This window comes from Symphodus melops (genome assembly GCF_947650265.1).
Source record: "Symphodus melops genome assembly, chromosome: 9".
Taxonomy (NCBI): Eukaryota; Metazoa; Chordata; class Actinopteri; order Labriformes; family Labridae; genus Symphodus; species Symphodus melops.
This window is the reverse complement of record NC_136699.1, coordinates 4,139,859-4,211,947: the sequence shown is the minus strand read 5'-3', so window position 1 is coordinate 4,211,947 and position 72,089 is coordinate 4,139,859.

Below are 72,089 nucleotides of genomic sequence, written 5' to 3'. Positions count from 1 at the left end.
ATATCTGTCTTCTCCTCTGACTTGGAATTAGGGGAATTCACACAAGAGATAAAACATCCTCAGTCTTCATGTTGGACTTTGAACTGATTCCTCAGAGTCTGTTTGGAGACCTCGTCCCCTAATGTCACTTCTACCTATATGATTTCCTCCTACAATGAAACACCAACAAGGTATCATGCTGAGTTCAACTGCTGGCACCAATTTGGTGTACAAGGTGCACCAGGTTGTAAACATTTCCTCCTCGGATTTTGGCAGCACGCAACATCTGCAATCTATTTTCTCTCAGACCTGAAATGCCTTTTTGTGTGCCAGGACAGGACTGTTATGGAGCTCTCCACTTTTTCTTCATCTTCTTCCGCTCTCCCTTTTGTCAGACTTTTGGCACCTAAAAAAGAGACAAAAGAAGAGGCTTTTGAAGGATCCTGTTTGTCAGTAGCGAAGCAGGGATGTCTTTCTCTGTTTGGCTGTTAAAACCTCAGATAAGCAGCTGCCTGTCTCCTGTTTGGTGTTTATCATGCTGCGTGTAGGAGAGGTTCTGTCAGTGCTCTTTAAATCAGGACGCTTTTCCTCAGCATGCGTACTAAAGATGAAAGCTCTGCTACAGCCAGGCTTTAAAAACTCAGTTGGCATCATGTTACGAAACACGTCAAGAACTGGAAGAAGGAAGGAAGGGATGAATCAGTCGTGGGATTGATTTTACATATAACCTTTCTGTGACTGCTTTAAGTACATTTTGATGCTTTAATTCTCAGTTCAATCTCTCTGTGTAAAAACAGGTCAATTCATTGTACAAACAAGGCAAGGTCAGTTTATTCATTAAGCACCATTCATATGTGGAGAAATTCAAATCTGCTTTACAGAGTTAAAAACAATAGACAAAGAACATTCAGAGTACAAAGAGCAACATGACAAACAATATTAAAATAAAAGTTCAGATGAAAAGAAAGAGATTTGACATGATGTTGCCTTAACTTTTGCATGAACAGACCGTGTCATTGTTCCTCCTGTTGCCTCGTATCTCTGTCTGTCTCTCTCTCTGTCTCTCTCTCTCTCTCTCTCTCTCTCTCTCGTCAACACTATCTTTGATTTGAGGTGTTTTTTTGCCTCCGCAATATTGCACACATCATGCAAAGATTTAAAGACTGCATCATCTTTTATGACAATATTTTACCTTATGTTTTCAATAAAATATTGCTCTGGTGGTCTTCCTGTGTGTCCAGCTCACTGAGCCTGGGTTTGACACAGACAAAAATCACACATCGTGCACCTACTTCAGATTGTTGTAAACTTTCAATAACCTTTAACCATCCTAACAGACTCTTTATCACAGTGTTGCTATAAAAGTCCAGGCAGCTGCAGTGAGTAAATGTCTGACTGATTTGAGAATTCCTCTGCATCATATGTGACATTTAAGAGTATTTCATCATGACTCACCCGGCCACTGGAGGTCCCTCTTGCACCAGGATTGGCACACTGGTGAGATCCCGTTTGGCACGCAGTGAGACATCCCTCAAATGTGTCTTCAATTAGTGGACTGCAGTCAACACCAAGCTCTGAGCTGGAATGTCAGCTGAGCTGGAGATAACCTTCATAGTTTTCTTTTATCTCACCATAAAAACCTCAGAGAGGAACGGCTCTGGATGTCTTGCACACATTTGTAAAGCAGATTCAGAACAAGAAAGCCAGAAAAGCCATTCTCACATTTAGTTTTACTTCAGTTTTTATGTGACTCGTGCTGGTATAATGGAGTTACTGGCTGCTCCTTCATGTTGAGACTTTTATTTTGAATGCAGCAGGCTGGTTAGTGCTGCCGCTAACTTTGTCATGAAAGAGGAAGACAAGAGGATGAACTCGCTGTGAACACAGGTGAAGATTCTTCAGCAGCGGGGTGCAGGGATGAAACATATGCAAACGTTACGCTTTCATCAGCACTTGTTACGGATATCAGGTTTAGTTTTTCAATATCCAAACATTTGACACACTTGTTCAAGAATGAAAAGAATTCAGTCTTGACCTGGGAATTTTATGCACTCCGCTGTGAGAAAGTTTTACAAATTTAAGGCCGTCATGGGACACCAAAACTCCAGACTAACTAAACTATTTTAGTTTTTTTACACCTTTTTTATTGCAGGAAACTCACCACACCTACATATGGGGAATAGAGATTTTTAAGTTGCATTGGAAGTTAAACCTTCTGCAATGATGGTGACTTTCAAATAAAGGGGACCATTTTTCTCCAAAAAGTCTGCCTAATGGCTTATTTAAAAACGTGCAAACAGCACGGTTGCAAAGAGACACTGATTGATTTGCAGCCCATGGTTGCATTAAATCCTTTGTGACTTCACAATGTTTTTTTTGACTCACCAGTACAACAGCCATGCTGTCCTTTTTCTAATCAGACCCTGCAGCGTTTACAAAGCATCACACTGTTTGGCTGCAGCAGAGCCAATGTACACTTGAACACAACTGTCAATGGCAGAAAGGTTTAGTGATGCATGTTGTTTTCCAAATTACTTGGGTTAGGTCTAATAAGAACATTTTGGGTACCAAGTGCCAAACTCTGATGCTGAAAAAACACTGCAGTTCCTCAAATGGCCACTTGAATCTGGCTTCAAAAGCGAGTCAGGCGCCATTAGTCCACATGTTATTAATGGAATAAAGCATGTTTACAGCCTCATACAAAACATTTAGGTCTCTAAACTTCTTTCTGTGTATATTACAAATGTGCAGGGTTAGATTATCTTACAAATGTTTCAAACAAAATAAGGTTTAATGTAAAGCATATTTAGGATACACACAATACAAAACATACCCTTGCCATACATGCACTTTAAAAGATTACACTTCAATGTGTCTGGTTTTTCAGAATTGAAATCAGATTTCAATTTGTTTGTATAACTTGTATCACTTCACACATCAGCTGACATATGAGCACATGCATTAACTCTGACACATGCACATGCATACAGAGCATGCTCATGTATGCACCCACTCAATCACACATGCACATACACAAACACACACACCCATTCCCAACTATTATTGTTAGGTTTGCCACCTGTCGGCAGCTGTCAGCAGGGTCTTCTTGCTACGGATACCTCCCACCTACTGTGTCTGTAATGTTAACACACACACACACACACACACACACACACACACACACACACACACACACACACACACACACACACACACACACACACACACACACACACAGTAGTCTCCTCCCCAGCAGGAGCACAGCCCTGACCGATGACCGAGTCTTCCGTTGAAGGAATGCAGCCGGTCCTTCTTAATATGGAACGACAACAAACTTTAAAACATTCAGCAAACATTTATTGAAACTGACTTGTTGTTAAATGAATATCTCAAGATTGCAACCCACATTTTTCTCTTGAAAACAATGCGGCGTTTTTGCCAAATCTTCCTTCAATTCACTCACATAACTCTCTAAAGTATTTTTTTTATTAAGCTCGATGTGTGGAGTGAGGCATTGTCACTCCACATTGTTGATGTCATGTGAACAATATGCTTATAATTAAGTCAATATTAATGAGCTCAGGAGGTGACTCAATCAAGAACAGACCAGACTTCAGAATTGTAAATAACAACGACAAGGGAGAAACTAATTCGACTCTTCTTTTTAAGGGAACAATTTGCTGCTTGCGAAGGCCAGGACAGGTTTTCTTTACATTATTATCATGTTTTCTTTTCTTTTATGAAAGTAAATAAAAAGCATCAGGAGTGATTAAAAACAGACCTGATAGTCACTACAGAGTGAAGAGGAGGTTTCCCTCAAACAGTTTTCATGACCTAGAAACAGTTAACGCCTGTACGAAGCACAATGAACTTGAGGTCCTGAGTGACAGATCAGCTGTTTATGGACACAGGCCCTTATCTCGAGAGATTTTTTCTTTGAACTCATGTTGGTTTAACTTTTTCACTTCAAAAAGGACAGCTTTTTAAGAACACTGCAAAATGTTTTCTTTGGTTTGTACATTTGAGATATCCAGTTCAAGTTGCTGTAACATTGTGGGTCTCAGCACTGAATCCCAGATTTCTTTTTTTCTCCTGTTAAAGTGTTTCTGGATCAGCGTGTTGAGTAAAAACCGACAATGTAAATGGAAAAAATGTGTATAAAAGCTCTCTACACATACATGTCTGTGTATGTACAGTATTTGATTCTTTTTCAGAGTGTGTATCTGAACGTGTGTTTACACAGCATGTGTGTGTGTGTGAGTAAATCCTTCTCCACTTGCTCCTTTACATCTCTGCCAGCAGACGGGGTGACATGAGAATTGAACCATCTGCGTCTCCCCCCGCTGGCCCAATCGCCAACCAGCCAGTAACTCGCTCCAGCTGTCTGGGAATGGAAAAGACGATCCTGGGACGTTCCACTAGAATGACAACCGCGATACAAAAGAATGAAAGATGGAGAAAAAAGCAGAGCGATGTGAGACGGGGCAGATGGAAGACGGTTGTTTCTTTAAGCTTCTTGTCTTAACGTCTTTTCAGTGACTGACTCAGCGGCTCTGTCTGAAAGAAAACCTCACTTTTTAGCTCGAGAGGCCTCAAAAGAGCTCAGACAAGACAGGACAGCAGGTTTAAAGCTTGTTCTTATGATGCGTCCGTGTCAGGACTGTCAGGAGCTCAGCAGGATCACCAAAGCTTGAAACGTGTGAGTGAAATGAGCTGAAGGCTGTAAAATTGAAGATGCACATTTCCCAGTCACAACAGTTGTGCTTTCACTTCTTTAACTCCAGGCTCTGTGGCTTTGAGCTGGACAGCAATAATTCAGACAATGAAAAACACTTCATTCACTCTACTGTTGACTGCAAATAATGTTAAATATACTCACAACAGCAGCAAAACTACTAGGTCTATCAATGTAGAAAACTATACTGGACAATAACAGTCCATCGGTTTCAACAGGAAGTACTAACGGAAGCAGGCAAGCCATCTGGTACACAAATAGCTGTTTCTACCTGACCTGAAAAGCCTTCACATTTTTCTATAAATCTCCATGACCAGAAACATGGTAAACTAGGATTCATTTTGGAGTTGATTTTGGAAAAATGGAGAGGTTAGAGCACAGAAAGGTTTCAAGACTGATCTGTTAAATGTGGAAGCTTCCATGTCTGCTGTGTGGCAACCTGCGTGCACACTGACCCTATGGAGGAGGGGACGGGGGAGACTGTGCTCTCCAGTGTTTTGAATTTGGACTGCAGTACACATTTAAACGCTAAGTGTTAGAATTGAGTGTTAGTAATGAAAAAAACAGGGAGAAAGAATTGGCAATCATTGTTGGACTACTGTTTAATAAAAAAGTAAAAGAGAAAAAGAAAAAAGAAGACTACTGATTAAGTTATAGAGATGGCATAAACACAGACTTTTCATGTAGCATGAGTTGGATAATTTGAATATTATTAGCTTTTCTGCGGTTGTTGGACAAGATCAGCCGGAGGCAGGATGCATTGGTTTGTCCACAGCGAGTGTCAAGATGGACAAAAACAGGATTCCTTAAAGTAGTCTTAAGCAGATACAGTATATACAAAATAAACTTAAAGCAAAACTCTTTTAAATAATAGTTGCACTACACACAAATGATTATTTTTTCTTGGTGTCACTGTTTTTGGCATTATTTTTTTTGTTACTACTGATGCAAACTGAGCCTGAAGTCTGAGTTTGGAACCAAAACATCAGGAACATATTTTAATGCTATTTTCTGCACAGTGCTGCTGCTGTACATCCATTAAATTGCCTCTGAGCTGAGGTCTAAAGCACTTCTGGACCACAAGCTCCCCAAAGAAAAACAGCACATTGGAGTAAAAGAAAGAATACCTATTCATGTAAAGGCAGAGGTATATTCTTTGCGGCGTGTGCATACTTTTTTTTTTTGTCTTAAATAATCCTATATGGCCCGGTTTAAATCTTCGCTGTTTTCCATCCAGGTATTTTCATTGTCAATTAACCCGCATGGATTGGTGTCAAGGGGTGGTGGTTGACTCCTGGACCACAGACAGGTTGGAAAAAGTCTGGCTGTAAGAAAAAAAAAAAAAAAAAAAGGCGTCTAGCTGTGGAGCTGAAGGTTCTGGGTAAATGTATGCTGTATATACAGCTTGTTAAATCATGTGCAAAGCTGTGATTTTCAATCGCTATAAATAACAACTTTGCGTTGGCTCTTATATTTTTGGAGAATTAAAATAAATAAATGAACACATTAACTTTTTATTTTCCTGAAGAAAAACTCTTTTTTTTTACTCACATTGTTTTCCCAGAACAGCCATGATGGACTTGACTTTTGAGGGGGAATATTTTAAAAGTAATCAGGCATGTTGGAACCCAAAAGCCCAGTCTGTTTTAAAGAAGCTACCTGCACCTGTGTGGTGCTGCACATGCTCTCATGCTTACGGAGCAATGTTGAGACCACATAAAGATGAGCCAAGAGGTAGGACGTTGGAAACACGCAATATATGCAATAAAATATATACAATATGCTCACACCATAGCATGCTGATACATAATTGGCCCGATTATAGATTCTACATCACAGTGGGGAGTCTTTAAAAAAGAGATTTGAGTGCATTTCCCCCTTTGCGTGTGTTTGGTGAATTAAACAGTCTCTTTTTGACTCAGGTTTAGATGCAGCACAATCCTTTTGAGAATCAGGCTCTCAGAGTTTAAGATCTTAAGTTGAGAGTGGTTCTTTTCCACGAGTTCCTGAGAACTGTACTGAAACTGTAAATATTCTCCTTTGAGTAATGAACGACAATTGTACTGTACTTGGACTCTTTCCAAAACACTTCAAGGAGCATTTCTGATGAGAAAACACACCAAACAGTGGACAAATCTGATAACAAATCCTTGAGCATACAGTGTAATTTCTACAATCACATCTACAATCTGTAATCTACAGTTGTTCATCTATCAGGGAGTTCTGCTCCTTTATTTCAGCACACCATATGGTTTGCACAGTTACCAAAGAAACAAACATGTTTTTGAACAACAGACCAACCCCACTCTGGAGCCGTGGAGGTAATTATTGGGGTTTGAATAAAAGCCAACACTGAAGCATATAGCAAACTGGCGAGGGATAGAGGACACGCCTCTTTGATGTAGCGTGGATTGGAAAAGGGTTGAAGAGTGGAAGTGTTCCCAACATACAAAGTGACCTCTAAAAAGAGTCTGGTCAGTGTCTGTCTCCAATCTGCTCTGAGATCAGAGGATGGGTCATAAGCCCTCACACATACAGAAGCCAAAATGTGAGCTTAGATCACAACAGAATCTTGCTTTCAACCAGAGTAAAGTCTGGAGATCGGGCAGGACATCCAAGGCGTTTGGGATGTTTAGAGTAATAAACCAACCTGATTCTGACACAATCTCTCTCAACCAATCATCCTGCCATGGTCAAGTTTTAAAAACGGTTCTCTCTCTTCCACAGTGAGTTTGTCATTTCAGTGCGATCGCTTCGACCCTTCTCTACCCCGGTCACCTCGATTCCAGCTCAGCAGAGTTCAGATGCAGCCTCAGCAACCAAATCCTGATCCCATCCTGCATTCTTCAATCACCTCCACCAGTAGACTCCATAAGGAGGCCTCTCTACCCCTACATGAAGTCATCATGATGGAGTCTAATCCCCAAACACTTTGAGCATTTATTTCCTCAACTGCTAGATACACTTTTTGTTTCTTAAGTCTCTCCTGATTGAAATGTACAGTTAAAACTCTCAATGGCATTAATCAACCAGCAGAATGTCATGCATTTACTTACAGTAAAACAATCTAGATATAGTATTTTGGAACTTGTTCCAAATAAAATGAATCATTTATCATATTGTTCCAAAGTGGTTGTATTGTTGGACCAAAGAGATGGAAATTATGGAAAGAAATGTGGGAACAATGGTCAACACCAGTTCATGTTGCGGGAGTATGACTGATAGCAGTTGAGCGCTTTATGACATTTTCAAATAAACAGATCTGCATTTTGCTGTTCTCTATCACTGATTGCTAAAACACAATTGTGATTCAAATAGAGTCAGTTTGTGGGAGCTTTTACAAAACTTTTTTTTTTTCCCAAAACAACATTTGAATCAGCTTCTTCATGGAAAATATATTAAAGCTGACAGACATGGATGTGATTTCGAGCACCAGAGAGAGCAGAGTGAAGAAGAGAAAAAAAAAAAGACCTCATATTACTCTTCATAAACAAAAAAAAAAAGGTTATATTGTTTCTGTGCTGCTTTCTGATATTGTGACAGATTCAGTTTGATTTTTCCGACCGTTCCTGTTCAAATGCCAAAGAGCATTTCATGTGAAAGCAGTAAAATTGACCGAAGAATGAGCATATGTTTGTGTGCTGCAATAGATTTGATACTGAATGTGTATTTGTGTATTGAAGCATTGCTAGCATTTATATTCATACACTCGTGCCGGATATGACAGAATGACTGGATGTTACGGTTTCATTGTTGAGGATAATTGCTTTGAAATAAATTCCTCTAAGTGGGGAGGCTATTATTATCTCTATCATGGTACACTTAAATAAATATGCTAGTTAGCATATATAGGTCTAGCATGATATTAGCTGTATTCATGCTAGAAAAAAATCTGATGTTACTCTGGCTTTGGAAAGTTCAAGTAAGTTGTTCTAAAAATAGATCGATTTATGATTATAATGACATTTGGGAGGCTGTCCTGAAAATGTTTCCCAATGAGTTTTTGTAAAAAGAAAACAAGACCTGAGCACAGCTGTCTGAAGCAACTAGCTTGTTAACTCGCAGCCAATACATTTGCTGACTTGTTAATAAACAATACAATTTAGTTCTTGTCATAAATTGGACATTTTCTTTGCTCTCAAACAACTTCTACTTGAGATTTAGTGCTATAAAAGATAAACAAAAGTTGTTGGACTGGTTCTCCAACATGTTGAAATGTAAGACTGTAAACATGGAAGACGTTTAAAGGCTATCTATGACGCTGAACTCCAGCTCTTCCTGGGGTTCAACAAGAGTCACCTTGCATGAATTTTCAGTAAAACAATCCCTATTGTTCTTACATTCTCTGTTCAGCTTCTGTCTGAAAAGAGGGTACTTTCATGACATTTTTCATACACCAAAGCCTTCTGTAAAACTGCGCAATTCAAAAAATTCCTCATAGATGATGTTATTGCAAAATCAGTTTTATAAAAACGCGTCTCTGGACAAAGTCCGGAAACAAAGCAATGAACAGAGCCAACAGGCCTTAATGAAAAAGTAATGCTTTCCTAATCCAAAAACTAAATCAGCCGTGTTGTAAACCTGGTGCTGGGTATAATTGCTCTGAGAGTGCACATGTCTTCTTGGGTTTTTGGGCAGAAAGTGTGGACTCGTGTGTTGGATAAAAAAAGCTGAGGCATGCATTTGAGAAAAAAAAAAAAAGAGTGAGGGAATTAATAGTGAGAATTCTTCCAGGGTGGCCTTTTCTTTTTAAACTTTTCTCATCAGAGACAATGTGTGAAACCAAGAGAAAACTTTCCATATCTTTATAAGTCTTGGATCAGAGCTGGAGAACAGAGACATTTAACTGTTATTATTAACTAAATTGCAGTCTGGAAGTTTCCAACTCTTAAGATCTCGTGTGGTGCACCCCCTTACGAAAAAAAAAGAAAAGTCAAACAATACCCCTGCTTCTCAGCAGGTTTGATTCGAAAAATAGAAACAGACACTAGTGAAGCTAAAACAGATGACAGATATGGAATTCCCACTATTTTATTCTCCCTTAAACGCACGCTTTACTGCAGCACTATACACGTGATGGATGTTGCAAATTAAATTTCAGTTCTTGGGGTATCTGGCAGGCTGAAACATGTTTGATGTCTTTGTAACACCCGGAAAGGGCAAAGTGAGGTGACCCTTGAAGTGAGAACACAAAACATTTCCTGAGATTCACCCACAGCTGTAGACGTATGTTTCACTTGAACCAAAATCTGCTTCGAAATCGATGCACTTTCGCTCCACCAATGATGACTCTAAAGTTACACCGGTAACCGATGACAAGAAATGACCAAAACCAGAAACACATAGCTCAATGTATATTTTATCCCAAAAATTACAAACAGAAATCCATTAACATCTAAATGTCTACGTTAAGAAATAAAGGACAGTTTGTGTGTGTCTTGCCTCCTGTCTGAAAGGGAAAATCTCCAGGAGTGCATTTGCTAAGAAGCTTAAGTCAATCATTTCATGCAAAATGTTCAGAATCCAATTACAGATTTGGGTTGCTATAGGTACATATTATGGTTTTTGTGGGATAGATGGTTAATGTAAATGCCAGAACATTTAACCCAATAATGTGACTCAGTGATGCGTTTTAAAAAGTTATTTATAGCAACAGATCTATGGTGCAAAGAAATGGAGAAATAAGAAATCAGTCTTGCTGCACATGCAAGTCTTTAAAGAGGATTACATCTATTGTTGGCTTTAGTGCTAAAATTGGATTTTTGAGCATATGAAAACAAATCTCACCAGCTTTATTTTAGAAAAAAAACACTTTGCCAGCTGCAGTCTTTTGTACTTTTAAGGGGAAATTCACCGCTGTGAGTGAGCATCCATGATCACCAGGGTCAATGCAGCTGGAATATCATCAGAGAAAGCAACATGGTTTTAGTGCAGCGATAATGTCCAACCTCCAGATCCTGGAAAAAAGCAATCTGTGAACGCATTCATAACAGAAAAATAAACATTAACTGCTATTTTCTGAGCCTTTTCAAACATCTAACGATCTGTGAAGGTCATAATAAAACCAAACAGACAAGAAGAGTATGGAAACAATTATTGGAAGAAAACAGACAAGCTGACTTAAACACACGTCATGTTTTTAATTCTCACTGTGGAAACCACTAATAATGTGTGAACAATAGGCTTTGTCCTTGGAACTCTTGCAGCCAGAGACAATGTTTTTATAAGCAAGAAGTGCTAAAGTGATTTTTAGTACAATTCAGATTAGATTCCCTTTCCTTTTGATTTTTTTCTGCAGATATGTTATTTTTCCTTTTCATGCAAATCCCACAGAGGCAGTTCACAGCTCTGATAACATTCCCATCGACTTTCCTACTTCACTTTCTACATCGTTTGTCTATTCATCATCAAACCGCATTGGTTGATAGTTCATGACAGGACAGTGAATGCATCATGGAAAGAGAAAGAAGTCATAATGTAGGAAAATTTGAGCTATTACCCTGATTTCATACGGAGGTTTTTAAGCACCAACATCGGCTTCTTTGTCCAAAAGTCACTTCAAATGAGGCAGAACATCCATAAAAGCAGAAATTCTGGCCATTAGTTTCAGAACGCCACAATTCTCATGTTCTGAGGTTTTATTAAGGCTTGCCAATATATACCAATTTATTCTCAAATATCCAACGTGTAGTAGACTATTTTTACTCTCCTTCTCTGGGAGTGGAGACCTTCAGACCAACGTAATTAGGCCATTTTTGGCTCTTTAGAAAATATTTCGCCATCAGTCCTTCTTCTCTTTCTTAAAAAAAATAGCCTTCTTGCATTTATTTTCTTAAACTGACCCCTGTGGTTTTGAATCAAGGTTCTGTGATACCTCCATTTCTATCTGAACTTCCTGCAAAAATACACAGCACAGAGGCTCTTCCTGAAGTTCCCCTTCAGTGTGCAGAGGAAAAGTTAAACAGAAAGAAGCCGGAGTCGCCGCAAACTTGACCCAAGAGCATTCACAGAATTTACTTAAATTGCACAGCGGGACAGGTTGGACGACTGTGTGGTCCCGTCGAGTGTTTCCTCACACCTCTCTGACCAGTGACGTTTGTGTATTCTGGGCTGCAGTCCTGAGTCTAGCCGGTGTCAAAGCTTGGCCAGACAAAGCAGACGTAGCCGGTTCATCCTCTGAAGAAAAGCATGACCAAGATCAACAAACAGAGCTAAATATGCTGGAGGAAGGCAAAATAAGCACGACAGGGACAACATTTTGCAGCCTGTTGCAGGAGGGTTGAATCAGCCTTGGAGGTAATCCTTGGCAGCCGCCGAGGAAATTGATTGGCTAAGAAAAACAGGTCCCCATCGGCTGAAGCATTTGGGTGATAGTTTATCTAAGATATGGCTATAAGCCCACATTATGATAATTAGATCAGTATGTTTTTGATTATTACTATGAAACAGGACACCTAATATGTTGGCCCCACAGGCATGCGACAGCACCAGCAGAGCCTTGTCTTTTGACAGCAGACATAAAGGGGTCAATCTTCTAAAACACTTTGTTGACACGGTTTATTTTTCAAGAAATGCAAAGCAAAAATTCAAATTCCTTTCACTTTTGATGGGTTAGTCCTCATAGTGTCAAAGCAGGTCACTACATTTGTGAAAATTGAGAAAAATAAAATGCTGTTTAGAAAGAATGCTATTCACTCTGCTAGCAGTGATGGCAAAGTTGACTGGCCTGTTGGTCAACCACTAGATATTATACAGACATTTACTCACCCAAGAGCATGGATCTCTAATTACTTTTCTAAACGACCCCCCCCTTCCCTCAGAAATATAAATCTTTTGTTTTTTACTACAGCACCAAAATCAGGCCAAATTCTGATTTTTTTTTTTAAATGTCTTTTAATGCCATTGTTGGTTTGGTCAGATTTCTCTTGCAGTGGGTGCTTATTTTCAATCAAACACACTTTAGCTCCTTGTTTCTGTTACAGCGTTCTGCATGGTGGTGTGCAGCTGGTAAACTGGTCAGAAGCATAATGGATACTTTTCTGAATCAGTATGATTTTTAGTAGTTTAAGTATACTGCAGGGTTTGGCTTTGTTTTTTCATAGCTCATTACATACTCAGCATGTTGGCCTAATCAGTACGTACTGCTGGTGTAGTAGGCGATGTGTCTTTTTTTGTTCTACTGTATTTAAAGACATTTCACAAACCCTTAGATTTATCTTGTGATCCTTTGGGACTCCTGCCCTTCAGTTCTAGACTTTAATTAAATCCATTTTTAGAGCACTTATCAGTTCATTGAAACTGCACTAACTAATGCCTTTTTTAAAATATCTTACTTAAATTGTACTCTACAGACACAAAACAGGACTGTGACTATCCTCAGTGTGTAATTTTGAAGATATTTCATTCATCGACAAAGTGATAGCCAGAGGATTCAGACTCGGAAACTCTTTCTGAGAGTGCCTTTTGGTTTTCTAAATAGTTTATAGTGTGTGTGGTTTAAGCCGCTTTATGTAGCAGCAGGCCACCGAAGAGTAATCTATGTAGAAAAACAGCAAACATGACGAGGGAAGGGCTACAGAAATCATGCTTTGTGGGTTTGTAAGACATACAGCAGAGCAGCAGATCATTACGGCGTATGCTACCATGACGTCTGTCGAAACCAGCCAAAAAATGAAGTCATAACACGATTATATTTGTGGTGTTTTAAACCACAGACTGTTCATTTAACTTTCTTTTTGATCCTTTTTGTTCCTGTCTTTAACTCTCTTTGTGGCTACTAAAAGAGCTTTTCCAGCCACCACTGTTTTGTTGTCTATACACCAACAGCCACCTTTGACCGCTGCAGGAAGAGGGGCACGGTTGAGATATGGCTTTAGTAACTTGGTAGGTCCATTTCAGCGCAGTTTAACCCTAAACAAATAACTTAAGGCTCTGTATTCTTTGAACCTCACAGCTCCCCGGGTTTCCAGGGTTAACACCACTCCTGCTTTGGAGAGTGATCTATAGTTTCATGCTTTGTCGTTTTTATCGAGCCCTCTGCCCCCACGGTCACACCGGGTCACCTCACTCCTGCACATGAAACCTTCAGCAGGAACAACAGTGTCATTTCCCTTACTTAATGGTTACACACTTAATAAAAAGGATACTCAAAAAAGCTCTTTGGCCGAGGAGTAAAATCCAGAGTACAAGAGTAAAAGAATCCAGACAAACGGGAGGTCATGGTCTGGATTTCTTTAAAGTAATCTGCAGAAAAGGAGCCATCACAGGAGCTAAATGACAGGGAGTCAAAGGAGGGCAGCTGTGATATGACTCATAAATATTTAAAACATCACCATCAATCAACATAAATCAGCAGGACTTTGTTTTATGGTGAATAATGAGGATTTTGAAGTTTTGTCAGCGCTGCCAATCTAAAGAGCATCCATATGTTGCATCTGCTGAAATGTAACTTGGCGTCTTTTGTGTTCTGGCAGAAAGTTTCCTCACAAGAGTCATGAATGTGGAGATGACTCCTACCTGCACAGCCGGCTTTTTGGCCTCACTTTCCCAGAGGTCATTTATAATTTTTATTGGCCACTTTACTTTCAAAAAAAAAAAGATGGGATTCATCCAAAATACAATTCATCCATTTTAGGAAATTGTTCCCTAAGTGTGTTATTAAATATTTTCTGAATAAAAAACTAGAACTTTTGGACTTTAGAGAGACTACAATGCTCCTAAGTGGTTTCAATTCCATGCCAAAAAAATGGAAAGGAATTTATCAGTGCAAACAATTTATTGACAATTATGGTTAAAATGAAAACCCAATCCTTGGTCAGGGAATCTATACCTTTGACCTGGTAGTTTAAGCTGTGACAGGATTTTGAGTGTGTCCACTTTAGACAATATAATTGTTTGTTGGACAGAGTTTGCTCATCATGCCATCGAATTTAAGACTGGTTTCATATCTCTTTCTTACTGTTAATATTCCAAATTACATAACAGAGAATGGCCAGGAAGTATGTTCATTTATGGCTGTCCTCCCCTGATTGAACAAACAGAATGTGGATTCACAGAGATTAATAAAGAGCCATAAACTAAACATCCAACTTAGTTTTGTTTGCAGTCTCTTAAACTAACAACATATTGTGTTACATGTTACATTTAGTCAAATAGGTTCATATGAGATGTTAAAATACACTATTTACAATATTACACTCTATGATGCTTTTGAATTGCATTGTTGCTGAAATGTGTTATATAAACAAATTTGCCGTGCCTTGCCTCACAGTAGGTATCTGTAGAGCAACTATGTAATTCAAATTATTTGACAGAAAGCTCTTTTATTTTGATGTAAGTACCGGTAAACATTCTTGCATAAATGCAGATGCTTGATAAAGCTACATGTAAGAAAAGCAACAAGCATAGTCAGTAAGCACAATTAAGGAATTAAACCATAATAAATAATAAAAAAAGGCATAATTTAAAGACATACAGCAAAAATGATGTAAGAAGGTTTTTTGAATTAACGTTGACATAAGGTCACAATTTTACAATAAGATAACTAAATGCACATCACTGTAAAACATTGCTTGTAATTTATTTTTATGCAGGCCATAAAAGGGAGTTCCAAGACCAGAAATCTTAGCACTTTGCCAAACCAGTACAAATTGAACCTGGCAGGAATCTAACAATCCTTAAGGTGCTATGCAACTTCAAAAATATTTCTTTCTAATATCCAGGGAGGGAAGAAAACATTTGCATTAAATCAGTCTAATCCAAACATTATCCGCAATCTGCCCATCTTTTGCTTGTTTAATGGGAAAAGCCTTGATAGTAGTTCAGTGCAGAAGATGTGTGAGCCCTCAGATGATCATGAACTTTTCCAAACCACAGAGATACGCGAGTGTCAGCTCATAAATATAAAGGAGGAGGCCTTATTAGAGATCGGTGGAGACCCTGCTTTACCACTCTTTATCAGCACTTAAATGCAACACTTGGATTGGATTACACTGAGGATAATGTCCTTTGGCTCTTCTTGTAGGCTATGATATAAGAACGGGAGTGATTTTGGTGGGAAGCTGAGTCTAAGATTTTAAAAAATATCCCCCAAAACTTCTTTGCTTATCCGAAGTGAGAGCAGCTGTGGTCAGAGGACAGAGAAGTTTCGCCTCGGGCCTGCTGATGGTCACTCAATCTTGCCAGCGGTGGTTATGAGGATGAAACGCAGCTGCTTTCTTTACAGTTTGAGACGGTGAGGACTAACAGGATGGACATGAACTGGCTTGTGTGAGGTCCTGAGGGGCGAAAAGAGACCCAAACCACAGCTGCAGGGCAACAAGCCGAACAAGAGCCCCATCTCTTAACTTCCTCGCCCGTTTCCTGACTGAGCGGGGATTTTATGCAGCTGATAATGACACGTAAAGTAATAGCCATACAGATGATGAAAACACTTGACCTTGACCCCAGGAGGATTTACATCCGACCTCAGTAATGTGGAGGGAGAAATCGGCTGCCGAATCAGTGCCTTCCCGTCTCGTTGTGTGGCCTCAGGAAAGCGTGAAAGGAAGTCTGATTTTTGCAGCCTTGATTCAGGATGAGAAAGAGGATCTGTGGTCGCAGCTCAAATCTGTCCCATATGGGGGAGATATGAAGCTCGAGGGATGAGTCGAGTGCGGGTGTGTGTTTGTGAGTGCGTCTCCGCAGACAGGGACAGGACTGTGGCAGTCATACTACAGATGACAGAAGTATGATAAACTGAGCCCGGATAACCAAAACTATGTTCGTCTGGTTCACTTTTTAACTTTTTTAAACGACTGTCAGAATGTCTTTTTTGTCCAATAACCTGATAAGTGGGACACTGTTGTGTTTCTAATAAAGAATTACCTCACCAGCAAACTTGTCATTGCTCCTGTTTTTCTGGGGTTTATCACATATTTCAGGGCCATTCTCGCCCTCCTATTTCATTATTTATTGCTGGATACTTGTGTGATTTACACGGCCCTACAATCATATAACAAATTATCCATACACTGATCCATACTTTTGTGTCTTATTCTGAAGGTACAAAAGTTACCAGATCACACACAAACACCCACAACCCACAACCTAATTCAAAGGATGTGTGCACGTCATGGCTGCTCTCTGGGCAAGTGGAAAGAGACGAAAGTGTCTCACAAAAACAACAATTTTATGTCACATGGTATCAATGTATTCTGCAGGGCGGATTTTAACATGGGGCACGATGAAAGAAAACCTGGATTATTTGATGAACATAAGTTCTTCAACCCTCCTGTATTTGGCGAGCTAAATGTTGGCAGAGGCTAACAGCAGAATAATCAGTTTTCAACTGGCTATTCTTGTTCTTCATCAACAATTGTTCAAAGTATTTTCAAAATGAAAACTTGTAATGAATTTATTTGAACGATTTAGCAAACCGCTCAGAGGCAGGAGGAAGTGAACATAAATCAGCATAAAGTTCACAATCTATAAACAACTGAGAGCCTCACAAGTTAACTTCTCTTTAGTGTTTTAGGTTTAAACTCCAATCTGTGTTAGAGGGTGTGTCATGGGACAGGGATAGCTTTTTCGACCTTTTTGCTTTGTAACTGCACTCAGGTATTGTTCCCAAAAATAATATCCTCAGGCTATGTTTTTATGTCATCATACATTGCTGTATTAATAATGTTAACTTTAGCAAAAATGTAGACAAAAACAGATTCAGGCTGCTTCCATGTCTATGGTTAGCGATGCTTTGTACCTCCTGGCTTTAGCTTTAAACATAGAACGGACGGTGGTGCTGATGGACTTACTTTTGGAAAGAAAATTAAAACACATTTCCAAATATGTTGACCTACTTCTTTAACAAAAGTGATGAATTGTCGAAAAAGTAGCAGCATTTCTGTCTGGCTTTTCAGGCTATTCTACATGTCAACGATTGGTTTAAACAGACTTTCTTCCATTTTTCATTTCCCCATGCACCCAAATGTTATTATGGTTTCTGTAGCCAGAGGACATGTCTGGTTGAGTTTGTAGTAAACAACGGATGGTCGAAACGTGATTCAACTTGTAAAAAAAAAAGAGCACAATGAAAATGTGGAATATACAACAAGCAGCTCCATATCTGTCAGATTTTTAAAACAAAAATGAAAAATAACGAGCACTAAAATGGAAAGACAGGCGGAGTACTTCATTAATCCAAGTGGGAAATAGGGAAATACCGCTGTGGTGTATTGGCTTAGTGAATGGTCTGTAGTTTCAATCCCCGCAACAGCAAATCCATCAGCTGACATGTTGAAGTGCAAAGCTTTTAGTGAGACAATGAAATCCTTCCAGCTGACGTCTACGCAGGAACACAAGCCAAACGCCTAAAATCTGTTTATAAAATGTAAACCAAGAAGGCTGAGAAATGTGTGTACAGTAAAGTTTGGAGGATGACGTTTACTTGTGGAAAGATCATGACCTTACAGATTACTGGGGCTTACAGGTTATCCCTCGTGCCTGTTTTGTTATATGATTGGTGCTACAAGTCCCTGCAGAACAATCCGTATCGTCTTGCAGAAAATTGAGGTTGGCTGCTATTTTGCAGTTGGAATCGTCCTTTTTAATATTTTGCCAATCACTTCACGCAATGGAAATCTATTTCTCTCCGTCGGTCGATTTTTCAGTGTGCATGATCGAATATGTTAAGCAGGGATTTACTGCGACAGCTGAGCGGACTGGAAGCGGTATGTAATGAGAGTGAAATCAGCCATAATGCATTATCATCGTGAATGACTCTGTGTAATTACCTCATTCACACATGGACACTATAACATTTTTGAGAAAGGCCAGCGACTGTTAGTGGATGTGTACGAGCCTGTGTGTGTGTGTGTGTGTGTGTGTGTGTGTGTGTGTGTGTGTGTCTGTGTGTGTGTGGTTGTTTAAACATGACTTAATATCTTTGAACTTAAACACTCACTAATGTAATGAATAATCAAAATCATGTCTTCCTCTGAATCTTCAGTTCTCTGCAGCTCTGTTGAAGGCACTGAATCTATTCAATATCAAAAAGAAATCCTGCACTCCAAAGTTGGTTTAAGACCCTAATGAGGTCCCAGGATAGAGAAATAATCTACACATATGATCAAGAACAAGAAGCAGGTTTCATTCCTGACCCTTCCAATGGTTTTGATGAGATTTCTGACTCTTTGTGAAAACGGACCAGCAAACAGGACCTTCTCCAGTTTTGTGAGCTGGATGAACATGTCGAAGAATAAAAAGGTGAAGTCCTTTCTCCTTTTTGTAGAATATAATATTAGAAGCATTGTTAGACATGCTTTTAGGTACATGGACGTTTTAGGTGCAAAATGTTGGTAATATTTAGGAAGGGAGCATAGCGAGTGTTTTAAGCATTGGGCCACATGATGTGAAGGACCAAGTGCTGTTCTTATTGTCTCAATTAGAGTTTGAAACTTGTTTGCTTGTATCAAAGGTTAATGATGACTGATAGAATGAGGTCAGAAGCCAGAAAATGTGCAGGATAATGATTTTTATGTCAGAATCAAAGTTGAAACGAATGTTCAGTTTAGAAATTTACTTGATTTCTGCTATATTTACTGTATATGTGAAAAATTCTTCCTTCCTAAAGTTCCTTTATTTTAAATGTATTCATGTGCTTTTAATAAACAAGGCCGAGGGGTCAACTCAAAATTAAAGAGGAAACACTTTGCAGTCATCATGAGATATTTCATATTCCCTCAGATCCTCAGAGGACGGTTCATGACTCACTTTGTGATATCTTGTTTTAAGTAAAAAGCTAGCACCTAGTGTAGCTTGAGGCAGAAATCCCCTTCTTTAAGTCTTGGCAGAGGAATGAAGGTAAAACCTCCAGTCTGTATTCTTCTCTGACTGAGTCCCTTTTGAATATTTTACCCTCAGCACGAGCTGGCCATTACTCTGCAATTACACCCTGAAAAAAAGCCTATACTTTGCACCTTTACGTTGCACTTATGGAACAAAAGACTGAAGACATGTCGGTAATAATGTCCCTGTGCAATGATGGATGTCTCAGCGAGGTTTGAGCTCTGGCAAAGTCTGTGTTTAAGTTGGAGAGAAGCTCTGAGCACCTCTCCAGGTTTAGTTTCTACACTCTGTGCCGTCTGCTCATTTTACCTCTTTGTATGTAAGTTCAGCTATAGTTCTCTGTCTCTGCCTTTGATATTCTTACTGTATCTACAGTCACAGTTCATTGCCAGAACAATTAACCTATGTAGGGATTAAGAGCTAAAACTTGACAAATAGAGCTTGAAGGAGAAGAAGCACCGAGTTAGTGCAGATACTGAGATTTGTTACATGGGACAACTCATGGCTGGATTTTTTAAATAAAAAAATAACTATTAACTGATGATGTTTAATCTGAGACGTGACATCCAGTCCTAGTCCCTCACGTTTCAATGTGCTTTGGATAGAATTTAATTTTGTCTTCTGGAGGAAATCGCTGCCGCCATTTATCAAAACATGCAAGTCTGTTTCCAGTCGTCTACAGTAAGTATTACCTATAGGTGAACTTAAGCTTTGAACAAACAAAAAGATACTGAAACAAAATGATGTTTCATGTAATCAACATTGAAAACAGACCTTTCTTTTACATACATTTCTTCAGGGAGAGATATCTCTAAAGTGTGTTACATCCTGTACACAGATTGTGCTTAAGGAGCCCCGAAGTAACAAAGAATTCCATCAAATTAGATCAGGAGAACGTGTAAATCATTACATTGATAAGCTGCATTTTTGATTTCATTTTTTTTAAGAAAGAGTTTGATCTCCATATTGTAGTGATTTACCAGCCTCAATTTATCTATAGGAAAACGTTTAAAAGCTCTGGCTCGTGTCATGGCCACTTTTCTTTTATCTGCACTCAAAGACCGGTAATAAATGTTTGAAAATACAGAAGTGATGGACAAAGTTCCAACAACGACAGTTTGGAAAGGACTCAAAGGGTCTCAACCATTTCCTGGCGAGGTCGCTGCTCAATCCATTGGGGATAATGAAAAAAATACTCCTGAAGGTCCCGTATGTGCTAACGTTAGGCAAACTATTTTGGGTGGCACACATCCCTACCCTTTAATTTGTTAATGTTTTGTTATACTGTGAGTGATACTGTACAGGGAAAAAGCTGTTTACATCTCACGAGTCAGTTAGCTAACACATTTTGAGCAGAAAAATAATGACATTCTCATAAGCTGTGAAAAGCACTACAAGGCATCAGTGCTGAATTATTGTGTAAACATATTTTAGATTTAAAAGTAGATCCACAAATTCTGCAGTCTATGAAACTAACAGTAAAACAGTTTTACCAATTGTTATACTTTCGTGAATTGGTTAACTCACAACTTCCTGGACGTGATCAAATCTAAAAATGAGCAGTACTCACCTTTAATTTTATGGCAGTATGGCGCAATAAGGCAGAATTTAATTTGTTCAAGATTTTTATTCATGCAATTGCAGGCACTCAAATGTTTCAAGTAATATTTCAAAGCTGTCCATCATGAAGACATTTAAGGATTTAAAACTACATACATATATTAGCTCTAAAATCTTTAGTGTCCACATACATTTACATGACGCTGCGCATCAGTAGGCTTTTCACCACGTGAAGCCCCTGTGGATTTTCCCATTTCTCATGCACTTGGTTTTCATCTAGAAACCCAGAGACAGGAGACGGATCATCACTCATCCAAAACAATGTGTGCAAAAGAAACAGTAGTACAAATCAGATCAGAGGTATTAGATGTATCAGATCCACATGTGAGGCATGGATATATGCTGTCCTTGGAAAAAACACAAGAAAAAGCTTTCCGGCACTTCTTTGAGCCAAAATGTCCTTTATTTAGCCGCCAGCGCTAATCATACATGCAGCCAGATTCAGCAGGGTGTGTTCTGGCATTTTTTAACAGCAAGTCCACAGCCAGGACATATCATGCGTGATACAGTAATTCAAAGGGTCTGTTCTCCAGTACAGCACAGTCCCTCCACTGCCACAGTCAGTGCTTCAGTTATTTTGTTATTTGAAACTAAACAATGAGGTCACTCTGAATCTAACCATCCATGGTATCATTTGATTATGTGAGCTGACCTTGTAAAACTGTCATGCAGGTGCTAATTTTACTACAACATGGGGGACTTTGATTTTCCTACGTCAGACAAACGATTCAGCTTCTTCTTTTGATTTTCTTGCTGATTAAAGAACACAGGCCAACTGTAGATGGACAAAAGCTGAAAATCCCCAATCACCGATTTAAACTAGATATCCGATCTGGACTAAATTATAAATTTCAAAGTGTGACCTCAGTATCTTTCTAAATCTTAGAAAAACAACTGACATGTGAAGGTTGCTTAAAGAGAGCGCAGCGAGAAAATCAAACTCATATTCTATAGAGACGTCTAGGATAGGGGAGAATAAATGCAGATTCCTTGGACTTTATTCACATGTATGTCTTGGACTGTAGAATTCCCAGGAGTCGGGCGAGTCAAAGTGGATTAAAGCACAACTGTATATGCTCAGAGAAGTGGAAAAACAAATTGCGAGTCACAATGACATGGTTTTCCAGTTACAGGTATAATCGGTTCAGGTTACATTAGCTAAAGGCCTTCCAAGAAGTGAAACACAAGGCCTGGAGCTGCACCAAACTTTTTGGCCCGCGAGCTCAATGTTTTGCAGCATTGGCAAGTTTTGACTCCAAGAAGGAAACCCCGCCATTACAAGGCAAGTGGGCAATGAAAAATCAATTGGGGTCCCACACCTTTAGTTCAACACAGCAGCAGAGTGAAACAATCCAGGTCTCCGTGTGAAGTGTAAGACTGGCCCAAACAAAAAATCTTAACAGATGTTGAAAAAATGAGAGACACCACACATGAAGACAAACAACAATAGATTGAACACACACTAATGGATTCCATTCATGAAGAAGCTGATCGAGTCCTTACTGTAAAAACTAGAAATTTTACTGTTTAATGGACTAATTTTTCTTGAAAACTCACAAAGTGAAAAGGAAGACCTTTGGATGCAGCAGGGGAGACTGTTCGTAAGCATGGGCTGTACATGTTCTTCCTTCTTCAGTCAGCTCACTTCCAAATTAGCTAGTGTGTCTCTCGACTTGAAAATCTAAAGAATGTGCCCTGCTGTCCTTACCCCCTCACAACACAGTATTCTCATACAAGTAAAATTATTATATGAAGTCAGTGCAGCCCTGGCGTTCTTCTGAGCCAATCAGAAGGACATCCTGCAGTGTGACTCTCACACAGCTCAGGACTCTTATTTGGATTGTCAAAAGGGGAGAACTGGGCCCCCGATTATCTTCCAACTTGTACCGCCCTTTACCAACTGAAAGTGAACCATTACATTTACAACCATCTGAACTCAACACATACTGTAGCTGAAATTATACATTTCATGCGTGGTTTGCCAGAATGTGGTTCCATGTTGTCTCATTTGATAGATGTCATGGTTTTAATAGCGGGAAATAATAATAAATACAGACAATGTTGAGCTCGCAGGGTTGTCGAAGTGAACAGATTTGCTTTTGTTGAAGGATATCTTTTTTAAAGGAACAGTTGGAGTCAGAGAATATGACTTTTATCAAAAAATAATTCAGCATTTCTGACACTTGATATTAAAAAACTCAATAAGGTCTTGACAGAGTTGAAGGACACAGTGAAATTCATTCTTCTGGCAGAGTCACAATCTAATTATTTAACACAAGTGTGCCCCTACATTTCCTGCATTACCTCTCCAGGAGGGGAACATGTGGTGTTTTTACTGGACATCATATTCAATGCTTGAAACTTTATTTTACTTCTACAATATTTAATCCTTTGTTTTCTTTCGTATTTCCAGCTTATGTCTGTTATAGCCCTGTAGCAGTGGAAATGGAAATGAAATGTGCTCGATTTTGGCTCAACTTAAAAACTGTTAAAAAATACATCTTGCAGATGAAATAAAAAGCTTGCTTTAAAGTCATCACATATTTTCCAGTGTATTATTTGAATATCTATTGAATTCTATATCAGGATTTATGATCATATACATCTCAGAAATAATAAGATGAACAGTATTTCTTTACAGATATATTTTTCAGATACAGTGTCCAGTTTATTATTGGCTCCAGTTTATTATTGGCTGCGCACAACAACACACAACGAATGATTATTTCTAAAAATAAGTTCAGAGGAGATGCAACATTTTTTAAAACCACCGTTTTTTCTCTGCATGGACATAGTTTCCACTCACACCATCAAAATAGGATTTTTGTTCCTGCAACCATAAATCCCATAGCTGTGTCTTCAACACATATTTAACCATACTGGTTGTTTTGGCAGTCATACAGCGGTGATAACATCAGTTAGTACAGCTCAGTAAAAATGAAATATGAAGTAAGGGTAGTGATGAGCTCCATGCACTGATATAGATGTATTTTTTTTTATATTCCATAAATACATCAAAGTCATCATGCATCAAGTCTAAAATTACGAAGCATCATCTTGTGCTCTAATTTTTGTTGATTGAAGTCATAGTTTACGTACACCCCTGGCATGGTTTCTGTTTGCAACCACAAATATGACTTGTTTTTTCTTTTTTTTCACTTATCTGCTAAGTTTGGCACTCATGTAGAGGAAATAACATTACTTAATATGCTCAGTAGATGAATGTCAGAGTTTTTCAGATATGAAATATGGGTAGTAAGAAGCTGTGTGCAAAGAGGTATATAATTTTTGCCGGCTAGGAAACCAAAGCAATCTGTGGAGAGATAAAGTGCTTAATAGAACGAAAACTAAAAACAATTTGGCAGAAAGGAAATTGAATTATTAATTCTTTGACTTACCGTAAATTCCGGACTATAAGCCGCTACTTTTTTCTCACACTTCGAGCACTGCGGCTTCTACTCCGGTGCGGCTAATGCATGGATTTTTTATGGGGGACAATGAGCTTCTGCCGCAAAAACATTTGACTTCGTCACGTCGGATCTTAATATCAGTCATTTTGCGCTTCATGCACGCACCCTCATGGTGGAAAACACACGGAGAAATACATATGATGCAGCTTTCAAGTTAAAGGCGATCGACCTGGCTGTCAAAGAAGTAACTAGAGCTGCTGCACGTTAAGATGACACTGACAGCGACAACAGAGACTGAGGAAGTGAGTAATGAAGTCATTCTGAGGCAGTGAATGGATGGACTTTTTCTTGTGAAATATATTACGGTCATCTTTTTCATCAGCCGTGTTACAGACACCGTCGGCTAGGCTTCGTATTGTAACGGTTCATGTTGTAAAGTCAGTAGTTGAAAATGTGTTCATAATTCCGATTATGTGGAGAGTCAGTGAATGCACCAGCGAGAACGTGTTGAGTGGCTGTATGAGAGAACGCTGGGGGAGAGAGTTGGATTGTTACGGCAACTTATGTGTTGCTCTCTGCTGTAAACGGCGTGGTCACGGCCGACAATGATCGGGTTATTAAAAGTTATTATTTGAACGCTCTCGTCGTCCTTTAACGTCCGTACAGACGCTACAGTATTTGCGGATGTTACTGGTAGCCTACGTCTGTGTAAATAGCTCTTGTTATAGCGTGGACACCTGCGCCTTATAATCAAGTGCGGCTTATATATGTACAAATACATTTATTTACTTATTTTTAGCCGGTGCGGCTTATATCCAGGTGCGCTCAATAGTACGGAATTTACGGTAAATACTAACTAACATGGTGTTCACTCGTGTGTTTTCCAGTAACCATGGATTTATTTAACAATTTTATGTTCGGAAGAATGCTTTTTGACAAATGGCCAAACACCATTTTTCAATGTTGGATTTAAAAAAAGATGGCTATTGTGAAAAGTGAGCAACATTGTCATATTCGTTACAGCAGATACAGTTTTTATTGCATTGACGCATTAACCTCCACATAACACGTAGACCAAGAGCTATCTTCACACAGCCACCCTCAGTTGATCCCCACGTTACCCCCAAAGCGTTCCTGCTCTCTGTAAGCAATTAAGAATAATGTATTCTCTGAGTTGATTCAAGCCATATTGATATTTCCTCTCCCTGTCCTCCAGATGAACGTGAAGAGGAAACAACATGGTTAAAGGTTGTAAACATGAAGAGGATCTGGTTGAGAGATAATTACAGCAATTTCCATGTTTCCCTCATAGCAAAGCATGCCGATAACTTTCTTGAACTCGGCAGCATGATGACGACACTGAGGGTTACAAAGGAGAGCTGAGGTTTCAGTGAATCACAAGAGTAAAGTCCCTAAAATAAGAGGTAAACACAAATGAACCCATAAAGGAACAAAAGCAGGCCTGTACTTTTCTAACACAGCCTTCAACAGAAGCCATGATTTCACTTTTTTTTGTCCCCACAACACTTTGAAGCTCTAAACTCCAGAGTCTCTTAAGGTCACCCGCTGCTGCCACAGTTATAATGAACACAAACAGTTACTGAGATGCAGCCTGGGTTCTGATATATAAACCTAAACGTAATGAGACAGAGTCTCAGTACTGGTCCAATTCCAGGCCTCAGCTCAGCCGTTGCAGTTACTCTAACCCGAACCCAATCGTAGAGTTTGTAAATGTTGGCGTCACTGCTGTTTAAACTGCTACTTCACTAATGTTTCTACTAAATACTGCTATTATTTCAGCATCATGGCTGCCGCTGATTCTCATCTAATATTACTACTCCTCCCTGGTACTACTTTTATTTCAATTCCAATAGCTATGACCAATACTAGTGCTAACCCAACCTTTACAGGGATATGACTGCTGCTATTAAAACCATCCCTATAAACACTGCTAGTTATAATTACTGCTGCTAATATAAATAATATAAAATGTACTTAAAACATATAGGCTGCAAACATGTGGCAATAATCTGTTTTAACCAGTAATAATAATGACAATAAAAATCTCTTTATGTAGCATCATGTAAACATCATGCACACTACCCTCTGAACCTCACGTGAGCGCACACTGTCAAGTCTAATGCTAATGCCAACTGCACATTTACTCTTAGTCACATAGGGGCTGCTAAATCTTGTTTGGGGGATTATTGTATACAGAGGGGAGGGGGGACAGCGGGTGTGTATTGTAACTAATGTCTTGTGTCCTGCCTGTCTGTATACTGCTACTGGATGCCCTGAATTTCCCTTGGGATCAATAAAGTATCTATCTATCTATCTATCTATCTATCTCTCTATCTCTCTATCTCTCTCTCTCTCTCTCTCTCTCTCTCTCTATCTATCTATCTATCTAGAATGTGGATAAACACTGACTGAACATGCACTGACTAAATTCCATTGAGCTTGAAATGAGTCATTGGAAGTCGTTTAAAAGATGACACTAGAGCCTTTGTAGCTCTGTGTTTTGCCATCCAGACCTCAAGTCTCCTCCTCCTCTGAGTCGGGTCTGCTTCCAGCTATGACGGCTTTGTTCTTCCAAGGCCTCTTTTGGGCCTGCTAATGCAATCAGTGCGAAAAAGCTCAGACATAAAATATAATAGGGGGGAAAGGAGCAGGAAGAGTTATAGGGCTTGGATGAATAGTTTCCCCTTTTGAGTTGGTTCCGTTTTCGTTCAATTTATTGCTCTCAGCCAGCTCCTGACCAGAGATTGCTCTGTGTTTCAGCTCCACGCTGGAGGGGTCTAGTAAGTCTGCAGCACACTGACCTCATCTGTGTTCGCCAAACACATGTTCTGTTCTGCAGGTTCGATAGTCGATTCCCCCCCTACACTGCTGCAGGACCGTGTTCTGTGCTAACACTACTAACAAACGAGATGTGTGGCTCTTACAGAAGCAGTATTGCCAAGTCATTAAGGTGGAGGATATTTCTTATTAAATGAAAGTCTAAACAGTTCAAGGACATGAACTTCAACCACTTTATAAAAGTATCTGAATAGATGTTTTTGCAGCATCAATTTTTTGCAACAACAATTCCCACTTCGCAGTTTTTTTTTTGTGTCAGAAAATGTACTCCCCTTCATTTTTAGTGGAGAGAAACATATTGATTTGATTTTGATCGTTTTAAAGGTTTTTAAACTTTAAGTCAGCTTTTAGTGTCCCATTTAGCCCATTTGCAGCTAATTAGTGAACCATAAGTGCTGGAAAAACCAATGTTTTCTGCCATTACAGTGTCCCACTCCCAGGAAAAAGACTGGAAGCATGTTTACTGAAACCAAAAATAGCTGTTGTGTGTGGAGTGTTTTAGACTTGATTAGGTGTGAAAAACTAAGTCACCAATAAATGCTCCAAAACACTGAAAGGCGTCACTTCAACATATTAAAGAAAGGGGTGCTCCTACAACGTCAGAAGGTTGGACGGAGTTGGCGTTTAAGTTGAATGACATCAATATTGGAAACAAGACTCTGGATCTTTTTCTCAGGAATGACATTTATACTTTTTTGCCGAACAGTAACGCATGGCTGTAAAGAGATCTGAAATGGAACCACACGCATGGTTGACTTTACAGATGATTTACCTTTACTGCTAACAGTCTGACTTTCACTGATTTCTCTCCAGCAGGCCACATACTGTGAGGGGATGTATTGATCACAACGATGTGTGTCACTTTGCCCTTAACGTTGATTTAATCTAATAATGCCAGCGGCTCACAGGTCACTTTTTCCAGAGGATCTAACTGGGTTAATATAACGGCAGCCTTTTTTTTTCTTCTATGTCTTCACCACAGCAAAAGGCTTGACCTCTTATTGATCCTGACTCATACCATTTTTTAAAAATTGTACAAACCGCAATAAAAGCATCGTAAAAAAGACAAACTGTCATTTCCAAATTAAAATATATCCAGTGTTTGGTTTAACAGTGTTGGAAAAATCTTAATCATAAAGGTTGACAAACAAATTAAATACCAAAACACACCCAATGTTTCAATATTGTGTAAAAGCTATTTATTCCATTGCTGTGTACTATATGAACACATACCCAGCTAATGCAATGAAGCTATAAATTAAAATTAAATGTGCCATTATTATATGATTATTACACATCGTCAGTCTCAACCATTATTGAATAGTATACGTTGATCATTTCTATCAAAACACCTGATGATACTGATTCAAACTCTACTGCTTATGTTTAGTAATGTCAAGTTGGCACTATACACTTGTATATTGTTTTTGTTTTTTGACGTTAAGGACGTTATTATTATTATTATTATTATTATTATTATTATTAATAATGTTATTATTTATTTATTCATATATTTTCCTGCACATCTTTTATGACAGGAAGTAGTTGATTGTCAGATTCAACACATTCTTGCACACAAATTTTATTAAACATATATGTTCATAAAATATATAACAAAATGCAGAAATGTTTAAAAGTTGTACATTTGTCTTTCTGATAAAATTGTGTTGAACATCAGCTCTGGGTCATCTGAGGTGCAGCTTTAAGAACAAGCTTTTAAACTATTCTTTTAGTGAACTGAACTCTTAATCACAGAGCTACACGCTCCTCAGTGACATTACATCACGACATTTGGGACATCAGCATAAATCAGGTTGAATGCAGGATGATCTCTGCTGTCTGAAGTGATCACTGTGGTGCTACTTTTTAAGTCTGGGACTGCAGCTCTGTGTCCTCTGCTCCGACACTGCCATCCCATGAGGCCATTAATATACAGTGATTTACAAGACAGAGATTTCCCTCTTCAATTTATAATGTGCTCTCTAGACACACCAAACAAATTCAAACCTTTCAGTTGGAGAACAGGATAAATTCCTGATTGTATCTGTAACATTTGGGTTTAAGTCGTTGCTGCATGTGAGAAGTGAAGCCTGATCAATCTGAGCTGTGAAACTTCCTCTTTTCTCTCCCTTCAGTTCAGTATAATCATGTCATATGTTTTAGTCACTTGGTCTGCTTCACCTCACAAATCCGTGTCTTTCATCCGCAAGCTTTCTGTCACTCCTTCTCCTGCTCTTTTTTTTTTAATCATCCTCACATGGAGTCGTGCCTCGCTGCTTTTGGATCGCATCGTTTCGCCTGTGGACTTGTCAGACCCGAGAATTTTACCATGATGGTTTTAAAGTTCTGGCATTCCCCCCAAATGCACCAAGTTGATCGAATACTGACGCCGCTGTCACATGCTTGTTGTAAAACGCACTCACTTGAACTCACGATTGAGGCAGCGTCACCAAAGTTTATGAAGGTGAAAACAAAATTGTATTTCATAGGTAAATGTTTTGGACAATCTCAGACAGACACTTTTCAGTTTAGACTAAGCTTGCCCTCTTCATTTTTAACGATATTAATAATTTGATAAACAATGGTATCAAAAAGTGTTAAAAGCGCTACATCCAAGATTGGTGTTAAGGATAGGGATTCTCAACCTCGGGGTACCTTGGAGTTTTTACATCTACTTTACTTTGACCACATTTTGGTGGGCGAATGTATCTTTTTTCACATAATTTTGTCACAGCAGGACTTCTTGTAATGAAATACTTCAGCACTGTTGTCATGGCACTTTTACTGAAGTGAGGATTTTTTTTTATGCCAACTGCCCTAAAATCCAACTCATACAAGAGATTAGGAGCTCAAAAATCATTTTGCATTTTGGTTCCCATTGAAAGGATAATCATCATCATAAGCTCCAACTTGACAAAACAGAAGCACTTAGTTTGACACTGTTAAAGTTGAATTACATTGACTCAAGGTGTTTCCAAAATAGTTTAACAGTATTTCAGGAACAAGCTCTTTAATTAAAAGTTTTCTGGTAATGTGTTGACATTTAACTTCATCATTAGGAGAGCCACTGCGGGGGGGGGGGGGTCCTGACTCCCACCCTGAATGTTGGCTTCAGGCAGCTGAGTCAGGATACAACACTGTCTGGATTCAGATTGTGAGGGGTAAACATCTGTTTTCACCTCATCTGGGTGCGGAAAAATGAATGAATGACCTCTCACTGGAGACAGAGTCCAGACAAACAGCAGAGGGATGACAGAAGGTTTGTGGTTTTGGGAGGAGGAGGAGAAAGGGGCATCTGGTTGGTGTTCTGCACCTCCCTGGGCTAAAGACTGAGACTGCATTTGAGTTGTTGAGACATTATGCAAATTTCTGAAGCTGGTTTTAGTGGGTCTTTTCTTTAAACCGATTTAGTGTTATGGTATAAACAAACTAAAACAATACACACAAACAGAAAACAGTTCAGACCAAGTAATCTGATTGTACGAGAGGGCCACCATGAGGTCTGATAAAGGTTGGTTCTGAAAAAAACAAAACAAAAAAACCCATTTTAATTTGTTGTGAAATCACACACTGACAATGCACTAAATTGCATACGCCATTTTTCTGTGCTGCCGAAGCATTTCATGCCCTAGATGAGTCATTGCATCCCACAATGCACTGTGAAAACAAGTGCACAACCGATGGCCACAAACAAAGCATTATATGCCATCATTGATTGTGTTTCAAAGATTTCGCAAGTGGAAAGTTACGTTTGACTGCTCATCCACGGCTGACAACCTACATGAACATAGACCTCCAGTTAACGGAATCTTTTTTATGATTTAGCTGCTACAGTAGCTTGTCTTTGTTGATCATGCTGAGTGTGTGTGTGTGTATATGAGAGAATATGTTAGTGGTTATAAGTCCAATCAATTATATTTGGAGCAATAATAAAAAAAGTAGTCATCACGAGCAGCAGTTTGCATTTCCACCTGATTTTGCTTCACTCACGTCTTGTCTGAAAAGTTTCCACTATTTAAAAGTTTTTTACCCTGAACTGCATTTACCTGCATTAACGGAACAATATGTCAGAAACATACAGAATTAAAGGATAAAATCCCCTTCCTATATGATCGGACATTAAGGAAATGTGCTGTGTTGAAGTGGTGGCTTCTCTGACAGCAAAGCAGCAGCCAGTATGTCCTGAATGGTCTGTTCTTGTTTAGACCAAAGAAGGTAGGCGGTTTGAGGACACCCTCACACCACGATCGGTTTGGATGCTCCTCAGTTTACCAGAAGATTCTGTGTCTGTGGCATGACAACCTGTCTGAGCATTGACTCAAAGGAAGGAGGGGACGGGGGAGACACAAAGCTCTCGGATGTTTTGAAAATTGACTACAATACAAAACTATAAAACTATGTGTCAGAGTTACACATAGCTCCATTAAAGTAACAAAAAAAAGAGATTTGAGTAAAATGTTGTTTTTTTTAAAGTTTAGTGCTCTTTACCTGGACAGAAACATGAATGTTTTTTCAATCATTAGCAGCAGTGTGTATGCAGTCTACAAAAAGTCCAACTGGGTGGGAGGGTGTTTTCATGTCCATAAAAGAGTGACAGAAAAACACTGAATGTATGACAGCAAGAGGGAGAGTGAGGGTGTGTGTTTGTGGATGAATTCCAACGAGGCCACAACCTCTGCAGCAGATTTAGCCTCTGATTCGAGTCAGGAGCAGAAGGCTGATCTGGTGCCACATGACTGACAGACGAGGGGTTGACTGGTAGCAGGAAACTGACCTCTGAAATGTTTAGTAAACATTTTATCACGACTTACAATAATCCCGTTTGGTTTCAAACATAAATGGTGAATATTTAAGTGCAGGTCCTGCCACAAAAGACCTTTCTGTTTGTTCTTGGAGTTAAAAAGAACATTTTGTGAAGATGATGTCAAAACACGGTGGCGCCACAGATTTATAAAACTTCAGATATGTTTGCAATTATTACGCAAAGACTTGTTGGAATCACTCTTCCAGACAATGGCTGCAGTCTTCAGAGCAGAGTAAGTCATTATTCTGGTGGTCGTGGCCCTGCAAGCCTCAAATGTCAAAAGCCAGAGGCAGCGTCAGTGGTTCCCAAATTATACGAGCGAGACCAGAGGCTGTGGACGCACAGCTGTGGACAGGATTTGACACCGTGTCGCCTGGCCAGAGCAGAAAACGGAGGAAAAAAGGAGCCTGAGAGGAAGTGAAAAACCCTTAAAGTGTGTCCTCTCTGGAAGAAGTGGAGGCTCTGAGTCTGTTTTTGGCGGCCGGAGTCTGATTGACTGCAGATTTCAGTTCCTGACGGTCTATATAAGTGTTTATGATTCCACTGCATCATGCCCTCAGAGATCTGAGTGAGGACGTCTCCTCACAGCTGCGTTACGACCTTGTCGTAGGCCAAACGCTGTCTGAGAGGACTACAGTTTCTGCATGTTTGTGAGGCTTCGTATCGACCAAACAATGCCTCTGAAACTGATGGAAAACAGAATAAAAAGAAATTTAGTTGTGCATATTGGGGCGGCTGTGGCTCAGTGTTTATAGTCATTGTCTCTCAATCGGAAGGTCGAGGGTATAATCCCCAGCTCCTGCGAACAACATGTCTGATGTGTCCTTGGGCAAGACACTTAACCCCCCCCCCCCCATCCAGCCAGCTGAGAAACGCTTGCCGGGGCTGCTCCCTCACTCTGAGTGTGAACACCTAATTTCTCTTATTAGTTATGAGGAATCCATCATTTGTTTGACTTGCACACTTTCCTCTGCTGTTCACTTTGCAGCACTTTCTCAAAGAGACAACCAGACCAGAATTATTCATAGTTTTTCAAATCCTGTTCAAGATTTCCGTTGCAACTCGACGAGGGTTATCACAAACCCAGAATTTTACACTTTGAATAAATAGCAAAATAAATTGCATAACACAACAACCCATGACAGATCTATTTTTTTTCTTTTGAATGTCCAAAATTAAAGTTTCAGTTCGCAACTTTACTGTTTTTGTGCCATTGAAACAGTGCACAGGAGTTTGTCTGCAGTTTATAATGGACTTCTTCCCTTCATATGCACGTCTTTGGAAATACAGAAGATGTTGTTTTTTTTTACAGCAAAGCGAGCAAGAGACATTCTAACAACCTCACAAAAGACCACCCGTTTTAAACACACTTGAAAGACAATATCAGACACGCTCGAGGGACTGCAAATGGATACAACTTTTCTCTACATCAGCTGCTAATGATTTGGAAAAAATCTCTTTAGCTGAATTGTAAAGCCCGAGATGTGACTGGATGGAGAAAGGCAACATGAAGCGGGTAATTGGTTAAAAACGTTGTAAAGAACGGTCAAATTGTGGCTCCAATGTTTGATCTTATAGACAAATGTGTTGAGAACCAGACCTGCGTCCAGTAACTGTTAAGCATCAAATGTTTCACCAGAAGAAAGCATGACTGAAGCAGATAAATGTTCAAAATCTGTCGCCAAGGAATACCAAATCGCTGCACTAATAGTTGCGTGTGATCTAAAGGTTACAGAGTTTGTCGCTAAGCGGACCTTCACCCTGAGCTGCCATGAGCCGCTGCACAAATGGAACAGAGATTCAGAGGCCTTTATATTAACGCCATGCAATTTCACGGTGGCGGCAAATCTTTGTTATGAGCCAGATTGAAAAAGAGTGATGTAAACGTTTTATTTTGGCCTCACTTACACACAAACGACTTACTGTAAAGAGGGGAAAAAAACAACCTTAAAGGCTTTATTTATTCTGGGTTGAAAACCATCTCCAGGGCTTGAATACACATCATTTTCTAACACAACAAAGAAGCAGAAATATTTACTCTGACCGAGCCAAAGACAACAACCGTTCTCTGCAGAAACTAACACTGGCATCAGGTCAGTGAACTCCTCAAACTTTGCTTGAGTTATTTGCTTTTCCCATCAGGACGTGAAACGTGGCTGACAGTAATAAGAGCGTTGTGTGAAACCGGTGATATCACTTTCCAATCCTGGATGGAAAACGGAATTCTTTTACCTGATCACTTTGTACAATACCTCGATTGCCACATTATACTAAACCTTATATCCTAAGCAGAGTTGTACAATAACTAACGTATTTGTACCATCATTTGGTCCTCTGTATGATGTACGCTCAATAACTGCAAAAAAGGCAGAATGTACAATAATTTTCGCCATTTCAATGTTTGCTCAACCACACGTATGTGATTTCACATGAGCATGACTGAGTTGACCATACATAGGCAAAAACACGCCCTCCACTTTGCTGTTTAGCTCTACCTGCCAATCAAATCATCACCCGATGCTCTGCTCGTGCCAGGGGCTCATTATGCCAAACAGAATAATTTACACATTTAAAGTTTGTTCAGTGTGGAAAAACATTAATATGCTTTAAAAGGTGCACATGTAAAACATACACCTGAAACTAAGATGTGTGTATACAGCTACATTAAAAATACACATTTCTCGACTTTGCAAACTCAACAAGTCTCCACAAGGATCCTCCCTGAAAGCACCACATCTTTTGGTGTCATTTTATCCCTCTCTGTAAACAAACACGTGTTGCCTTGATGTCTTAACTGGCCAAATAAAAGCAGAATGTTCCAGACTTATGGCTGAGAATAATTTGTTTCTGTCTGCCTCATTACATAACTCCCCAAGTATCGACTTTGGTCAGCGGCTGACGTCAGTTATTGGTTCTGGTTGTACTCTGATAGGCTTCAATGTGACATAACGACAATTATGAAGTTATTTTGGCAAGTCCCAAAATGTTCTGCATGGGAAAAAGTCCCCGAAAACCTTCATAATGAGAGGGGCGTTGGATCGAAGGGTTCCTCGTTTCCCATCAGTCACTGCTGGTTTGTAAACAACGCTGAGGTGCGGGATAAATGTTTACGCTGAGTGCCCATGTCAGGGGTGTGGATTGAGGCCTGGAAACACCACTTTCACATGAGGAGAATCAAAAGATTTACTGTGCGTCAATCTGAGTAATTAGACTTACACATGTTGGGTTACATAGAACCCGCACTGTCTGGAAAAATGAGGTCCTCTTCCTCGTTTTTCTTTTTCGACAATACAGACTATGAAAGACGTTTTGTGAATCAGCATTTTAGCCCAGGCGACAGCGCAGGAAAGGTAGTCTGAAATTACCCCAGAAAACAGCTTCAGGAATCACATCTTTGGAAAGGAAAATGAGACAAGTGTTTCCACATTTGGCAAGAAAAGGGTGTTCAGAAAATGTGATTTTTTTTCCCCCTCTCATTTCTACTGCTTTAAAACGGCACGCAGGTAAAAACGTAGACATGTGGACTATAGATCAGATAAGTTTGTGCCGTAAAGATGTGGCCAAATCCGCACAGAGTTAGTATGTCTTCCACTCTGTCTTGGACTCTGTAATCAAGCTTCATTACAGGCGACACGACTCACACAGCTATAAAAGTCTTGTCAGAATGTTTGTTCATGAGTGTGTGTCGTTGTCAGAGCTGTCAGCATCTTCTCCACTTGTTCATTTCCTTCAAACACCATGAGCACCAAACCCAAGCACTTTCATTTCCTCTCTGTGCACAAGTCCTTTTTCCCGTAATGTTTGTGTTAATAAAGATCAAGTCAGACTCAGAATGTTGTACTATTTGCCCATCAGATAAGGGCAGCATTAAGTTATTATTACATGTATATGATGGTTTTTTCCCCCCAACATGGCAAAGACCAAATGGAGGGAAGTTCTTAAAGACCTGACCTGAGCTGACTTGCCCTTTATTCTTTTTTCTTTCTTTTTTTCTAAATAACATAGAAACCATCCAGCCATTTTATTATCTATGCGGCAACAACGAGGTTTGGAGTCAATCCCAGCGAACAGTGGGTTAGAACTTCAGACACATGCACACTCACATACACATTTAATTTGTACATGAAGTAACCTTTAGAACTGTGGTTTAACTGGTCTAGCCTCAGGGCCCATCACCAAGTCCCTAATGAGACATCACGACCCAACATTTCCGATATTTCGCAACCAGTCAGATGTATATATCAATCAATCAAGCTCTCTTCATAAAACACCTTTCACACAAATTCAGTTACAAATCGAAGTGCTTCACAAAAGTGCAGAAAATAAGTTGTTTAAAAAATCTTGAAGAGACTTATGCGCGCCTCTAAGAATTTACTAAAATAACAATAACTTGTGCTGTATGTGACCTCAGATGCGTCAGGCAGATTGTCCAAACAAGTAGAAATGTTTGATCCATATCCATTTATTATTATTATTTTTTTAGTTTACAGAGGCAAATCTTCATCAGATTCTCACTGATGGGAGATATAGGATGTCATACAGTGGGTTGCGTTGCGTTTTTTTTCCCTTCAAACACCAAAGCCTGCTAATAACTCAGTTTTATCTATGAAATTATCAAAAATTTTACATTCTGAAAAAAATAGTTTTCCCTGTCTTGGAGAAAAGATAGTTTGTCCTATGTAGAGAATATGGCAAGGTTTATGAGAATGATTTGTGATCATAGTCCTCATTATAGTTCATTCATTTTAACTTGATATATTTTGGGTTGATGTCAGACTCATTCTTTTAGTGCTATCATTGCTTTATGGAAATGTTAAAAAACCCATTTCCTGCAGCATGTGGCCTACTAAATGGGCAGACAGAACCAAGACATGAAAATGATTTTGACTGTAATTGCTTGAAATAACAGCCCACCACATGTCACTTCAAATATATATATCCTGTCCTTGTGTCAATTGCAAGCTTTATCTAACAAAGAAAGCAGTGTTTGTTTTTATTTGAACAAAACTAATGACAGCACTGCTTTTAAACATCAGTCAACCACAGCCAGAGATATAAAATGCATTACACGATTTCACTGCATGAGATGTGGTTTATTGAGCTGCTCTCAGTAGGTTCACTTTATGGTCAAAGCTGGCTGCTCCACATTGGTCTTAGTGACCACACATTTCCCCTCACTTCCTTTGAATCCTAATCAGGTCTTCCTGTTGCACTTGGAATTCAAAGATATGGCTTCTCTCCCCCCCTGCTCTGATTAGCTGAAAAAATAAAAACAAAGCTCCCTTTCCATTTTGCTTTTGAGTCCAGAATATGACTCAAAATGTAAGGATTCCTCCGCCCTCACATACGTCTGATTTTACTGACAGTTAACGCATGAAGTTCTTGTTATTCACCACTAAAGCCCGGAGGTGCAGAGAGGACTGTAACATTTGTTGTGTTTGAATACTTTTCAAATATCCGTAAACGATGAAACAATAGCAGCTGTAGACACATTGGTATGTACATGTTCTTGTTGATTTTGGACATTTCCTCAGAGAGTCAGCTTTGGAGGAATTTAGATAAGACGTGTTGCTGAGTGAGCAGAAATGTACAACACAGTGTTTATAAAACATCATCATGGCTCTTATAAAGGTTTTAAGAGTTAATAGATTTGAACAAACTTAAAGAGCGCTATTATTATTATTATTATTATTATTATTATTATTATTATTATTATTATTTCAGACCCATGACACCAGTAAATGTCTTTTTTCTCAAACAGGTATTTTCCAGAAGCAGTCCTTAGCCTGCTTGTGTGATCTCACAGTTCAGACAGGTGGCTTACAGCTGATGGAAACCTTATTCTCAGTGTCTGCCTCAAAACACCCTCCTCACCCCCTGCCCACAGACACACACACACACACACACGCGCACACGCACACACACACACACACACACACACACACACGCGCGCGCGCACACACACACACGCGCGCACACACACACGCGCGCGCGCGCACACACACACACACACACACACACACACACACACACACACACACACACACACACACACACACACACACACACACACACACACACACACACACACACACACACACACACACACACACACACACACACACACACCTCAAGCTCTTATACCTATTGCGTCAAGGTAAGAGCTGCTGAATTATGTGGAGGTGAATTCCCTGCGGGGGCAATGGGAGACGGCACCATGGGGGCAACAAGTGAGCCTCTTTGGAGGAACGTACTTTCCTTTACCAGGAACTTCAGGTGTTGAGTTTCATATCCTGTTGACAGCTCACTGTTACCATGTGAATTGTTTGATTCCCTAAACATTTTCTCCACTTTAATAATGATTTAACATCTCGTGCTTAAACATCCACGGTGAGATACTCGCAGAATTTTTCTGGAAGGAATCGCCAGCATTCGAGGATTAAGCTCTTTGTGTCGTGTATCTGCAAAGATGAGGATGGAGTAAACAGACCAGGAATGTTTTTTTGTGGTGTGACACAGACTCCTTTTTCGGCTGCAGACTGTCTCTGTCGTGCATGCGGACGTTTAAGAAGAGCATTCTGTGGTGAGCCGTAATGCAACACGTTTGGTGACAATAAAAAGGGAAAGCAATTTGATTTTTTTTTCCCTTACTACTCACGAAGAAAGTGTCTTAAAACTAAGGACAAGTGCATGAAAAAAATGTACATGATGAAAAGTGAGGCCCGTCCAACCCTGTTTAACACACAGACCCTCTCCCAACCTCTTAATCGAGTCAGCGAGATTCACGCGGAGAACATATTTGAAGTTGTTTTGACAGAAGGTCGATGTTAAAGGGAAGATTTAAGAGAACCTGCGTGCAGCCTGCAGGTATGCAGCCTTTTGCAGGCCACACACACACACACACACACACACACACACACACACACGCATACACACACTGAAATTCCTTATCACGTTTCATCCAGAGCATTAATGACAGAGAGAAAGGGGAAGGGGAGGAAAAGCAATGCAGAAATAGACTCTTTCATGATGAGACTCTTGAGTCCTTCGCTTATTTGAAGAGTTACAGTGTGTGTAGTTGAAGAGTCAATCAGCCAAACCAGCTAGTTGAACATTTTAAACTCATTTTAACCACCTCAAAGTTAGTCCAGCTAATCCACAGCTGGTCCATAAATTATTACAAAAACGAAGTGTGGAAAACATACTGTAGCAAAGATAATGAGCAGTTGATCACATGATGGAGATGAGGAGAAACAGAAAGGAGTTACACAACTGCTTTCAGCGGGACAGGTTAACAAGTGAAAACACTCAAACGGTGATCTCATTGAAAAACAGCAGCTCACACAGACTGATGCATTCAGCAGAGGCAGATTAGCAGGCCTGGAGCTCACATTTAAAGGTCAACCCTGATTGAATCCTGGATAAGAACATGCTAGAACAATTTGTAGATGCCTGAAATTCAGGAGCAGTGGTGTGGTTTCTCTCAAGACCAACGACTGGACAAAGCTGGGTCTCCTGACATGTTTAAATGGCACTTTATTAAAATGTAGACTGAAGCTGCACTGTTGTTGAAAGTATTTCTTCATCAGCTAATGTGGCCCAAAGTTTTTGGGGCATCGCATATATTGAAACTTCATTTTTGTTTTACACTTACATTGAAATCCTTAAGTCATCCAAATTCAATAAGGTGAAAAAGAGAGACATGGCCTGTTGAATTGTGGAGCTTTAAGTCTCATCACCTGGTTTTACCTGAAGGAAACATTTTTAGAAATGAGTCATCAAAATAATTCCAACATTACAAAAGGCATCAAATAACATCTTTGGAGTGTTCAACTCATCAATCTACTTTGGAGTTTGGCTTGGAATAGTACGATATAGTTTATGAAGAGTTACAGACTCATTAAGCTTCCCCATCTGTCTCGGGGAGGCTTTGGCTCTGTGGTGTAGTCGGCCATCTCTCAACCTCAAGGTTGGGGGTTCAATCCCCAGCTCCTGCAGTCACATGTCTAATGGTGAAGTACATGTGTCTCTAATTTAGATTGAAGCCAATTTTAAATCGTATTTGAATGCTTAATAGTTGTACATCTATGAACAGAATGACTTCATCTGAAGGCTACTGTGATTTTTTTTTTCCTCCCAGAAGGCAGGGTCAAAAAGAAATAAAATAATGAAAGTAATTTAGTTCTGCCTAACACAATAGAAAACATTGTTTGTCTTCTTCATTGGCTGTGTGCTTGACATAAAGGGAAACATGGAGGTGTTACTGTTTATGAGGAAGAAATCTGAATAATATAAAAGCACATTATCCCGATTTCTTCCTCATAAACAGTAACAATTACAAGGTGGCACCTTTTGTGTTCCCTTCATACCAGCCAACGACGACTAGAAACATTGTTTTCTTTTCTATTTTGTTGAACAATTTATTAAAAAATTCCTGTTGGATACTGCTTCTGGGTGGTTTGTGCCGTAATCTCAAACATGAGGTGATGTGGAGCGGCTCCAACACAAACCTCGCTCCCAGACAATAGCTCTCCTTGGTAGGTAATGTCCTGATTCCTGAATTCCACACAGTTTGCAAACACAAAAGGCAGCTTTCCCTCCCTAGAACACAATCATTTTATGAAGAATGTGTGAAAATACCGGCAATAATCTGGCACTAAATAGAATTATAAAGAAGCTGAGGGTTGTAGCTCTGCACTGTGGGGTTAAACAGAGGTCTGCTTTGCAAAAACACTTTTTGATGACTTGCCATAAGTTGCAAAAATTGAGCACTTTTGCGGTCATCCTGTTGAATGTATAGTATCCCATTATGTAGGTGAAATTACACTTAATTAATTTCAAGGGGAGGGCAGCTGGGGTTGAGGGCAGGCAACGTTCCCATGGTTTATATCAGGGTGGTGGGCTCTTTCTAATTTTACTCCCTCAGGCTGCAGGGTGAATGGAGGGGCCTGTTTTGAGCCATGATGTGTGGGCCTGATCTTTTAGCCACTCTCAGATGTGATGTAGGCCTCCACTGGACCCGGAGCACAGATCGCTCAGTCCTAATGTTGCCTGACAGCTCATGGCTGCTGCCTTTATGAACAGAGGTCTCAGCTTACGTTGGAGGCTGGCAGGAGCGGGCCGAGATGGAGCTCCAGGGTTCATCGAATCCTCCAACGGTAGCCGAGGCCTAGAGCGGCCACGCTGTGAGCTCACCAGGTCTTTCCACAGGGCCTCGGCTCTGTCTCAACAACCCAAGGACCCTGGTCGGTGTAACATTTCAACACATAATTAGATCACTAATGTAGTGTGAAATGAAATTGAGGTGGTGTTACGGCTGAAAACCAGGCATTCTGCGAGGTCATTGGTGTTTTTTTTCCGAGATGCCAACAGAGTCTATGGATTCATTCATTGGCTGGCATCACAATGGTGTCATATGTGCTGCCTTCAAGGTCCTCTGCACTTGCCAGTAAAAACAAGTGTCTTTAAATGCATCTCCGACCCCCCTCCGCTTCCTCATCACCTCCTCACTCCAAGGTTGTTTCAGAATAAAACAATTATACACAGAGCGCACACACAGGTTGTCGTTCCTGTGTGACCTCCCGAGCACTTACAATAGCTTCCAGCTGTCTCTTTGGGACTCTTAGGGAATATTTTTCAAACACAGTCACTTTGGTAACAGCCGTACAGTTGATTAGCGAGGCCACACTCTCTCCAGAGGTGAGAGATAATTGTCCCCACCTTGAGGGCCAAATAGGTTTCGTAACTTTGTTTGCAGCATGGAGTTGTCCAAACAATGAAAACTAAAACTACAAAATTGAAAAAGTTCAAGTAATGCAGAGCATGGGATAGACGGCATCATACACAACTCTGTGTAAAATAAAGAAGAAAAGGTTAAGTGAGAAGAGAAGATTGAAAGATACAACTTTTTTTTTGAGATAATCAACAATTCAACTAATCTTTAAAACATTTAGGAGGACTAAAAATGGAGGATGTATGCAATAAAAAGAGATAAAAAAAAAATAGGATAAATAAACTGAGATAAAAAAGCATGAACAGAGATAGAAACAATCCCAAATAAAACCGAAACAAAGTCATAAGGCATGATTAGTTATTTACTAGGTTTGTGCAAAACTTCAAAAAGCATCTTTTTTACATGATTGAAACAGCATGCGTGTAGAAACTAAAACTCAATACATCTGGGCTTAACAGTAAAACACCAGCTGTTGGCATACTGCTATTTAAGCCAAGCTAAGAAAATGATGATGACATTCTTTTGGGGGATTAAAAAAAAGGGAGAAGGAAGTTGTAAATAAACAGATATATTGCATTTTCAGTGCATCGGGATTAACTACTACAGACACTGAGCTGCAGAGCCCTGGAGGTTCAGGAGCGCTTGCCATCGAGGTGAGCAGTACTGAAGGGGTTTCAATGGCACATAATGTATTTTTCTTCAGGAAGGAGAGTTTGCTTAGGCTTGTATGACCCATTTCCACATCATATGTCAGCTCCAGAGAGCCCACAAAAACTACACGTCACCTTTATAAAATCTCACTCCATTCACTTCCTTTATGCATTTCCCCATCCTTCTCTTACTTTCAGCTGGGTAAAGCACTGAGAAGAGTGTATCTCCGGCCTCAAACACAGACTGGAAGTGTTGTCATCTCCGCCTCCATTAATCCAAACGAGTGTTTGGCGATAATGGCTGAGTTTCTGCTGCATGTGTGAACCATCGCACAATATTTAGGATACATAGGAGAACATCTGGGGCCAATCAGAGCCATCGGTCTTGACAACATAACTGTCAGCACACATCTCCTGCAACAAACCATCCACTGCTTTCTCCCCCTGTGCACTTTGCAAGGAGCTTGTTTGCACAGATGACTCTGTGATTGCAGGTCTCTCACAGCTGAAAATGAGGCCTCGACCCTTTAAGAGTTACAGGCAGATGTGTAGAACTGTGTTTGTGTGTGTTACAGCTTTGACTTGCAGATCTTAAGTACTTGCATTAAAACATTTTATGAGTTTGTGTTTTCCTTTTTAGCGTACACATTGCATCGTAAAATACATTTTCTGGACTGCAGAGGAAAAATCAACAAGTAAATGTGCTTTAACAGAGGCTAATTTTGTGTGTTACGCTTTGCCCATGAAAACAAAGACCGAGGAAAATCTGTGGATGATGTGATGGCTTTAAAGACTTAACTGACCTGGCCTATGCAAACATAGCCTTAAGAGGAAGAGGTGAGTTGAAAATGTTTTGAAAAAGTTTCTAAAATAAGATTGTTAAAGCGCCCTGGTGACACTGCTTTTTATAACCCAACCTAGACTTTATCATTTAGAATGGTGTGTCTCAACTGGTCTAGCCTCAGACCCCCACCTCCAAGTCACTCATTGTGACTCGAAATGTGTGCAGTTTGGGCTTTAGTTGATACGAAGCATGATAGCACAAAGAAAAGGAACAGAACAAAGTTGTTTAAAAAGCACTTCATAGACTTTTTCACACAAATTCTCTTCCAGGCTCACCTATGGGACCCCCTGAAAACTGCTTTGCCCCCGACTGTTGGGTCTTGACCCACCAGTTGAAAACCACTGATGGATGGTTGGGGGTGTCAGGTTTTTCTTTTGTGAGCCGAGACAGCCTGTAGTGGATCCATAACAGGCTGCAATAATCCCACATATCCATGTTAGGGGAGAGAAAACATCTTTTTTTTCTTTTTTTTAAATCTGAATAAAATGATCAGTTTCCAATAAGTGATGATTACATGAGTGGTAGTAGAACGTTTTCTGCATGTGGGATGAATTCCTACAGTTTTTATTTACAGTTCACAAAGTGACAGATTCAGTTTCTTTACATTCGTCGAAGAGGTTTATGTATGTTGATCTCTGCTCTTTAATTTGAGCTTATTCAGCTCGATGGTACAACAGATGGTCTGCACTTTATTGGCGTATAGAGGCTTGGCTGTGCAGAACGAGGGCTCTGTTTAGTTTTGAATCAACGTCACAAATATCATCTCCGTGTGGGCATGCTCTGAGCTCCAGTATTCATCTCTGCAAAAACATTTTCCACACAGATACCTGAGCTTAACCAAATACCACCACACTTTAAAAAACTGCAAATTAAGTATGGACAGGAAATATTGAGTGACATTTTGCAAGATTCCTGAGTTAGTGTAAAACTTGAGCTCCTTATGCGTATTAATTGGTTATTTTTGAAAAAAGTCCAAGTGTACAGCTGCACTGCATAAAGACAACAAAGAAAGCACTGCACCTGATTTTTAATGGCCAGAATATAAAGTGAACGGCAGGAAAACGGAGCTCGGAGGATATGGTCAGCCATGTGTTCAGGATCAGGCAAGTTTTGTGGTGAATAGATGACGAGCTGTCAAAGTGCGGGTCAAGAGACTGTATGGGAAACTGTGTGAGTGTGAAGGAGGTCAAGTTGGGCTCAGATGACCTTCACAACACATATCTAAAGGTAACTACCCTCACTGAGAGGGTTTGTGTCGGCCTTAAAGGAGCCTTAAAAGGAGTTGAAAGTTTCAGATTGTTTTTACTTTTTGTGGTTGGCCTTTGTTTTAAACATAGAGTTTAATGTTGGACAGTCAGATCCATCCTGCAGGTTTGATCTGTCTCTTGTAAACATGCAGACCTGCTTAGTTAAAATACACAAATAACAGTGTAAAAAACGGCTGAGTTTTGTGTGCAGGTTTTTTGTCTTTTCTTGCCCCTGTTTTTGGTTGTCATACACAGATCGATCGCTTGCTGTAGCTTCTGATTCTGAAACATGAAAACCTGTGTGCACATCGACTGCAGGGAGGAAGGAGCGTTTTAAAAGCTTGTTTCGAAGAAAAAAAAGAACATAAACAGATCTGAATCAAGCACAACATTAAGATTTGTTATTTTATTCTAAATGTTGAAGACAAACTGGTTAAATGCTGCCAGTGCGAGATTGGTCTAAAGCTTTAGTTTTACTTTTAGAGGCTTAGAGATTTTGTTGTCCAAGATTTTTGCTTCCCCCCCCCCCCCCCCCCCCAAAAAAAGCCCTATTTAAATGTTGTTCACACAGACTTCATAGTCTTTTTAATGCCTTCTTTTTGTCTGTGTAAGTTGTGCTCCTAATTTTCATGGTACCATTGCAGAATTGATTTAATCTTGTGGTTAAATGTTTTTCATTTCCTTAAAAGCATGAGATTTTGATGACCACTGCCTTTGATGATGACCTACACATGGCCACTCAATGACAACATTTAAGTTTTCAACAAACATTTGAATGTGTGTGTTCATCATCAGTCATCCTCCTTTGAGGTCTTGTTCAAGCAGTGTGGTGGTGGGAGTCACGAGGGTCAGAGGGGGTCATGACATATTTCTGAGGAAGTGGTGAACTATGGAAGTGGCGTGACCTGCAACAAACACTCACATAAAAACAATAAGATGGAGTCCATATGCATCTCATAATCCCTGACATTCTCAAAGCTCGTTCCCCTCGCAGTGATGGGCGTAGCTGTGGGTTCAGATTCCATACGTCCAACACGGAACAGATCGCACTGAGTGTTTGGCTTTCCCTCCAGACTCTCCGCTCTCTCTGTGATTTCTTTATGACTCGCCAACAGAGAGGGGCATTAAATCTGTTTGCACTGGCTGCGCTCGGAGCATGAACACATGTTTCATCTCAGCTCAGATAAATCCTCAACCTGTCACTCCCTCCAGTCCCCGGCATTCAAAGTGTCTGTCTCTGCTCTTTCATTTATATGTTTTTAAAAAGGTTTAATGTCGAAATGTGCTTCACATATGATGATGGAGAACCAAGAAGGATTACCAGAACCCCTGTTTGATGGGACTGTTGTCATTTCTAGTCTGAAAGTCAATCAAACATCCAGAAAGCGATTAAAACAGACGTGAAAAATGAACACAAAGATATGTAAATGAAAATAAAACATATCATTGAAAAAACAAAGGGATAAAAAAAGATTCATAGTAAGTCACAAAAACACACAACGAGGAGAAAACAAGTAAATAAGAGATCTGTAAAACACGCAAAATGACAAATATGCACAAAATTATAAGAGATGCAAAAGTCTCTCATCGCGACACAACGAGACAAAAAGAACCACAAATAGAAGTAAATAAACACTAAAATGCAATGCGGAAGAGATGCAAACAAACCTGCAGGAGACAAAAAGGAGACTATCGACCTCAAAATGTTGACAACTATTTAGTGACACAAAACAACCACACACAAGTCAATGATGGATCCCATCTAATCCCTGAGTTGAATCCACTCCTGGACTCACCCACACACACATGTCACCCACTGTCAAACAAAACAAAACATGAAAATCCAGGCAGAGGTCAGGGTCTCTGCAGAGCCACCCCCACACGTATGGAGACCCAGTGACGACTGAGTGGCATTACTTATGTACAAGTCTATATGTTATTTGTGAGGATAAGATACTGACTCTACCTTCAAACTATAAATACAGCTTCAGAAAAGTTGTAGTTAAATAGGCGAGTTGATAATTGCAGTTTCAACATTGTTCACAATGGATGCTGCAGGAATAACTACTCCTTCTTTATCTTACTGAATTTATCATGTGCATCCTTTTGCTTTGCTCTCTAACTGAACACATACAGTAATCTGGATTTTTTTTAAAAACAAGACAAACCCGTTTGCAGCAGACTCACAATCTGGTAAATATTATGCAACCACAGTAAAAAGTTTTCGTCTGCTTGCCGAATGCTCTGTGCTTTGAGACTGACCGTGTCTCTCTTCTACATTTTCCACTTTTCATTTTAGAAACCAGCTCCAAAGTCTGCCGCCTCCAAGAGAAGTTTTGGCTGAAATATCTGATTCCTAATCGCTTCTAATTGGCGAGTGTAACCTGGAGCGTGTGGACTGCTGATGACTTACATGACAGCTAACACAAAGCAGACTGACAGAGCTCTGCAGGTACACGACTAAAGGTAACCGGACCTCACAAATCGAGTGCAGACAGGATGATGTATTGGACCTTCAGAGAGACTTCATGGTGTCTTCTCTTGCCAATTTCTTTCCACAGAAAACAGCAGTTTTGTTGTTATCGCAGTTTGAGATGCATTCAAGAACAGTGGGATCATTGACTACTGGTTCATTGGAGGGTTCCTGATTCAGACTTTGTTAATTGGGAGTGCTGTGACTGCAGTGACAAAATGTGGGCACTGAGCGCTAAAAATGGTCAGCATTGATTTTCTATTGAAAATTGGAGCTGTCAGCACATGAAAAAACAGCATTAGTGGTCACAGTCACAAAACTTTACTTCTTCCTTCCTTCCCTGCTTATTATAACTAGATCCTTTATTCAATGATAATTCGGCTTTTTTTAAGCTGAATGTCTTGTATATGAATGGTGTGAGTGTAACTTATCTTAGCATCAACCCCAAGGCGGGAGAAATCTGTCAGACGTTCTCCCAAAATTGTTCTAGAGTCATGAAATAAAACTTTACTTTAAAATAAATGGCTCTGTCCTGAATATTGTCTCACAATGAAAGAGCAAGTTAAAGTCAACTGAGGTAAAAAATAACACTGAACCGTCAGAAAGACAGACAGACAGAGCCAGTGGTGGGAAGAAAAGGCTTCTTGTTCACATTATATGCAAATGATGTGCAAAATAAATATGCGTGATGGGCCTCAATAGAGCCTGAATGACAAATGATGCTTTTGGTTGCTTAAATGAAAAACAATAACTTTTCCATGACAGAGAATTCAAACTCTTGGATGTGCTCTGACCGCTGTCCTCGTGATGACACAGCTGAGCTTCGTTTATTGGAAAGAACGAGACCGAAGTGAACCGGCTGAACTGAAAACTGGACTTTTCCAACCACGTAGTGTAACTCATAGTGTGTCTTCACCACATGTCATGGCAGGAGGAAGATGAATTCAATAACACCTAGAAGCAATGTTTGGAAAGATTAGTCGTTTTAAACCGTAACAGTGATGAAGGAAAATAAACACTGGGTCAATAATGATCTTCATCCGTACGCCAGAGTCAGACTGTGAGGGTAAATCCTTCCTATGGTTTAGGTCTCGTCCGACTGTGGAGGCTGGTTCACCACAGAGGGCGATGTAATGAGTTCTGGAGAGCTCAGGACAACCACAGCAAGGCATTTTTTTAATCCACTACCTTTTAATGTAAATCACTGTACAGACTTTTAAAAAAGATGATTAAAAGTTAGTTTTTCTGCATCTCAGTGGATTATTCTACTACTGAGCCCCGGATTATCTTGTGTGCACAACATAATATCCTCTGTGTGTGATATTTTTTGTTACTTTTTTGAACTTCAGGGGCTCCGTGTACATTTCAAAGATTTGAATAATTCTTGAAAGCTTGCAAAGTCGACTTCCCTGGTGGTCTTCAATGAACAGACATTTCATGCTTTTACATCATGAAGGTAATTATTTTGTGTGCACATGTAATTATCTTGTGAGCACAGTCAGTGAATCTATCAGAATCTGAATAAATCTCCAACACATAAACTTAAATATCAGGCTTACACAATTACGCAGACAAAAACATCAACTCGTTCTCAAACTCATCAGCATTAAACATTCACTGTCATCTAAAAAATGACTTTGATTGTTCATGTTCTTGAGAATCCAAAAAGATAATTGGTGATATTTGTGTTTCCTGAATTTCCCCTTTTACGATGTCTCAATCTGGGTAATTTTGGTATTTTTCGGAGCTTTGTTTGCATACAAATGGCCAAATCAGTATTTACTACTGAGTTATTATGTTGTCTGAATTGTGATGATGTTTGGGATCTGATGTTGGTTGTCATGAATGCTTCCACACGTGTCGAAGCACACGCTTGTTTCCAAAAGTGTTATATAAATATAGTTGTAGATAAGGACACAGAGCTGCACATGTCATGATAAAATACAAAAATAAACATGAACTCTGAAGCCTAATGAATTGTCTTTAAACAGTTTTATTTACAGCATGTAAATATTTTATGGGTTTTGGGAAACAGGAGTGCAAAGTTTACTTAGCAGCAAAGTTGAAGAAAATAAAAATGGCTCCATATATATTTTAGCTACTTTTTATACTTAAGTGTCCTGCTGCTTTTATCAAAACAATTATATATTCATGTTTGCAGATTGCATCTCATAAACTTCATACAGCAGTGCCTCTGTGTGAACTACGACAGAGCGAACATGTTTGGAGCTGAGTTTTGAGGATGGTGTTTCCTGCTGTCATGTCTGTATGAATGAGGTGTTGAGTTTTTGTGCCCTTCTCTGTTTAAACAGTGACTCTTAAACACCGCGACACTTTCAACCAACAACTGCACACTAATCCAAACCCTCTGATTTATTTTGTGTGGTTGGATTCTTTCCTTATTGCCGAGATTAACGTGTCTCTGAGGGGGATTTATTGAAGATAAATGAGTTGAGTGGATTAAACAGATTCACAGCTGCTGGAGGGAGGCAGAGTTATTATTTCTATAAAACAACTGATACTGATTTGGTTTACAAATGTTCTTTGTCACAAAGTGGACCAGTGCAAATTAATTACTACTGCTGATTTTTATTATAATACTTTGCTCAACCTTTCTTGCTGGTACATGCTGGATCCTTCCTCAACAAAACACTGAAGAATCAGTGGTACCACATGGTGTTGACCGCAGAGCTCAAATGTACAGTTAGAGCTCATGAATGCTAACTGTGATCATCTCAACTCATGTTATGAAAGTCAGCATTTAAACTTAAATGCCTCCTCTTTTACATACAGGAACCTTCAATTTCCATTAAAAACTGACTTAAAATACAGAGTGATTGGATCAGGTCCAGTTTCCTGAAAACGGTTGTTTTTGAAGCAGCTGACACATAATGATCGTCCGCTCTGAGGCGAGCAGTGTTCAAGTTTGTCCCTCAGGATCTTCATCATCAGCGTCAGTTTGCACTCAAGAGCTAAACGTCTGAATGTACTCTTTCATGTGAGATCTAATCCTGGGATACATGTGAAGCTAAGTGGCTTCCTCTCCTTATTAACATCCCCGTAAATCAAGCCAATGAGGTGTCCCGTCGCTACCGAGGCCTCCTCGACTGCAGGGCCGATGCCAGTGAAGGATTCTGGGAGATAATGGGATCTGAGTCCAAACTGTGGAGCCCAGAGGAGAGGAGCTTTTTAACATTTTGTTTTTTGCATCCCATTTAGCCGGTTGTACGCTGCACAGTTTCAGGTCGAGTTTGACCTCGTTTTTGAATTGTTCAACTGATTTTGAACTCAACGCTTCTGATTTATTATATCATTTGGCATCTATTGGTGACAACATTGACTCATCAATGCAATTTTAAGGAAATGAATAAAGACAAACAAAAAAAGTATTGGTCTATTGGGTCTATAACACAAGTGCCAGCAGCTTATCCCTGCAATATAAACATTGTCATGTAAGATTAATTTACAAAGGTCAGTTCAACCCACACAGGCATGAACAATGTGTTGTAATCATATATTGTAATTGAGAGTTTACATGATATGCTAGTGTATTTCAAGCTTTAATGGCCTATTGGTTTGTCAAAAATGGACCCTTGAGAACCTGATTGGTTCCTCGGTACAAACCCAAAAACTAATTATTTTCCTTCCTTGAATCACAGAATGAGATGTATACACAATTATTGCTCATGTGCATAGGGAAAAAAGGCTGTCAGTATTTTATATCCATAATTAATTCAAACTATGGTTACAGCTTGATTAGGTTGTGTAATGCCTTGTCTCAGAATCCAAGCAGTGGGGGGAGAATCTGTGTATATAATGGTAGTTTGTCTGACGCAGCTACACCTTCCTCTTCTCTTTCCGGCTTTCTTCTACATATTAGTTCAACTTCAAAGCCAAGCGCAAAAACTGTGGAGCATGCTCAGAACACCTCGGCAACTTTGGGGCTGACAAAGGTTTATTCATGACGTAACCAACCGACCCTCAAGAGCATTAAGTAGGTGTGGCCGACTGTGTGTTGTGTGTATGCTTTTAGTTGGACTAATAACTTTACATGTACTTTTTTTTTTTTTTTTTTTTCAATACAAGTCCAGTTTTAGTTGGACAGTGAATCAACTTTTTGAACATCATGTTTGAGTAAACTGACTCTGCTCATCAGCCCTGTCCACACAAAGACTTCAGACTTTTGGGAAGCAGAGAAGCAATCAAACCAGGAAATAACTCACTAACTGCATTAATCACAATAAATGCCAACATCCATTCAGGGCTTTTGAAACCTTTAAAGCCTGATCGATCATCCAGCTCCCCTGATGTTTGTGAATAACCGCTCTGCCAGTCAAGAATCTGTGCTCTGTTTGTGCCTCAAAGACAGACACTTAACATCCTACTGTGCCCATGTGGTGTTTTTCAAATCATCTGGGATTCCCTCTGACCGGCTGTAAACTGAAACCATTCCTGTTGCCCTCATCTGTCAAGTGTCTCATTGTGACCTAGACATCCTCTCCTCTCACCGAGGGAGTTTTAAGCTTCGGTTCAACGAGTAGGGAAATGGTGTGAAGGGGTGAACTCAGTTGCGGCCCTTCGGCTACAACGACTTTTATAGCCCCATCTGACACCTTCACTGTTGATCAGGATGGATCGCCAAAGTCCAACACGACTACTAATGTTGACATGAGCGCAGAGGGCAGCAAGGAGGCATCCATCACATCCAATGTGTCGTTAATTTTATTGATTATCCTTGATTGCCTTAATCTTTCACACATGTTGAGCTGGTTGTACAGTGGCAGAGGATAACAGCGAACCTTAGTGTAAGCAGCTACTGTGACCTTATGCCTTTAACTCTTGGAGGACCTCTCCATTCCTGCTCCTGGCCAGCTCATACATCACCTTTCACAGAGATGCAGAGAGGTAGGAAACAGCTGCCCTTTTCACACAGTGGCTGCTTTATCCTCTCATGTTAAAACAGAGTAAAGAGGAGCTGCTGAAAGCTCTGCGGCTAGCTATAACAGGCCGTTTGTCTTCTGCTTCCTATGACAACATGGATATTGAGCTTCTGTTGCTTAAGTTTTGAACCACAATGCTCAAGAGGAAGCTACAATAAACTGTCTCAGCCTTACACAAGGTCAGAGAAAAACACAGAAGCCCAGACGGGCATCAATGCAAACAATGCAAAGACACATTTTATCAGAGACAATTTGATACTATTGAAAAAGAGAGTCAGACTACAGCCAAGCTAGCAACGTTAGCATGTTAATATGCTGATATTACATCTTGATTAATGGTTGCAATGAATGGTTACGAATGTCATTAGTTTTGTAAGTATTTGACCTGACGATGGCACTAAATGAAAGGTCTCAGGGTCACAAGTCATTCCAATTTATCTTCATGGGAGCACAAATGTCTGTGCGCAATTTCATGGCAATGCATCACAGTGGATAAGCTGGCATAACATCTCGATGCTAATGGGTTTAAAGGCTGAAACGAAATAGAAACGATCCACACAGAAAACCCTTAATCAGCATAAACAGTTCCAGGTTCTTCCTACCTGACTGTGCTGTTTCTGCACATGCTCTCCTGTACTGTGGTATGTTGTTGGAAAACGTTTATGTGAAAAAAACTATTTTACATTTAAATATTAAGATTTAGGTCATGACTCAGTCAATCTTCGTTTGTGTAGCATCAATGCATAACAGATGTTATCAGCACACTTTAAAAAGAGCAGGTCAAGACTGTCCTTTACAGACAATAATAATCCACTATGAGCAAAACATTTAGAAAGCACCAGTGACAAGAAGAAACTTCCCTTCAACCACACCTCTTGCCCACTGACAGTCGGAAGTGGAATATAGAATGGATGGATGGATAAATGAGTCTATGCTTTTTGAGTGGGTATGTTTAATTCAGTGTTACTATGAAGGCGCCTGTGTTTACACATTCCAGAGCGATGATTCAGAGAGTCTTACATCGACTATTAGAAGACAAACGGTGAGAATTTTTCAGCAGAAAACACTATTTAGACTTATACAGGACAAGAAAAGCAAAGAATAAAACGTTTGTCCACCAGTGGTACCAAAATCAACACAACTTGAAAGTTTGTCACAGAGACTTCAGATCATCCAGCTATAGTCTCCCTTTCCTTCAAGGAGGGAACAATGAGAATGATTCTTAAAAGTGACTTCCATTACAATGCAGGGGTCCAAGAATTGATTATAAATCGGCCTTCAATTACTGTAAAGTTCAAGATTCTTTTGCTCATACACTCCTTGCATGGTGAAGTATTAAGCAGCTGTGACCTCAGACAAATGGGAAAAATATATATTCTTCAAATATTTAATGGTGCATGCAGCGTTCGAGTATGTCCTCACTTTTACATCGATGTTTTTAAAGCAGCATGAGAAGCTATCTATCTGGAGTTTCCAAGGAGAAATCATGCTAAACAAACACATACAGTGTTCTGTGGCACCGCTGTTAGACAGTGTGACTACTCATGCACATTTGCACTAAAAGAAAGAACATTAAACCCCCTTATGTGGCAATTTAAACGGGCACTGAGACCCAGCTTCATGGTGGTTTGTCATCACCTCTGTTTGACGCCTTCGAAATCCCCGTTTGTGAGAGAAAAATTACAGCTTCACACCCCGTCGTAAAAGTGGGATCATATCGAGAGGACATCTCTTCCATTCGGTTTCACCCTGACATCAGCTATTAGATATTCTTATTTTATGGTTTTCTGCCGGATAAACAATACTGCTATGTGATGGAGTGTGTGCTGACTTGATGTACAGGCACTGTAGTGAAATTATTTGGAAACCTCAGGACCTCATGGCACCACGAGTCCCTGCAGGCCGGCAGCTCCAATGATTCAAGAAGACACAGCTTCAACTTCCCAGCTCTCCTGCCTCTAGCGTTTCGCCATAAATTTTAATGAGCAAAGGGTCACTTCATCCATTGTACTTACTTTAATGATTCAACAGCATCCAGTAAGCTAAACAAAATTCTTCTGTTTAACCCTTCAATCCATAGGGGAGGTGGTTTCATTAGTCGAGGGGGGTTACAGTATGTGGACAACAGCTGGTGTGACTAATCAGCCAAAACTTGCACACTCACCGTCCCCCTGCGCTCATAAACACGCTCTACAGTAATTAAATTGAAAATCATCAGGCTGTACTTCTGCATCCCGTCTCTGGGTCGTACAGTGCAGGGGGGACAAATTGAGTCCACATGTATGTAAAATTACTGTTTTATTGCAGCTCATAATCAGGCTGAATATATTGTTCCTTTGTTAGGTTTCCTCGTAAACAACAATAGTTAAAATCGAACCATTTACAAAAGTCATGACAATTATTGAGCTAAGCATCTAAATTGACACGTAATAAAAGCAAAGCGAATGCTTTTCAAATATGTGCATTTATTCAAGCATTCATTTATGGTACTTGTGCTGAAGAATTTCCATTAACAGTTGTACAAACTTTTTGTATACATTTCGGAGCCCCCCTGTGGACAAGACAATACTTCTCAACCCTTTCCTTTTTAATCCTGGATATGGGTTGGTAGAATATACTGATGAAAACTTAAAACTCTCATTATTTTTTCACTCTTTGCTGTGGAGAAAGTTGAACGAATTGCAGCGTGCTGCAGGTGGACTCATCTGACATCTACTCAGCGACAGCAGTTACGGGCATTAAGAATAACTTTGAAGAAATTATCAGTCTTGGCACTCATGGTCTTGTTTGCTTTTGTAGGTAGTACAATACAACAAAAATGAGTTTTAAGCAGCGGTTTAAAAGGAGACTACAGGGGGCGCCCAAAGGCCCAGGAGAGGCTGTAGTACTCGAAGGGGGCGGGTGGGGTTTTGGTTGAGAGGAGACATACTCTAAAAATGGAGCCACAGCCGCCCCTGAATATCATCAGTACCTCAAAGCCTATTCGATCTATTTTCATGCATTTATTATGATTGGATATTATTCTTCTTATATTTCTTTACTTTGGTCAGTTGCTTATAAATACATTTGACGTGACAAAATACAAGGCATAAATACAACAAAATGACTTACAGAGTCTAATTTTCTTGTTGAAATTAAGTCAGTCAGACACTAAAACATTTTGTCAAAATCATTTATTGGGGTGCCAACTCTGCAGCTGGCATGAGAATTAAACCTATTATCCTGAAAGTATTACTTTGAGGGAAAGACTGTCACTTTTTTGTTGTTGATGTTATTTCAGTCTGCAGTCAGACAGTCCAGGAAACCAGGACTGAACAGTTTTCTCTGCATCCCGTGTCTGTAAATGACTCCCAGGCGGCTCTCCCTCCCCGGCTACCCAGAGGAGGATTTACAACGAGATTATGGGGGTCCCCTTTGACCCCGGCAAGAGTCAACTTCTCCCTCTTTCTTAAAAATAGACTCAGTGAGAGCTCTCCCTCTCCCTACAACGAGGCATCCACGACTGCACCAAGAACAATGGCTTATTCTCCTGCGCCAGTGCTCCATTACGGGGCCTGTGGCTTGGCAGCACAGCAGGCCTCAGATTTCAACCACATGTACTGCGCTCAAATCAAAAGAGTCAGGCCTGGCAGCACGAACGCATAGCTGAGGGAGAGACAGAGAAAGAGAAAAAGTACAGGCAGAGAAGGAAGGAGAGAGTAAGAGCAAGGGGGGAGGAGCGAGAAAATAGAAGTGATGTAAGTAGTAAACAATCGAGGAGTAAGAAAGGAAAGTTCATAAGCAGAGAAAGAAAGATTAGGGCTTCAGCGCTGTGAGGTCAGCTCTCAAGGGAGCCATTTTGGGAAGCAGTGAGGGATAACCTTTCCTTAACCCACTAAGGTCGCAGTTCTCCTACAAACATTCAGAATCCAACAGACAGTAGCATTACGGTGGCGTCTGAACACGTCACCACGTCCATCCAGGCAGTTTTGTTCTAGTTCTTGTTGTTCTAAAATGTGTGCTCATACATCTGGGACAATGGGCGTTTGTTTGGTGGGGGTGGACTGACCAGGACCAAAATGGAGGAAGGGGCCTTGAATAATTATGTAGTTCTTTGTTTGTTTTGTTTCTCACTTCGTCATAACTGTCGTACTAAAGTAAAGTTGGTCGGCTAAATGAACTTGATTGGTCAGGTATTCTAAACTCTTTCAACAACAGACAGTCTTTTTTAAAAGCTCCCTTCATTTAAAACAAGAGATTGTATCATTTTAAAAATGAAGGAAGAACATGTTGTCGACCTTAACCTTAAGCTTTTATTGGGTCATTTGTGTTATGGATGTGTGGTAAAAGCAACATTGCACGGGGCTCAGAGAGCCTTGCGAGGTTAAAAAGCGATCAGAAAATGAAAACACAGGTTGTTGCCAGCGTTTTCCAAATCATTGCTCATTCGTCTGGCACAGAAACCTGCGTCTGCTTGGGCTTGTGCCGAAACATCTGTGCCTCGGAAGTTCACTGTCAAGTGCAATATGAGCGTCAGAGGCGATCGTGTCATTAATGTGACAACCCAAACTTGGATTCTTTTCCTTTCCTCGCTATAGTGTGAAAAAAAAAAAGTAAAAGAAAGATCACAAGCACATCATGATCTGTAGGGAGGTGTATGTTGATGCAGCTGATTCTTGGATGCTGCTTTGACATCAGACGTGATTTATCTTCTTTCATACCTGCTAGCAGGATGTAGATTTTATTGTTTGTATTTCATGGGAGAAATACAGAGTTCAGCTATCACTGCTGGAAAGAATAAAAGCAGCGAGCCTTCCTGTGGGAAAAGATTATCAACCTACTTAATCTAACCAAATTGAACGCACAAATTGCAGTGACACAGAAGTCGCTTTGCTATCAAGCTCCAAAGTGGGCCCAGCTCTGTGGGAAACGCAAAGAGCATTTGGGGACAGGGAAAGGTTACAGTCAGGTGGGTGTTCAGTCTTGGCCTCAGCTCTGGGTTTGTTTGTGAAACAGTGGACATTGCCTGGAGGGAGCAGAGGGGCATTTGGCAACAGTCTTGTGAAGTCAACTGCAGACCTAACAAGAGCTAAAGAAACCTGACACCACAACAGATGTTCCAAAATCTCCAGAGACCCTGTTTCCAATTTCACATTATTTACTCTCATTCCTCTGCACCGCGCTAAATCCTGAGTTCTCGTTCAAACTGGCAGAAATGTGTGGATTCCCAAGCACTGTTGTTTCCTTGCTGCTCAATCAGACTTAACAAGCTTGAATTGGGGTTGAAGGTGAAGCGCAGTATGCTCATGAATGTATAATCAGATGAAAGGATAAAGATATGCTTTCCGTCAGTGTCATCTGTTGTCAAAAGTGGCAAAACATCTCCAGCTCCGAACTCCAAAGCAAGCAGTGTCAGGTGACATTCATTTTTAAAGCAACTCGCTAATACATTACTGTTATCCCAATCCTGTAACGAGTAGTGCAAGGCATGACTGTTTGGGAGGGGTTGTCTTTCACCATCAGTGTTTGGTAAGTCGCCATCCGCAAGAAGAGATGGGACAACAATGGTGGGGTCAACAATAAGAGCAGAACATGCTGCTGCACGTGTAAAGCCGGTTGGAGATACAAACGTTTCTTTGAATTTGTTGAACGTAAGAAAAATAATTGGACTGTAAGGTGCACACTTTGCCCGTTTTGGAATACCAAAAATTCAAACTTTTGCGAAAGTTGTTGCTTTTCGGTAATGTTTTCCACACAGCATCTAGCCTACTGTATGTCTACCTTTCAATGTGTTGACTTAAAAGCCAATAATCTGTATCTCTGCAGATAAATGTTGATTTATGTTTGATGTATTTCTGATCATCAGCCTGTCTGTTTACTGTGCATTTTGTTATTAACCCTAACCCTATTTTATAATGATTTATCGCTTCATTTCAATAGTTAATTATTTTGATATTTTTTACATCTTAAGCTGAGAGTTTTTCACTTGATGTTTAATTCAAACATGCTTTAATTTTGAAATTTAGTATGAACCTTCTGGAAGATTGCAGGTTACGACAAAAACTATCTAAAACAATTGAAAAAGTCGTGTAACATCACAAGGAATAAAAGGGCAAAATCTGTGACATCAATTTTAGCTGGCTTTCAAATGAATCTCTGAAATATCCTGAAGAATCTTGTTGACCTCTGTTACCCTGTGAAACACAATCCAGTCGACTTTTCAGCTCCTAAAAAATGAAACCCTTCATACTGTCCTACTGTACCAACAGTTGGCCCGTTGATTCTGTGGAATTCACAATCTGCTGTTTATCATCCGGAGTAATATGTTTTGTCTTCAGTAAGTGGCTGGGGACAGTCCACACGGCGCTGGTTTAAGAGGGTTCGACTCTCCTCCTTACCCCTTGACTCCCCCTTATTTTTACAAGCAGGCCAAATAATTTCAGGCTGTAAAATTGGCTACAGTTTAACATGCTTGGTAAATCTCCAAGTCAGACTACTAAGCGCAGACTCCTGACAGACGCCGACCACACCTGTACTGTTCAAACAACCCCGAGTTATTTAGTGTTCTGCAGATGTTTCACACCATTGCAAAAGATTAATACAACTCAAATTCTGTAAGATGTAAAACAGTCAAAGGCTTTGACTGAAAAAGCGAACATGAACGTAAAGTTTAGAATATATTTTTACCCTGAACAAATAGTTAAATGTGTCAAACAGTCAGATGAGGGCCCACTGACAGTTTCATCTTAGGTATTTCTTTCAGAGTGGTGTAATATGTGGAGCGTTCCTGAAAATCCTCCGCCTCCTCCTGACTGATTTAATAATCTAAATTATGTCTCTGCTTCAGCCAGGAGCTAATGGCGAGCTAGCACAGCTTGAGTTCCTGTTAAAGGCACGGCCAGAGTAAAAACTAACAAGAGAGGTATTTACATTGAGCTCTCTGCTTGAGTACTTCTCCATGTGGCACAACAGGCTGACAGTAAGAGAGGCGACCTCGTGGTCAGACGGTGGCCTGTTTGAATTCATGAAGCAGCTGGTAAAACGCAGAGGAGAAAAGAAGAGATCTTAAACCTTTTTTCTTTTACCCTTTGAGTGCTCTGAAGTAAGGCACCCTCACCACTGCTCCTTTATGGATTGTGCATTAAGAGATGGAAATCTGCAAATACCCTAGAATCCCAAATAGTCATTTTGAAGTTGCACACAAGTCATTCAGGAGTGTGCTGTTTACCTCCTCGTCTGACTCCTCACAGGAGCTTTCACACTGTCCTGCTATAAAATAAAAAAATAATAAAACTGATGTGTATTCCTTGCATGTTTATTTACAGATTCCTCATCTAATCTCTGCATCTAAATTCCATTTGAGTTTCTTTCTGTGTTGAATTTACAGGCTTGGCATGTTTCCTTTCTGTCTGCGGAGGACTATTTTAAAACTCAGGTAACAGGTGAACATGCAGTTGAGTGGCTCTTGAAGGTTGGATGTCTGTGCTATAAAAACAGCAGTCAAACCCCTGAGCGGCGGTGAAACATCCAGCAGCAGACTCAAAAATGTTCTGGATATCTGCTTAACCTGTAAGTGAATTTATTATTGGGAGGCTGCACTCTTTTTCCCTTCTGCTGTCCTTAATGAGACCTTCAGATGACAAGGTATTCGCTCAGAGGCATCTACATTCAAAAGCATCTCTTTTTTTTTTCTCTATATTGACATGTACACCTGAAAACGTCAAAGATTATTTTCCCCACATGTATACTCTGTTTCATTAGGGGAGCTTAGAAAAACTTATCACACATGGCAACATGTCGACTGAGGGGGAACGACAGCAACTCCAGTTTCAAATTCCTGACCACCTGTCCTGAACACCACAGCAGAAGTCCCAAATGTACAAAGGGTGCGATGACAAAATAAATACAGCAGGAGGATAATGAGTGTATTTAGGCTATAAGGCCTGACAAAACACAAGGACATACACAAACACAGCTTTAATTGCCCCTCCACTCCCTCCCTGATGACTTGTAAGTAATGATAATAATGAAAAACTTTTCATACAGCAGGTTTTCAAACGCTGAAGACCCCTAGAGTAAATTGAAGAAAAAAAAATACAAATTCTGCAAAAAAAAAAACAAAGCTTAAAATCAATTTTATCTTTAAATCATATGAAAACCTGGCTAATGTAGCTCTCTCTGTGCGGTCATGTGTTATTTACTGTTTGTTTTCTATACGCTCGGCTGCATAAGTTGTTGCTTGTGGCTCTGCCTGATGAATAATTGCCGTTGATTGCCATTATGTTTGGTCAAAAACTGCAGAGTTAATAATAATAATAATAAAAGTCTCTAAATGGAGCTTAAGAAAAGTTACAGCTCACTTGGCACAGGCTTGGAGAACAGGGGCCACCAACACAGCTTTTTAATGGTGTTATTTTCAAATGAATGTGTATAGAATAAGTACGGGTTGTTAGAAGTTTGGACTGCCTGTTGCAGCCTGGCAGACCACAGGAAGGCCGTTTAAAAACAATGCAGGGCAATTATTTTAGGTCTGCCTATTAGAAAAGCTGTAAGATGTGTTTAATTCTAATAACCATGGGTGTGTTAGCCTTTATTTTCTCCTCATTTCTCTTAATGTATAAGGGCCAAGAGCCCCATGTTAGCATCACTGCTGTTTGCAGTAAGGACTTGCCTGCTTCTTATCCTCCTTTGTGAGATAAAATCACCAGACTGTGTTCAATTAAAATAGCTGTTTTGAACAGGAAATGCACCCTGGTTTTATTTTCCAGGACGATGTGAGTAAGCTCCTGCAGGCAGCATGGTTCATCTCAGTTGATTTTTTTTTTTTGTACTCATTTGTTTTTTGTTTCTCTAATAAAGGATCTCCTGTTTTATTCATGCATCTGTTGATTAACGGCTCTGTGTTGTTTTATGTTTTTGAGCATGGCTCTGCAAAAGCAATTGGCCAACTTTGGGAGGAATGAACAAAAAAGAACCTCTAACTATGATGAATTACCTAAGCTGACAGAAGAGTTTGTCGTTATAAATAATGCCGTAAGAAGTGGACAAAGCCACTGTCATTCACCCAATGGTTTGTCGACTTTGGTTTTGAAACATTAAGTGTGACTGGTTAATATTGAGTTATCAAACTATACAAAGCTTGTAACCAAAGGTAAATCTTGAGATTGCTAGTTATACACATACTTGCCAATATTTAGGTTCCAAACAAAGGGAGGGTAGGAGGGCTGGGGCAAAGACGTGGATAATCTTGACCCTGCACACTTAAGGCTGGTTCACACGGCAGGATTTTAAAATTGTCCGCCGATTTCCCAAACTTTAGAGAGCACACACACGGCGATAAATAATCGGAGGTTTTACAGTTTTGGTCGTACAGTGTGTGGTGTGCAGCCACATGGCAACATCAACACACCACACACGAACCGATTTCACTCGCGAACGTCCCCTGATCAGACGGGAAATCTCACAAAACCTCTCGAGATCAAACGTGATTCCAGAGTCAACAAATGGGTGAAGAGGATGTAATGGCGATTGTTTGTGCTGTGTTTTTATCTGAAAAAAAAAAGAGGCGTCAGTCAAAGGAGTGGAGACAACGGGAGCATGAGCTTTACTTGCTACATGTTGACATGGAGGTGAGTAGTTGTTGTTTTGCTACCGGTGTTTTCGCTACTCGCCGTCACCTCGCTTTCTGATTGGCTACGCGTCACAGTCAACAGGCTCGTGCTAGTTTTGGGGGGGGGGGGGAACACCACACATGATGAGAGATCAGGCCAAAACAATCCAACATGTTGAATTTCCCCGATTTGAGATCGGAGCGGTCCCGACATTCTTCCGACCAGACGAGAGCAGTCTGAACACACCACACACGGCAGGATGATCTTATAAGATTATCTTATGATGATCGGGGCGTCCTTAAGATTATCGGAAGGGGAGAATCGGGGCCAAAATCGGTGCAATTATCCTGCCGTGTGAACCAGGCTTTAGCTGAACGTAAGGGTACGGTTCAGGAGACCCGCAGTTATTAACTGAAAATGCTCCGTCCAGCTCTGTCCAAATTTGCAAGAATATTATTTTGTTGTTGCAGAACACAGTCCTGTCCTGACATCTTCACCCCTTGAGTGACATTAAGAGTTGGAAGGTCAAGGGAACAGAGAGGGTTGAAACCTTATTGTGTATGTATCGTGATTCATCGGCAACTTTGGTTGGCAACTTTGGGATCTCAATAAAAACATACAAAATGTATGGATCAGTGTATATGGATTATTTAAAATAAAGTTATGGGAGTTTTCCATGACATTTAAAAAAATGGGAGGGGGACAGGAGGTTGCTTTGACATATGGGAGAAACCCTGGAAAAACAGGAGTGTTGGCCGGTATGTAGATAGTTCATCACAGTGTTTTCTAAAGAATGATTTGTTAGCTGACTGGAGTTGTTCAAACTTAAATAGCTTAAGGAACTAGGGGATTGTAGCAAATGAGACTTGTCTTGTGTGTCTGTCATGCCTGAGGATTACAATGCTCTCTGCAGAAAAAAAGTTAAAACTGACACATACTCCCAACCTGCACAGTACTGTTAAAGTTATATAACAGTTCTATGAAATAATTCTAATTTGCATACAAAGATGGACCACAGACTCAGGGTTTATAGTTTATGTTCAGTCACTGGAGTTGCTAAGGTGACACCTGGCCATCAATCAGAGCAACCATGCAGCTAATTTGGACACAATTCTGCTGATTTTACTGATTTTTACACCACTGAAGTTGCCAATTGTAAATTAGGATCCCGCTTTATTATTAAATCAAAAATAGTTTTCATTCACAAAACAGTCTGCTTATTTTAAAACCAAACACTTATACATTTAACACAAAAGGCTGCAAACTGCTTCACTTTAACTACATTATAATTGTCATTTGACTGCAATACTAAGGATACAATTGGCTTTTAAATTGCTTTCTAAAACATGACTCAGTGTATGAACATGCTGTTATGAGTTGAGGCGTGACCGTTCTTAGCAAAGCAATTCGTCATTTACACCACTTTTCCCCTTTAATATTATAAACCCTATATTTAGGTACAGTAACATGCTTACAGACGTTTACACTGGAAACCCCCTTAAATTCTTATTCAGATGATTAGATCAGGTTGAATTTCTCGGCTCAGTTGTTGTGAAAACAGCGTCAGTTCTACGTGGATTGCTCTCAGTGAAAGATGTTTGGTCCTTAAGTGGCTGTTAAATCTCTAAATGTGTAGCTCTTTCTGTCGGGGGTGAAGTGTTTTTAGTTACACATTGGAACATTTGAAGAGAAGTTATATACTGTCAGAGCACATTAGGGGATTTCTCTTTTTATGATCATATTCAGTTTAAGGAGCAGTCTGTAACATATCTACTGAATGAAAATCAAAATGCTCTTACTATATCACCAGACATAAAGAGGAACGCCCCTCAGTTTGAAACTGCAAATCAACAGGTGCTGCAGTGATGGAGGCAGCGGGCAAGAGAACTGGTTCAGATAGAACTGATTCTACCCAAATTAAAAAGCCTCTGCATGCTTCTTCTGTGGACCGCAGAACCTATTTTAAAGAGGTGTGAGAGCTATATATCTTTTATCATTTGCATTGTAGTAACTGAGCAAACCATATGAGCTGGACATTTAAACAAAAGGAAAATACACAACAAACGTGTTTGAAATATTCGGTACTGGTACTGTACATTATCTCCACCCCAGATGTGATGTGGGCTTGACCAATAAAGTTTTGAATCCTGCACCAGCAGGGGTGTAACTAATATAGGAACATTTGAGGTGGCAAAAATGCAAAATGAATGCAGAGCTCTGTTTGCAAGGCTCAGCCTCTCAAGCACAAAAACAAAACAAAAGCTGTCAGTCCCCTCTAAACACTCTTAGTTAAAAGAATTGAACTTCTGGAACTTAGTTGTGCTCTTCAATGTTACTTCTGACCGATAAAATCAAGTGTGGGAGTCCTCAAATATAAAACATACTTAGCAATCTAAAACACTCTTAATTTCATGATGATCATAAAAGCCAAATCTAGCCCTAACTTAAATCAGTGGGTGGGTGTTAGATAGCTAAAGGAGCTATTATTTCTGTGAGCTCTTACAGAGGGAACATGCCGAACGTTACATCATTAACTTTGTTGTTGAAAATACAGAAAAGTGTAGGCAGGTAAAGAAAGTACATTATATATTATAAGTGTAGGACTTTAATACTTTGATTAAAATCAGAGCCAAAGAAAAAGAAAAGGAAAAGGTGACTTTGAAGCTGTCAGAGTTATCGTGACCTTCTGCAGCACACTGTGAGACGGAGAAGTGAAGAGAGACTGTTTGTAGCTCCTGTGCGCTAATTATTTTCACCTGAGGTGCAGTCATTTCTTTTCAGGTCGGGGCAGTAAAAGCATAAGAAAGCCTTTAAAGCGTTGAAGCATTGAGACTGTGCTGTAAAACCATGAGCCAGCTGGATTCAGCTGATTTTACAAGTCTACAACGTGCTACTAAATTAAGTGCTGTGCTGTATACTTGAAATTATTTTGTGTAAAGGTAATTGACTCGGCTGGGAAAACGCATGAATCATTGTCAGATTTGTTGAACTCTTGAGGTGAAACACAAATATTTAACAACAAAGAACCATATCTGGGTTATGAGCTGCTTTGAATGTCATAAATTGTGGCTTTAATTAGAGATGCAAGCTTTCTAACACATCTTATCTCAAGAAAAATTAGCTTAATAAAGTTACAGATGTTCTAAAGAAACGCCTTCTCAAATTTCATAAAGATCAAAAAAAAAAAAATAATAATTATGGAGAAACAAGTGTCCATACCAACACTGTCCCTATGACGTGGTTTGGTTAAAACATTCAGGAGTTTATTTGGCTCCAGCCAATATGGTTTCTGGTATTTATTTCCATCCATATGATGTCACATGTTGGATAAAGTCGGGCGTGCCGGCGGGGACAGCTCTGGATGACTAATCTGAACTCTCTGCTGCCGGGAGCCAACAGAAATAGGGGGAAATAGGTAGCAGGGCTCCCAACCAACTTGAAACACTTCTTCAATTTTCTTGGAAGACATGAGTCGTTCCCGAGGATCCCCGTTGGGCGCTTTAAATCAGTGAACTTGTCAGCAAATGTGTTTATGAGGCAGAAGGTTGGTGGAGGTTTTCCAGGTATTAGAGCAAAGTGTAGCTAAATTAACCCAGAAGTCACACCTCATGCATTTCTTCTCATGAGGTTTTTGCCCAATCAAACCTAAGGCTTTTGATTCTATAATGTGTTAAATGTATCTGAAGTTTGGGCTCTGAAACTATAAACTATAAATATTAAAGTAAACAGTTCACAGACTTCCTCAACCCAGGTGTACACTGTACAATTTCAGCCTGATTTATTCCCATTTTATGAGTTGTAAGACTACATTTGAAGCTGGGAACAATTCATCCTTATCACACATTGTGCAGTGTATTGGGTAAGGGAAGAAGGTCAATCACGGCTGTTCAAGGCCGATCAGCTGTTCCCAAATGCAAACAATTGCACAGAGCAGACGCACAAGCCAATTCTCAAACTGTCAGACAGCATCTGAAATCACCTTGGCAACAGCAGGTGTGCCTCTTTGATCTGATTTCTTAATTTTTTAAGATTTAGCTACTAGTTAGGTTGTTATTATTGGTGATGTTGAGTGTGTGTAAGAGCATGTTGCCTGTTTTTATTTTTTTCATGAGGTTGTACAGAGTGAGCACATAAATCGAGACCTTTGGTCACGCGTAAAGGATTTAGTCATACAGTGTGAGCTGATATTCTGCGAAATTTGATAACATCGAATCTAATATATAAAATATCGTGTGTGAATATATCCTCACAGAAAGCTGATCTCTTACACAAAGTTTGATCTGCTGCATTAAAGTTTGCAGAATGGATGCACGAGAGCTCATTTTTAAAGAGCGTTTTATTCAAATGAAGAATGTTTTCATGGTTGTTGATATTTTTCTGTGGTAGCAATCCATCACTGTCATTTGTAATGATTGCAGGGTCATAAAGCTGTATTTATCAGCTGGATTATTATGATTTGAATTTAGTCTTTTTTGCGGGACTGGGACTTCCCCGCTCGGCCTTTGTACTTCTAATCCATCCTCTCACTGCCTTCCAGGGAGTATAAAAACCAATCGCTTGTAAAAACCATCACTTATAAGTCGTTGCACGAGAGTAGTGGCGGGTTGGCAGAGGGAAATCATCTCATCTTTCTATAATGAGCTGAAATATTCCCGCTACAGTAAACATGAATATAAACAACATGTCGAATTTGTCAGCAGAAATTTCACAATCCTGAACTTGAACCTGCAAAGACTGAGAGCTTTACATAATCTGCAGAGTTCCCCCCTTATTTCTGTTCACTAGACGGCTGCAGTAGCTGTCTCAAAGTGTTGAATGATTTTTAAACACAAAAACATAGACAGACACACGACCACTCGATTACAACTCCTTGGATTCCCGTTACTCTCTGGATGAACCGTTTGAAGGAGACTCTTCCCGTGGTGTTTGATTTGGAACCGACTTTACATTTCTCAGGTTTTTTGACAGATTTGATTGATGAACTTCTTGTGAGATTCGATGTCTGCTTAATTAGAAGGTTGAGTTGAGCCACTGGAAAAAAAGAGTCTGTGCTGCCTTGGGTTTCCCCCTCCTGTGTTAGGAAACAAGCAGCATTCACAAGCAACATTCACACATTATTCTTTTCCCCTGTACCATCCAACTCCTGCAGCCCACCAGACATCCTGCAGTAATAAGTATGCCATACATCAAATTCACTGAAAACACAGACAAGAAATCTGTCCTCCAGGAAAAAAAAAGAGGAGAAACTTCAGAGAGATAGATGTTAACAAATATTTTAGGTTAACACAGCAAACTATATCAAGGTCCTAGGTGGATTAAAAAAACTGACATATTAAAAACCTATCATGATGAGGTGTTTAGAGCCATGCTAGCAGCTCTGTGAGGCTAAACACAGGCAGGCAGTGCTTAATGCTGACACTAGCATGCTAACAGGCACAACGTTACAGTGCTTACATGCTTATGTTTTGCAGAAAACATGTTTAAATGTACTCGGGATACTTAGGATAGGAAAGTGGAAAGAGTAGGGCATCGGAGGAGAGAGAAGAATGAAATGCAGGAAAAGAATCACAGGTCGGATTTGAACCCGGTGTAACAGTTGAAGTTGAGGAATTTACCTTTAAGACATACTGTTTTGCTAAGGGAACATTACCACCTGATGGCGCCTTGTTTTTGTTGATCCCTGAAGTTAGTTTGAGCGCTGTTCCTAGCCATGTACGGATGCCTGTCACTTAGCTCCTGTTCTTTTGCCTCTTAATTCAACAGAGGCGTGAGGGTTTGTGAGGCACTATTTTGCTCGTGTGATAAAATAGTAGCCGTACTTTGTCCAGGGCTTTGTGACGCTAATGTGTCATTTGCTATAAACAACGTGCAATGTGGAAACCAGACACGTTTGGTTCTGCACGTTTGGCTAACTTATTGTCGTCGATGTTTTCCAAACACCTTTAACCAAGATTTTTGGACCCAGGCCGTTTCACCGGACTAAAGCCTCCATACGTAAGGCAAGGCCAACCACTAGGCCATCTGCACAGCCCAAAATTAAATACATTTTTTTAGTGGATATGTCTATCATTAAATTGTAATCAACTAAAAAAAGAAATACTAGAAGTTGATATTCAAGAGAAGATTCCTAATTATACATTCATAAATTCATTCATAAATTCATATTTAATATGATTGTGTTGATCTATTTACCTTAAATTGAACTTTTTGGAGCTGCATATTGATGTATTTTTTTTTTCACATCTGCTTACAGACAATAATGGGAAAATACTCTTTGCATACTTCACTGTCACCTGTCACCACCTGGACCATGAAATCACTGATGACAGACGGCTGTAAACCGGTTGGCACCTTTCTCTCTCTCAACATGTTATTGTATTTGCAAACCTGAACCACAAAACTGAAGGATTTATGAAGTGAGGCAGACTGAGAGGAATCGGTTTGGTTTTGACCTGTACTCACATGCTGAGTTTACCACAGGAGGGTTACACAAAACTGGATTCAGTGAGACAGGGCCGATAAAAAGACAATTTGTCCACTTCTGTTGCTGTCGTGGGACCCCTGGGGTGGGTTTTAGAGTCTCTTTATGTCAATATGAGCAACAGGTAGATGTCATTAACTGAGCTACATTCATTTGTGTCTCATTAACTCCAGAGGTGTTAACAGCTCGGTGTATTTAGTGACACAGACACACCTTACCAAAGAAAACGAACTTTGTCAATTAGAGAGTGTAAATGCTGTTTGCCGTGAGCTCCAGAGAAGAAGTCATGCAGCTCCCTTTCTCCTCGAACAGCAAGAAAAAGAGCAAATACTTGAGCCATGTGTTACAAATCAAATGTAAAGTGATGGAATTAAAATGAAACAGGGAACTAAGATAGCCATTTAATTAGTTCTTGTGGTAGCGATCAGGATGAAATCCAAGAATAAAATCATGTGGTTTATTTCCTTCACCATCAAGGCTATTGCATGACTGTCTCGTTCTCTCTTTTTTTTTTTTTACCAACCTCAAGCTGGTCCTTTTGAAAACTCGGCAGCTAGGGAGTCATTTCACGCCTGTTAGAACACTAAAGCACCTGGTGCCTCAAAGCAGATCAATGTGTGGGAGCGAGGATGTGAAAATTTAGATCAGATTGGATTTTAGTGCGGCTTCCAACCCGCTCGGCTTAAGACATCAACGCCCATATGAAGAATGTCGACGAATTGAGAAAAATCTGCTTCCTTGGACTGCTCACTTCACTGATTGACTGACGTTCAGTTTTCACACCCGTCTGATTTAAAGGATGACTGTGGCAAAGCCTGTAGGAAAATAAAGAAATCTTTCAGCTCAGCCTAAACATGAGTGCACTCATAGTAGCACAAGCACATAAACAATGTGAAGTTGGAACAGTTGCACACTTTCAATCAGTCCCTCTAGCCAAAACACAAACGTAAAGTCTTCCGGGAGTCGGGGCAGGGCCTCTTAAAGCCCACTGAACTGCTGAATTCTCACTCAAATTAACAGTGTGTGTGAGCGCCTACGTGTTTGTAATCAGTGCCCAAAGTGATGACGGCACAATTAACAAGCTGGTGAGCTTCATAATGCAGCTGACACTTATCCCCTCTCATTATTTTGTCATTTCCAGCGTCCACCCTGCTAATGTGATTGCAGCGTCAAAGAGAAATTATCTGTTTCTTCGACACCAGGAAGTTCACACCCTAATCTGACAGCTTCCAGGACAAAATGTTTAGAAAAATACAGCCGGATAATGTAACCACAACATTAGCAGAACTTCAAAATATCTGGGAATGAGAAAAACTTTTGTCTGCGTTCATAATTATAGCCCCATGAGGTGTTTCCTTAGAACAACGTCGACATTGTGATAAAATACTTTAACAGTTCCTGACAGAATCCTTTTACCACTATCAAAAGGATTTTTATCAGTAGAATAAGATATCAGTGTTGTCCAAAACATGACCAGATTGACAGGGGGTGCGTGTCCAGACTTTTTGGACTGTGGTGGCCCAACCTGGGCGCTGACATGTGCAGGAGTGACCTGAAGTGTGTGTGCACACATGAATAAAAATCATTAATTTATTTACCACCTCTGTCTGCACTTATCACATTATATTTTTAGTAACACAGGATAATGGCAACATCTTCTTATCTTAATTCTTTCATGTCTCAAAGCAATATGTATGTTTAAAGCCTGAAAAGTGGACTTAAACATAACTAACAGTAAAGGATTTCGGGTTGGCCAACAAGATCTCAAGGGGGGCCCATGCCACCCCTCTGGACACGCCCCTGCAGATTGATCATACAATAAAAACAGGACTCAATAGAAACTGTACATTTAAGTTTTAGTTTTGCAGATTTCTGATTGACAGAGTCTGACCCTCTGCATAGAGACAGTTGGTTTAAAGGTTGGTTTTAAATTGGGCTGAATGACCAGTCTTCAGTTAAGCCATCATAAAACATATCGTTTAAAGCGGAGTCTTTGGTTTAACAGTTTTGAAAAGGGTAGAAATAAATTATCTTTACGGGTTCTGCATACATTTTGCAGGATTGGATTTTCAAATCTGAAGAGTGCTGGTTTGTGTTTGTAGTAAAAGTAGTATCTGCCCTAACATTTCAGCAGGAACACAATCCTCCGTAAAGCAATCCTGAAAGCCTTCAACAATCATCAAACAGAGATTTAGCTATAAATGGAAAGCTTTAATCAGATGAACTTCATGCAAATTCAGTTTATAATCCTGTTCCACAATTTAAAGTGTATTCTCACTTTACAGTCAGAAAGTAAACAAGGCAACACACGGCAAGAGACAAAACCATTTTCAGACTTTAGTCTGTTGATTCCGGGATAAGTTGTTGAGGGACACAACTGATTATAAAATATGAGAAGACCAAAAACCAGGGGGGAAAGAGAACAACAAACCAAAGATTTAAAATGAATCCCTTAACTGGAGTTTAAGACTCATTTGAATGCTCCTATGAATGTTGTGGTTATTCCATCATTTAAGTGTTCCCATAATTTACTTGTTTTGCTGCTTTAATTAAGTTTTGATATCCAGAAAAAGATGTGTCTGGTTTTTATTACCATACCTACCTCAACACAGTTCAAACTTTTGTCTCTGATGTTTCTCTCTGTCTTCTTCAGAAGCCTGCTTCACAAAATGCCTCAAATGAGCCGCACAGATATTAAAATGCTCTGGTGTTTCAGGAAAAAAAAGACCAATGTTCTTTTGTTTCTGCTGTCATCTTTGGAAAGTTGTGCCATTATACATTTATTTTTTTTAAAAACAACAACAGAAGTTTGGGCATTGGGTCCAGATGGATGTGTTGTGCTTGTGGCCTGTCTGTGAGTGCTGTTACAATGAAATGTGTGAATTTGCAGAACATCTTTTCACTCTCTATTTCAGCCCTGCTCAGAACAGGCTGTTTCTCGTGTCTGTATCTTTAAATGAAAGTGAGCTGTGCTCGAACACGTCCCTCTCTGGATGGGCTTCGATAGTTTGGGGGTTTTTGCCCAATGGTTAATGGTGAGGATGCGACTCAGAGGGCAGAACTAACAATTAGCTGGGGGAGTGTCACCCACCTGGGGGAGGGGTTACTGCCCTTTGTGATGTCATGAAGGGAACATCTCCAATTGTATTGTATTTTGGCTGTCATTGTAACACTACATCTCTTCTTTGCACTGTGCATCGAGTAACCGTTAATGTTTACCTCACAAGTTCGAGGAAGTTCATGTGTTCTCTGGCTTTGTGATGAAGGAAAGCATTCGTCTGGCAGGCGTGACTCAACAAATATGGAACTGAAATACAACACTGCACTCCTCTATGTGTTTAACATCACTTCCTCTGTTGAAAAGCTGTGTGCATACGAGGTCAGCCAGGCCTACGTTTCCTGCCATTGACTGCTGGCCTGTTGTTTTTACCTGCTCACACAATAACTTGGCACAAAAGCTTCTATCCAGGAGATGTCAACATGTGAAAATGCAAAGGCCTGTGTGTGATTACAGTCCAATTCTGCTGTTTTAGTTATATACGAACAGCAGCAGGTTATGGCCAACACCTGATTGATTACTGAAAGGGGCTCGTGAGTTCAAGCCTCTAATAAGAATCTGGACGAAAGAGATAAACCAAAGACGTTTTCCCCATTTTCAACAGCTACCGAATTTCACTTGATGCATTTCAACTTATTCCTAAAGTTTCGTGCAATTTAAAACTGTGGTTTTTCTGGGCAGAAGCAAGGTGTGAATGTGCATAATGTCAGTTGCTGGGAAAGAACCGAGCTCAGCAGTCTTTTTTCCTGCATAAACACATGGATAAACATATAGGACAGCTCTCAGCTGAGAACACATCTCCAACACTCGATGCTTCTCTGCAGCAGCATCTAGAGAAGAGTT